General features: G+C 34.8%; 1 pseudogene; it reads right to left on the bottom strand.

The window, feature by feature from the left end:
• Positions 1-31955: 31955 nt before the first annotated feature.
• On the bottom strand, positions 31956-63977 carry LOC131930782 (prefoldin subunit 4-like; annotated as a pseudogene).
• Positions 63978-72089: the final 8112 nt, after the last annotated feature.

Below are 72089 nucleotides of genomic sequence, written 5' to 3'. Positions count from 1 at the left end.
AAACTGCAACAATATTGTAAAAATTCTCTCTTTTATTTTTATTTTTTTAAAGTAGCTTTCTTAGCTACAATGTGTATAACCCTATAATGAAATGTTACATTAACCAAAATATAGTATTTTCTTTTAAGTTATGTTATTCTTGAACTATGAGCGGGTTATGCATTAGCTTAATATAAAATTTGTTCTAGTTAAAGAGGTAAAATGTGAAAAAGTAGTCAAGATTTTTTATGCTTTTGTCAAACATCAAAGTGTGGTATTGTTGTGTGGCTTCTGTTTACACTATACCCAAGCATCCTACCCGCCATCCGACAGATTATTTTCACAACGTTTTTACAAAAAAAACAAACAAAAAAAAACCTATAAACATTCTAGTTATAATTGTTGCAATTCCATGGTGAAAACAAATATATCAGAACTGCACGACCACAGACCACTGGTCAAACCAATGCAACCAACGACACATAAACACACCTCAACAGACAACCTGAGACTCAGTCCGATCAGAACGATTAAACATGTAAATATTTTTTATCGATCGTTTAAAAATGTGTGTAATACTTACATGCAATTGTAGTTATTTTCTTATTAGTTTCTAGTATATTCGAAGTATAGATAAAGTCTTGTAATCGTGCAAACATTTTTTTAAAAAATCGAGATTTTTGCAAAACTTAACGTTTTCAGCTTCCTGAGTCGGAAAAAAACATAGTTTTGCAATTTTGTCCGTATGTCTGTGTATGTGTGTGTATGCTTGTTTTTCTCAGTGTGTGTCTGTGTGTCTATAAACAAGATAACTTGGGTACCGCTCCAGCAAGGTTAATGAAATTCTATATATAAGTATTATAAATCAAAGTCGTAGATACGTATCAACTTCTAAGCGATTTCCGATAACCGGAAGTGGGACTTTTTCTACTTTGATTTTTTTTTAAACATATAACTCGATTACTGTTTCAGATAGATACATGAAATTTCAAATGTAAGTTCTGATTTTCCAACTTCTGTCAAATTTTGAATAATTTCCGTTTATCGGAAGTAGTAATTTTTCTATTTCCGATTTTTCAAAACACGCATGTGAATGTATAAAGTACTAATACTATTCCGCACTATTATGCACATTTTATTTGGGGTTCACTTGGTGTACGCTATTTTTTTCTACGAGATTTTATTTAATGTTTTAAAAAGTTTAAGTATTTAAAATGGATAAGAAAAAACATGTCTATATCCCGAGTTGCCAGCCACTGTTGTTTCATATAAGAATATTCGAGAAAGTTGAGGGGAGATCACTCCAGGTTTATTTTTTGTTTGTTGTTTTATTGCCTTAGTTTATTCTTAGACATTGTAACACTCTGTTGTTATTGCGACAACTAGATGCTATTGTGAGTTTCTTCTTTCTTCGAAGTTGAACTGCTTCTTCATTTTACTAAATTTACAATATTTAAGTCCATAAAAAAATACAGTTCGTTCATGTAAGAAACATCCACCGTTCAATATAACACGTATACATGAAGTGCGTGACTACAAAAGATAAAAATCATAGGAATAAACCTGGATACATGCACGTTCTAACAGTCAACGCACATAGCTTCCCCTTGCATTCATCTAGGCTACCTTTCGAACATCTCATTTACCCCGATTATATAGCCGAACATTCACTCCCTTCAGTCAGGGAGCGACCCTCAAAAAGCTTACAAAATACAGTTATGATCGCTCATGCATTCACTTCTGATTGTCAGATATACAGTTATTACAAACGTTTTACTCCAGATACAATTCACCAAATACAGTAGGCCCCTATGTTACAAAAACCATTTCATTTAGACTTCATGTCATGTGTCTTTGCGTCTTTAGACCTATATCATTGTATAAACTTACAGCATATCCGTGAGATAATACTTAACCCGTTTGCTGCTATTGGTTGCATGCCAAAATACATCGAAAATAAATCTTCCCGGTTTAAATTACTGAATCCCTTATAATCCCTTCCAGCTTCCACAATGCTTCTCCTTGTTTATGTTATATGTTTTATATGTTTTCTAAGCTTTAAACTAATAATGTTTTAGCGATCACTTAGATTCACTTATTCGATACGCTCTTAATACCAAACGATATATTCCGTTGATTTATTTTGGTTAATTTGTCGAAAGCCATATCGCTAACGTTATAATAATTGTATCTAGTCTGGTGTTTCTGACGTCAAAACAAACCCAGTTTTTACAAATATATAGAACATTACTTGAAGCTTAGTTGATTAGGATAGTCGGGAGAGTGTGAGGGTGGGGGTAAATGGAGGTCCACTGCCAGTAGTGAGGGTGGGGAAAAGCAGTACCACCAATTGTGAGAGTGGGGAAAAGCAGTACCACCAATTGTGATGGTGGGGGTAAATGGGATCTACAGCCAGTAGTGAGGGTGGGGAAAAGCCGTACCACCAATTGTGAGGGTGGGGGTAAATGGAGATTTACTGGCAGTAGTGAGGGTGGGGAAAAGCAGTACCACCAATTGTGAGGGTGGGGAAAAGCAGTACCACCAATTGTGAGGGTGGGGAAAAGCAGTACCACCAATTGTGAGGGTGGGGAAAAGCAGTACCACCAATTGTGAGGGTGGGGGAAAGCAGTACCACCAATTGTGAGGGTGGGGAAAAGCAGTACCACCAATTGTGAGAGTGGGGAAAAGCAGTACCACCAATTGTGAGGGTGGGGGTGATGAAGATGATGAGAAGATCCAACACATAGTCCAAGTCAAAATAGAATGTTCGTTATTAAAATGTACACATTTAACTTCCTACCTATCCAACTAACCTATAGTATACACCATCTACTTACACTAGCTAACTACAACTCCTATCTAACAGCACACTCTATCTAACTGTACCCTCCCATAACCATCCTAACACTATCTACATCTAACTCTCTACCTAACTCTACATTTCTATGACTGTTCTCCTACCCTACATATCTATAACTATCTATGTCTGCCGCTGATCTAACCGCTGACCCACGCTTCAGTGGTCAACTGACCGTCCCACGTGACAGGTCAGCTCCTGTATTTCCATTGGTCTCTCTAACCAACTAGCTATAGTCTGTTTCAACCATTTACCCTGAACGCGTCATCACATAGTGTTTTTTGCTGTTTCCAAGTGTTTTGGTTACGATATTTAAAGTAACAAACACATATAGACACACAAACCCAGACAAATCAATGTAATATACCAGTGAAATCATGTTTACATGACGTTTGAATTAGATGTAGATCAGATGTACCCCCATATATCGACACACCTCTTTCTATGCTGCTATGAAGTGTTCAGCAACACCATGATTTTAACGTAGCATCAACATCAAACTTGTTAAATTGCTTTATGTTTTCCTAAACTTTGACAAGTCAGCAACAGGTTATTTCAGTTTATTTAGTGTAATGAATCTAAATTAAATAATCATATATGATCGAACGCTAAGAGATCGTAACTAATTACGTATATAACAACTTGTTATACAATATAACAACAATTAATAACACATTGCTATCAATCCTCTCACAACAATCAAACTTAAATTAAACGATACTCTGTACATGTGTTGTTGTTTTTTTTAAAGTTTAAACTATGTATAATTATCGTGATATTACTGATTAGGTAATTGTTTATCTTCTTCTCTGTGATATTACATATTTTGGCAATCTAGGATTTTGATATAATTGTATAGTCGGTGTTTAAACGATAAGTATGCCCTTAAATGTGGGTTAAATTAAGGTTAGTCTGGGATTTCTGAAGAAATGTTATAAAAGATGTGTTAAAGTTTTAATGACACCGTTTAAACAGGAAATTAGTTTGATGTTTCTACACGGTTCTATCGGTTGTGAAGTTTTTATATAATTCATAAAATCAGGAAATTCATACAATCACCCTTACAGCAAAACTAGTAATACAGCAATTAGAATGTATCAGATGTCTTCTGAATGTGTAACACATATCCTCACTGTATTTAAATTTTAAAGGCATAGCCATTTTAAATAGAAAGCAAAGACACATATTCAGTTTAAAATTTAAAAAGAAAACTATGTTAAAGTTTGTACGATTTTGGAAACAAAAAGTTATGTCTCTTTTATTTAAATTATTTCCAATGCATTTAATGTACTTGATTTGTCAAATAAACACCAAATTATTTCCCTTGCAAACTTTAAAAATATGAATTACAATTATTGGTAAATACTTATTTGCATTTGTGAACAAAAATAACATGTACACTGCAGTAAGCCTAATCTATTATACACATTTAAAATGAACTAAAATAGAAAATATCTAACCATGTAAAATATGCACCTGCTACTTTGGGAGCTGGTCGAATGTAGCTAAATATAAAGTTGTGTGTGAGTTCAATATGGAAGACCATATGTCGATACAATCCTCAATCAAGGTATAGAAAATGCCATTTGAAGCATTCATCATATCGGTCTGTGTAGTCGAGTGATTAATTGACCCATTTAAATTTTCGGCGTTTTGGCTAAGATCAAAGTGCACACAGGTTCTGTACATATGTCTTATATAATATAATATGTTATTCTATCGCATGTCCCTATCATGTCAAATTCTTTTTACACAGATTTCAAGTATGCATCTACGATGTATGGCTATTTCGTATACATTTTGTACTACTACTTTGATATTTACTTGTGTTATAATATACTTATTTTTATGTGTACAAAGTATAATATGTAACTAGTTAAAACCATTCATTTATTACATTTATGATTCGATTTTCTTATCGAGTTTAAACCATAATGGGAGAAATGTAATGTAATCCCATATATTTTTTGTTTAAAGTAGGGGAAGTATATGCGCTTTTGTTTATCTTTGGAAATAGATGACTGTTCAATAAGGTCATATTAGAAAGGCGTCAAGCCTGGAAAAAAAAATGTTCTTTTTTGGCAAAATGCTTATTGGGATAGTTATTGAATTATGTTTAGATAAAATAGTTTTTTTTTCAACCCTCCCCCCATTGAATATCTGAACATAATTTTGTAGACGGAGTGCGATAACAATAACATGAACAGTGACACAATTTTGGACTCGTCAAGGACAAATATGTTCGTCTAGCAGGGGTCTCCAAACTTTTTAGCCCGAGGGCGGCATTAACTATCACATTTCAGTTCGGGGGGCCAATTTGTTTCTAAGCATGTCGTGACTTTTTTCTGAGCAAAGTTCCATAGCTATCACCAACACACGTTTTTTTCCGTGGACAAAAAGATCTCAGCGGGCTGGATGAGAGGACATCGTGGGCCACATCCGGCCCGCGGGCAGCAGCTTGGCGAGCCCTGGTCTAGAGGACGAGATATCCAAATATACGGCCGTGTGCTAGATATTTGGACCACGCACTGGTGTAGGTGTTTGGGGGATGGTGTGTGTGTGTGTGTTGTGGGGGGGGGGGCATGGTATTTGATACATATAACTTACAGGTAATATGTTCATATAAACCATCGGTCGCTCGAGTTCCTAAGCGTAGTCTAAGTCAACTTATACAATAAGATGTGTGTAGCGTGAAACGTGTAACTTTATACATTCGGCAATGTACACTACAAACACACAGACAATGTACACTGAAGAAGTGCTAAATAATAAAGGAAAACGTTTATAACATATATTAAACTTTAAGGACTTGATGAAAACTTTACAAAATATGATATTTAAATTAATGTTTTTTGCGAGTAGGATGTATATTGTTAGGAGATTATCGAAGCGTTTAGGGATCAATCGCGGATAAGCGAGTAGTAGAGGAGCTTGATATTTGTGTGAAGAAGCATTTGGAATCAGACCGAATATTATTGGGAGTTGTGTATAGTAGAGTAAGAGAGAATAGAAGATTTATTTTGTGCAAATAAAGCAACATTATAACATGTTTTGAAATGGACTTGTGTTTGATCTTACACACTGTGCCAGGCTATACACAAATAAAACAAATATGTGTGTGTATCACTTTACACATACCATTCCGTATGTATTACTTATATGTGTATCGCATGTAAAATTTAATAACTTGGTCATTACAATGCATGCCAGGAACCCATCTATTTCTGAACTAAACACAATCCGCACATCATAGAAAACGTCCAACTACTTTCATTTACTCATCTTCAGGTAATAATATATCCAAATATATGCCCTACAAAAGTTCATATGTGTTAGTTGCTAATGATTGTCATAATGATTTGTCTAAGAAGATTTGGATGACGTCTTGTATTTGTTGGTTGCTGATGATTTTCCTAATGGCGTGTTCTAGAAGAATTGCGTGACCTCTTGTCTTGATGTCTTTTGTTTAACCCACGTCAAGTCAATGAAATGAATGATTACAGAAGGAGATTACATGTTTATTGCGATCATTCTATTAGAGCGTTGAATAGAGCGAGGAGTGTGCACGTGAGTGAGTGATAGTTGTCCTTCGTTACAAGAGCAATATTAACATATTTTAGAAACAACAATACATGTATTTAGATGTTTGTTATTGAAAACAAAATGTTTACATCCTTACCCATAACAACCGTCTACGGACAATTGATAGTCAGGATGTAGTTGGTAACGGCTAAAACTCAGTTTCTAATTGTTACTGTATGAACCGTCCTTACATATTATTTATGAACCTGTTTACTGTTTATTTATTTCAAATTGTTTACATGACTAGTTTATGAAGTGTATGATTAATGGTGTCACCCCCCTAAGTAATGTGATCATCTGAAACAGGTTTGAATGGTGAAGTTAGAAGAGCATGCTGAAGCTCTTATGGTATTAGTTTTGCTTATACTCTAATCCCATGTTATTAATGGGTGTTAAGCCCATACAAGCACGGAAAATATTGTCGATACAAGTCCTTTGTTTAAAAAATGCATTTACAACAAGGGTACCTCTTGGAGCAAGGGCAGCTTAACATAGTATACTGAATATGGACAATGCAGCATTAAATTTAAGGAATTCAGTTTCATTTCAATAAATATATGGAATTGAGTTTGAATTGAATAATGAAAATAGTACAAAACTGTGAGGACGATAAGGTAGCGTTGGTTACACGATATCTTCGCTTGTCTTTCAAATGAGTAAAAAACAATGCTGTTGCGTTTATGTTTGCAATAACAGTAATATTTCAAACATAGAACTAAAGCATATCTACGACTTTTACATCGTATTTGACACACTTTAGTTATGTTTTTCTGTCTAATTTCACAAATAGGTTTGATTTATTGTTCTTTTGTTTAAAATTGATTTATCAAAAAGGTTTATTCAATAGGTTATTACTTCCCTTATATAATAACCAAATAGGAAAAACAAATATTGATTAATACTTTTCAGCATCGGACAAATAAAAAACATTTTTTTTTAATTGTGCGACATTGTATCGAATCATATGGATACATTTAACATTAACTACTATAGAAATTATGTAACCATGTATGATACGTAGGCATCACTCAAAGAGATGGTCAAATGTAGTTCAATTTAAAGTTGTGCGTGTGTTCAATATACATGCATTATGTTGATACAATCATTAATCAAGTTATTGAATATATATATATATATATATATATATATATATATATATATATATATATATATATATATATATATATATATATATATATATATATATATGGGGATAGTGGTCAGCCTTGTCTAACTGACTTTTTTATTTGTATAGCTTTAGTGACTGCATTGTTGATCAAAAGGTGGCTTTGAGCTTCTGTGTAAATGACGTTGTTTCATGTTTTAAAATAGCGTCCTAGATTTATGCACCTATTGTTTTCATTAACTATGTGTGATTAAAGCCTTTTTGTTGGTCTATGCTAAGGATTGCCAGTTGCGTGTTCTTCTGTGTAGCGTAAAATACTATGTCTCTTATAAGATATGTGGGATTTTGTGTAAGTTCCTGCCTGGTATACTGTATTGTTAGCCTCTGTGAATTATCCTGTCTATGAAAGGTTCTATTTTCCTTACTAGTGCTTTGGTCATGATTTTGTAGTCACTGTTCAGTAGGGATATGGGCCTATAGTTCTGGACTTTTGTTCTGTCTGTGTCAGGTTTGGGGATTAGAGTGATGTACGCTCTGTTAAAATCTGTTGTGCTGAAGCCTCTGTCTTTTAGGGCCGCGTGTAATATCGGGGTAATATAGTTTTTAAAAGTTTGATAGAATTCATTAGTAAGCCCATCCGGTCCTTGTGCTTTGTTTGGCTTTAGCTTGTCTATCGTTTTCCTGAGATCGTCCTCCTATAATGGGTTAGATAGTTTCTCTCTGTCTTCGTCTTTAAATTTCGTTGCGTATGTTAGATAGTTGTTTTGGGTGTCATTATCGACGTCTTCTTTGTCGAAAAGTTGTTGATAGTAGTCAGTGTAACATGCCTGTATTTCGTCTGTGTCAGTCGTTTCATTTCCCTCCTCCTTCTTTAGTATCTTTATTTGTTAGTTGTGGACGTGTATGTGTTCTAGTGTGCAGTTGTTGTGAGAGGGGTCTTCGCTTCATAGTATGTCTATTCTGCTCCTAATGCCTGCGCCCTTATATTTTTCTGTTTGCTTAGCTTCCAATTGTCCAAGAAGAAAAAAAAATGATTGAAATGTACAGAGTGCTTGGTAATTGGAATGAAATTATGAGTGGCCAATGACATCTTTCTCTAAAATCTAATGTAAAATGTGTATGTGTTTGTTTTATAATGTAAATGGAAATACACAAACCGGTTCACTAAATGTCGAAATAATTGATTCAACGATATCTTCGATTGTCTTTCAAATGAGTAAAACATAATGATAATGTATTCATGTTTGCAATTACATAGACTTTTTTAAACATTAGAAAAACGCACATCTGTGTATGTTATTATTATTGAATAACTTGTATTACGTTTATTGGTATGTTTATACACATTAAACGGTATGCTATTTTTATTTGATTTTGGGGTAGGCGTGGTCGAGTCGGTAAAGCTCATGGTTGCTAAACCGAAAAGTGTCGAGTTCGAACCCTCGGGCAGATGAGGCTCGTTAGCTGGGGACAGCCACTCTTCTAGGAGAGACAACTCCAAAATTAAACAACTGCTGCCTCGTAGTTCGTTCTTGGTTGGACAAAGGCTATGGAAGCAAATCCAAAAAGAAAAGCAGGCTGAAATCAGAGTCAATGGCCTCAATGGCGCATAACCAGTTGACACGTGCCGCTTAATTGTGTTGGAGGCGTGGTCGAGTCGGCAAAAAAAAAGCTCACTAATAATTAAGAACGAAGAAGAAGAAGAAGATTTGATTTTGTTTTTCCAAACTTATTGTGTCTCTTAAATAGGTTATTATTTCCCTTGCTAAATTTCTAAGCAAGAAAAAAGTTATTTGCAATACTAAAATAAAATAAAAAATATAGGCGATGTTGTATTTAAGCATATGAACTTGATATGGACTTTTGTTGAAAATAATATGTTAGATGTTTTAAATGTATAAACACAATTGTATTTGAAGAAGAAACATTTTAAAAAATAAAGGCGTATTCGAATGTAGAAAAACAATGTGCTGCGTATATATGTTTACAAATGTCCATATGTGTTAAGGTGTCATAATATGTATACATAAATGTTCGGCTATGCTAGGTTGACATATGTATATATGTGTACGGCCAGCAAAGAAAACAAAGAATAAACATAGTTCAAGCGATATCTTCGCCTGTCTTTCAAAATAGTTTTAAACATAGCTTCTGTGTTCATTTTTGCAAATACAGTAATAATTCAACATAAAATAATGAAGCATCTATAGTTTAAGAAATTTTTAAAATTACTTAAATATTGTTGATATGTAATATTTCAAACATGTATTAATTTGACTGAATTTTAAAAAATATTTTATTTCTTTAATACAATGGTATATTAAATAGGTAATTAATTCCCTTGCACAATATCCAAAGAAGAAAAGAAAATATTGGTAAATAATTTTCTGCTCCGAAAAAAAAACATTTAAAAAAATATGGGAAACATTGTAACGAATCTAATGGATACATTTAAAATTAACTAAAATAGAAAATGTGTAACCATATAAGATACGTAGGCGTCACTTTTGTAGCTGGTCAAATGTAGCTCAATTTAAAGTTGTGTGTGTGTGTGTGTGTGTTCAATATGGCAGGCATTATGTTGATACAATCATTACTTAAGTTATTGAAACTGTCATTTAAAGTAGTGGTCGGAGTAGTCGAGTGACTGATTGCACCAAATCTCTTCTCTGTATTTTGAATAAGATCAAAGTGTTCTATCTGTTATGGATTATGTACAGAGGTCTTACCTTTAGCTTCAGATTTTTCCTAATGTTAATCAGGTTCCCATCTGAGCTGGTTGGAAATAAGGACGTACTACAGACTCGAATCGGGGATCCGAACAATGGCTAGATATAAAGGTCTAAATATGTCTACATTCTTTGTTGTGTTATGTTATTACTAACTACAATGGTAGGTGTATCGAAAGCAGCAAATCGTTCTATTCTCACTTTTAGTCCAATCATTTCCAATTCTTCGTACACATTTTTCAAGTCTTCAGCCAAGATGAATGGCTAGTTTGTATCGTATATTTTATTAACATTATATTAATTATAATACTATTAAAGCTACATATGTTAAACGAAATTCGGTGTATAAGCAGTCATTTGAAAATAGTTATACTGTGTTCAGTAAGTAGGGGAGGATAATAATACTTTTTTGATTTTCGTGGTGTTTCCAGATTAATTTCCCATTGACTAAAGATGGTAGTTTATGGCGAAATCACATTATTTTGGTTGACATCAACAAGGGGTTAGGCTTGAAAAAAAAAAAAAAAGGTTGCTGTCTGTTCTAAAAGTAAGTTTCAATGATAATAAATGAATACTGTTTTGATATTAATAGGCCTACACATTGATTGTAAAAGTAATTGTACCCAATCTTTTTTTTTTTTTGAATGTATGTTTTGAAGAACTATAAATATTAACATTTTAAAAAACCAAAACTGGCTTTTGTAAAAATGTTATTAATATTATCAATTCGACATAACAATTTATCAACCGGTTATTTCCCTTAACATCATTAATGAAAAGGGATAAAAAGCAAACTTTAAATACTAATTGTGAATATTTAAGTACTATTATTTCGTTCATAGTGCGTATATAATGTTACCGTTACGTAAAAAGTTACATTAATCTAAATAGACCATTGTGTTCATGCAAGAATTGAATACACGCATATTTCACGTTATATATCAGTGTGGATAATAGGACTAATATAAAACAGATACACTTAAATGTTAAATGTTTATTGCAAAAATGTTGACATAGGAGAACGTTGTTCGGATTTGTCGAGCAATATTTCTTAGACGAACAATATGTATGTGAAACACATTTTTTTTTAAAAAGCAATAGCCCTTAGCCATAGTGCTGACCTAACCTAGTTGAGTAGCTAGGGGAGGGCAGGTTGGGCGATGTCTTCGGGCGCCGACCCATGTGGGTGCACCAACTAGAGTTGATATGACATACAGTCAAAATTAAGAAAATAGACAGCCAGTTGGCTATTCGGAAATATTGAATTGTTTTCCACATTAATTGTGTAACACCAAATTAAAATTGACGAATGTTGATAACGATATTTACATCTTACGTGAAGGGGTGGGGGAGTCAAGAAATTGGAAGGTCGCCCCGTGCGACGGAAGGGTCGTTACGTCACTGACCAGACCACACAATTCATTAACGAATCGATTTCACAGATGTGAAAAATATATGGTATAATATATTTTTTTTATAATATTGCCCTGTTCTGCTTTTAAAATTACCATACATTCAAAATATGACAGTTTGACTACACAAGAAGAAAACACAACCAAAACTGCCAAAAGCACAGAACATTTTTTTAAAAAATACCAACAACTCATCCAAATATACTGAAATGAATCAAACCTACAGCACTCAACCAACCAAAGATTAGTTTTACATTTCTACTCACATACTATAAATTATGTAAGCACTATTACGATCAGTCAATTCATAGCTTGTAAACTTTCCCTATTACAATATATCTATATCAAATAAGTAGCCAATAATGCACAACGACACCATTTATTTTTTTAACATAAAAAAAAACGTGTTCCTTGAAAAGCAGACCTATAATGTGTCTGAACATTTTGTGTAGAAAGAAACAAAAACATGGGAAACAGCACAATACATGTAAACATTAGCCGTTTAATTTTTGGAAAGGTAACATTTACTCGATGAATAATCTGCATCAATATAAACACTTTTTTTTAAACAGTCCCCCTAAAATATTATGTCACTGTCACATCTGTTGTCGTTATAGACCATACACATGTTTAAAGTTAAATAAAATATGGCTAACAATTAAGCTAGTATAACTGTTACGACTTTTATTATTGGTCGAATTGTATGTATTCAATATTGATCAATATGTATTCAATACGGACTGGTTAATTGAACGTTTTAATCACAACTTAAAACTACGTCTACTGAGTTCTGTGTCGCTACCTATGAAACAACTGCAGTGACCTAACCTAGTGTAAAGCGTATATATTTTAGTTATTGTCTCCCTTAGACCAGTCTTTAAAGTTTAAACTGTCGCTACATGGTTCCTAAGATCGTGTCCGTTTTAAGCCTGTAGTGTAGGTCTGTCACAGTCACCCATCGTCTCACGAGTTCGGCCTATCTGGTGATGTGAGTTGTCACGTCCGACTGACGTTGACTTTTATTTATCCTTCACCACAGCGTTTCTTTCAAAGCTACACGAAAAGAAAATTGACTTTGTTGATTCTAGAGTAAATAAATATAATGCCACGAAAATAATGCCGTTATCGATACTCAATAATAAAGACACCTACATTAATACCTAATGTATTTATTTAATCTCAAAAGTGGTCTGTATGTAGAGTGTTTCTTTTAGACTTGTTTAAGGGATGTGCGGTAGACGTTCTTAAGCGGCTTCGAAGTCAACAATTATTTTTTTTAATATAATGAAAACATGTATATGACAATGTATTGTCTTTTTAATGAAAAGAGACATTTTTTTTGTTTAATAGTGTTTCTCTTTGCTGCTTTCCCAATCGAGCAAGGGTAGGCCGCAAGGGCAGGTTTACATGAAATTGTATACATTTGCATTTTATACATGTTTATACCAATTACACTGTGCTTGTTATATCTATTTTTCCCTATTATGGATCTTATACAAAACGTTTAAAATAATAAAATATGTTGAGTGGAAGTCGATTAAGTGTTCCTTTTCATTACTCATCGCCATGGGTATGGGTTTCGGGTGGTAATTCGCTGCGTGCCCCTTAATGCCGTCTTTTGGAAGGGACACGTCACAACGGCTGCATTGGAAAAATAGTTTCATCGTTATGAACTTTGTAGTATTGCCAACATATGTCAGTATGCATTTTTTTTTATCTTTGCAGATGGTGCATTGTTTGAATTGTGTGTGTACTGTGTCCTCATAATTTCCCGCGTCTTTTCCCTAGGTGATCTGAATCGAAGGGTTGCAGAAATTACATGGCGTGTGGTCGTATTCTGCATCTGCGCGTTTTTGTTCTTTCGTTATTTGTCCTTGTTACGTGGGGCTGAGCTCATTTTTTCTATTTGATGATGAGGTGGTGTCTATATCTGTGTTTGAGCTTCTGGTTGCAGTGTTTTGATGTGTTGTTGCTTCCTTAGTTGGTGGCTTCACTGCTGTCGTACTTGGAGTTGATAGTTGGTTCGTCAAATGTGTGGATACCATTGGTTGCTGCGGTGTGGGTGATGCGCCTGGTGGCTCTGTTATAATCGTCAGTGAACTTGGTTGTTGGTCCCTCGGTTAATGCGGTGTGGTGGCTCTGTTATGATCGTCAGTGGACTTGGTTGTTCGTTTCTTGGTTAATGCGGTGCGGTGGCTCTGTTATAATCGTCAGTGAACTTTGTTGTTGGTCTCTCGGTTAATGTGGTGCTGGTAGTCCTGTATCCTGTGTGGTTAAGAGGTTTGCTTCTTGGCAGTGATTCGTCCAGTGAAGGATAGAGGAACAGAATTGACACGCTTGTCTTCTCCCGGTGATAGCGACTAGGATAGTGAGTGATTTGTTTTTGTAGTTTGTTTTGATGTAGTGTGGGATAGTTGTTGGATTATCGGTGTAGATAGAAAAGCTGCGATTATTAGTGTGTGGGATTGTGTTTATGGATGACTCTTTGTTGCTATATGGGCGTAGTGCTTGTATGAGTGTAGCATTGTTAAGTGTAGGGGGTACCCATCTACGGGTCCCGTTGATTTTGTCGTTTTCATGAAGTGAGAACTGCAATGTATATGGACCGTGTGTTCTGCATGTGTTGTGCATTGTGATGACGTCGAAAGCCTATGAGGAGAAGTACCAGGTGTCCGCTCTGCCTTAATTGAGTAGAAGAATTTGATGATTGCTGATAAGCTGTCTTATTATATGCCCTAGCAGGTTTGGTTGACCTCTTGAAGTGATGAGTACTTACATAGTAGGTGTTTCAGCTGGATAAAGGTCTGGATATTCTTCATATGGTTGATCAAAGGTTGTTGTTGACCTGGCTGCACAGGATAGGGCCCAAGATTTCATAAAGCCACCCGAACCGTAGTCCGGGTGGCTACACTCCGGGTCTCTCAGCTTGGAGGGAATAGGAATGGGCGCAACCCCGTTGTTGGTTTTGGTGATAGCTGCATAGTCCATAGTGATAAGGACTCAAGTAATGTCCACTTATGTATGTTTGTTTGTAAAATGTTTGTCGTGTAATTTTTTTATTGTCATACAAAATAAATGTGGGTGGTGATCAGGGTATAGGAGGGTGTTGGTATATAATTACATGGTTGTAAATGGATGACCCGAACTCTACATTTTTTTTTAATGTAGCAAAACTGTTTAATAAATTAAATAATACATTTCCAAAACGAAAGTTTAACATCTTGTACATGCAGATCTAGGTGATGATTAGTGAAGAGAAAATGTGGTACAAAAAACATATCATGACTTAATTTGCTGTTTCTTTTTAATGCCCGCAGGAAAATATCAAAGAATGCAAGCTTCTTGTCAACATTATTATCAGCTTCATTCTTAACATCTGAATACAGATTTTATAGATAAATTAAACACTAATTATAAATGAAAATGTTATTAAGTTTCAAACAGAATGTTGAGTAAAAGTTTTAACCTAATAATAGGAACAATCTTTGAAAAATGTCCTCCAAGTCTATAGTTTAAATAAAGCTGGACATTCATTTCACACAAAAAAACAGCTTCAATAACATGTCTGTATAACTGAATCTATTAATAGATATACAATATCCCATTTAAATGTCTGGAAATCTTATTGGAGCAACTACCTGTACTCAGCAACAACTAATGCAGTTATGGCATTTATTAGCTTTGTAAATTATTTAAGATTTCTTTGTTTTATCATTCAAAAGTACAATTATCTCTTTAAAAAAAAGTGTGAGGTAACAATTGAAAATTCAGATCTTATATAAGTATGCATTACTTGTGAGCTATTGCTGCTAAACTCAAATTAGTACAAATAAAATGTAAATCATTAATTAAACACTTGAATTGCTGCAGTAAAATGATAATATTTACTGGTCGTCAAAACATACTGACCAAAATGCAAAACATTTTTCTATTAATTAAGCATATTAACTTAGGCAAATTAAACAAATAGCAACAATACACAACATAATTGACAGTAACAGCTTATAAATCTGAGTGTGAAATATCTGTGTTACTATAAATATTTTAAACAAAGTGGGTTTCTAAGCGCCACTAAAACTCTTTAAATTTAAATGTTGCAGTTGGGAATACACTCCAATAAAAACAATGTATTGTGTCTATGAACATTATATGCTTTTCATATAGTTCTTCTATAATATTTAAGTGGCATTATCCAATATATATATATATATATAATATGACTAAATGTAGCTGCTGTCATACAAGTTTGGCCAATTCCATCTGATTCTGTATTTGTTTCATTGTACTCAATAATTCCTTGAATTTTGTTAAGGTCATTTCCACTGGTCTGTTGACTGTGTTTCCACTCTCTTCAGTGGTGACCAACATCATTGTTACCATTGGTTCATTTAAGCTTCTGACATCATTACTGCTAACTGCCATACTGACTTTCCACTTGATATCAACATCTATGACCTGAGCAACATATTCCGTTCCTGGCATAGTGTGGAATTTTATTTTTTAAATAGTTACGCTGTTCTGTTGGATAGATAGGGCAATAACAAGACAATAAATGTGCCAGCAGGGAAGATCTTAGAATTTTTTTAGATCTATTCTCATCACTATTCTGAATTCTGAAACTCAACTCAACATCAACCAGTTATCTAGCGGCATTTTAGCCTGAACCTGGCCAGTACCAGAAAATCTAGTCTGCTAAACTGCTGGTACTGGTCTTGCTGGAGTCCAGATCTAGATTCTAGTAATAGTTGAATATATATATATATATATATATATATATATATATTTACATAGGCCTATATATATAAGTACGAATTAAAAAGAGCTAAGATTAAAAATCTAATTTTTAATTTTAGGTGGTTTTTTTTTTTTCTAAAAGATGCAGTATTTACATGAATGGCATAAAAATGATGAGCGAATATTGTTAAAACCGACTTCTTCGCTTGTATTTTAAATGTATAAAACAGAAAGCGAATGTGTCAATGCAATGACATATATATACTTTTAAATAACGCAAAGACACGTATACAAAGGTTATCATATTTGATGTAAGAAAAAATATTATTATAGCGTGTATTTGACTTATAAAACAGATTGTTTCATTTCTAGTGTCCCCATTGCATTAAATAAACCTGTATGAACTATGTCGGTCATTACTTCCCTTGCAAACTTTCGGAATTAGAATTAAAGTTATAGTTAAATATTTAAATATGTTTGTGTATTGGACCCAGTATTTGTAAATCAAAATAGCATGTATTTTGTAATACGGTGTATTTAGACGCATTTACAATGAACTAAAACAGAAAATATGTAACTATGTAAGATATGTAACAGCTTTGTTGGGAGCGGGTCAGAGGTGGCTCAATATAAAGTTTTGTGATAGTGCAATATGGCAGAGATTATGTTAATACAATCCTTAATTAAGTTATTGAAACTGTCATTTAAAGCAGACACAACAATGGTCGCAGAAGTCGAATATTTCATTACACCATTTCACTTCTCGGCATTATGGCAAAGATTAAAGTGTACTATTTGTTACGGGTTTACATGACGATTGAATTAGAGGTACATCAGATTTACCCCCATATATTGACATACCTCATTCTATGCTGCTATGACGTGATCAGCAACAACACGATCTTAACGTAGTATCAACAGCAAACTTGTTAAATCGCTTTTTGTTTTCCTAAACTTAGACAAGTCAGCCTATTGGTTATTTCAGTCATTTAGAACAATGTATCTACATTAAATTTTCAGATATTTTGAACGCGAAAAAAATTGCAGTAAAAGAGATCGTAACTAATTACGTATATAACAACTTATTATAAAAAACAATAAATAACACATTGCAACCAATGCAACGACAACATCAAACATAAATTAAACGATACTTTTTACACGTGTTTTTTATTTAGTTTAACACAGTGGCGTAGCGAGGTCGGGTGTCACCCGGTGCGGCACTTAATGGTGTCACCCCCCCCCAGAGGCGTTGCGACCCTTCCCGGGGACAAACTTTCAAGTTTTCGATTTGCACCCCTCCCCCCTCAAACTTTCGATTTGCACCCCCCCCCCCCCTCAAACTTTCGATTTGCACCCCCCCCCCCCTCATGTTTTTCTCTATATATTTTGCTATTTTTTGCCTTGGTGTCACCCCCCTAAATGGTGTCACCCGGTGCGGTCCGCACCCCCCGCCCCCCCCCTCGCTACGCCCCTGGTTTAACATAATATGTATAATATTTTCTTAAAAAATAAATAGTGTTATATTTTATGAAAAAAAAATTAGTTCGCAATTAAACAATTAATTATGTAGGCTATATACCATAAGTTGTTTATAGATGTAGATAATCTTATTATAGTCGCTTTGAACAGGGTGGTTTTGGCTACAAGTGGTTTCCAGGTAGCGATGCTTTTAAGTTTTTTTTTTAACCACATGTGCTTTTCTAAGATGTGGTTTGACTACACATGTGTTGTATACTCAGAGGATATTTGAATACTGGTGTGTTACTCGTATGCATGTATTCAACATACAATTTAATAATTTAAATATACATATTCATATATGTATATATATATATATATATATATATATATATATATATATATATATATATATATATATATATATATATATATATATACGTTTCCCCGAAAGACACCTGCCCGAATGCCGTTTGCCCGAATGCGACAACTACCCGAATGCGACAAATGCCCGTATGGACACTTGCCCGAATGCAACAAATGCACCGATTCTCTTCTCAACATTTGGACTAAGATCAAAGTGTTTTATCTGTTATGGGTTATGTACGCAGTCAGGTAACCCATCTGAGGCGGGTTGACTTAAGGACATCCTACACTCTCTATTCCGGGACCCGAAATTAAGACATTCAGATAACCAATCGTGAGATATAAAGGTCTAAAATAGCTGTTGTATGTAAAAATGTTGTATTACTGACTGGATACTAGACCTGACTTTAGCGTCACGCATACACACAATTTTAGAGTAAATGTATATACTCCCTGGATCATTGTCACGTAGTTACTTACATTGTTACTGCTTTGAGACACCAACGGCAAGAATTGTTGAACCAGATCTTTAGTGTTGTTGAGTTCGTCATCACGTGGTCATGTCGTAGTCATTAGGCTACGTAACCAATTATTACCACTTTAATTACAATTCATTAAGTGGGACCTAGTGACAAATAGACGCCATGTTGTTTTGTTGTTGTTTTTTGTTTGTTATCAATGGGAATCCCGTTAAAAACACTTGATTTCGTTCTAAAACTGTTATGTCTCCCTTTCTAAGAGACTTGAATTTTGTTTAAGTGAGATAAAACGAGAACGAACATGTCCTATGGTGTGTATTTTCAGGATTAGTCTGGGATTTCCAAATACATGTTGTATACGCAGTGGCGTAGCGAGGTCGGGTGTCACCCGGTGCGGCACTCAATGGTGTCACCCCCCCAGAGGCGTTGCGACCCTTACCGGGGACAAACTTTCAAGTTTTCGATTTGCACCCCCCCCCTTCAAACTTTCGATTTGCACCCCCCTTCAAGTTTTCGATTTGCACCCCCCCCCCTTAAACTTTCGATTTGCACCCCCCCCTCAAGTTTTTCTCTATTTATTTTGCCATTTTTTGCCTTGGTGTCACCCCCCTAAATGGTGTCACCCGGTGCGGTCCGCACCCCCGCCCCCCCCCCCCTCGCTACGCCCCTGTGTATACGTTATGTTGAGGTTTTCATGAAACCGATCAAACCGGAACAATAATTCGAAGGTGCCAAAATGGAACCGCCGAGCCGGGGTGGGTGGGGGGGGGGGTAGTGTGTATGTCGAGAGTAAGTTTTAAATAATTCCAAAAATGCAGGAAATATTCCTTATCTTGAATGGGTAACCAATCTTGCTTAAAGCGACTCCATCTCATGTCTTTAAAATATCTAACATACCTCGTGAAGGTGTCTATATTTCACTGACATAGATTATTGAAATATAAAACAAAGGCACTCAATAATCATTTTCAATTACCTTTTTTATGTTATAAATTGTTTATTATTATACATCTAATAGCATATGTGTGTATTATATGTTTTTCCTATTCATTTTATGTACTTGCTTTGTTAATTAAATGCGTATTTACTTCCCCTGCTAAAACAATATTGGAAAAAGAAAGCAAAAAAATAAATAAATAAATAAATAAAAAAAAACAAAAAATAAAATACAATATAACACTTACATTGCTCAACAAGACTAACAATAAAACTTTCAGAACAAGATTGCAAAACAAAAAAAAAATACAATATAACACATGGCTCATTAAGGCTAACAGTAAAGTAGACTTACCTTACTATAATCACTATTTTGTTTTGTAATTCGATGCTGGAAATGTTACTAACATTTAGACACATTAAAAAAAAAAATAAATAAAAAAAAACATAAACTAAATAGAAAATATGTATGTAAGATATATAATGGCTATATAGGGAGCGGGTCAGATGTGGCTCAATCTAAAGTTGTGTGTGACTTCAATAAGGCAGAGATTATGTTAATACAATCCTTAATCAGTTACTGAAACTGTCATTTAAAGCAGACACCATAATGGTCGGAGTAGTCGAGTGATTAAATGCAGCATTTCACTTCTCGGCCTTTTAACTAAGATCAAAGTGTAGTATTTGTTATGTGTTTTGTAAGGGGTTTCTACGCCATTTTTCCTACCTTAGTCTCCTGGATCCTAACGCAATTGTAATATATAACGTTCTAAATGAATATATCTTTATGTTTCGTTAGGTGTATCAAAATCAATCTTGATATTCTATCTCTTGTGAGGTGTATTGTACAATTAGGGAAAGTAAATAATGCCTTCATAAGTTAAGCTCTATTTCCGCTGTTGTTTCCCTTTGATTGTTTGTCCTAAGATGAAAAATTAATATGGAAATACATAATACACGACTGGTAAATTATAATGTCACATAAAAAAGGCGTCAAGCCTGGAATGAAATTGTTCTTATTTTCCAAAATGCATACATAGTTGAATTGTTCTTAGAGCTAAAATAATTTAAAAAAAAAAAAAAACTCTGGACTTTTTTATTTTTGTTTAAGTCTGAGTGCGGTAACAACAAGATTAACAGTGACCCCATTGTGGACTCTGTTCGTCAGTGACAAATGGGTTCGTCTAAAGGCCGCGATATCCAAATATACAGTCGTTCGTTAGAGAATAATAGGACCACGAACTGGGGTAGGTGTTTTGGGGAATGTGTGTGTGTGTGTGGGGGGGGGGACCTGGTATTCGATACATATTAGTTACAAGAAGTGTGCTCATTTAAATCATCGGTCGCCGAATATACTGTACTATGTTTGTATAGGGTTAAACGCGTAACATTATACAGTCAGTAAAACACGTCTTTTATTTATGTATTTATTTATTTTATTTTAGATATTGTATTCATAAACGTCAGTTTTATGAAACTCAAAAATATGTTTTCATAAATGATCAACTCACAACAGGACATAATGTAGCAATATGAAATAGATGTAAAGATTGACCCCTTCCCCACCACCCATGGGTTGAAACGTGCAAACAGAATTTCAATGACATCTAGCAGATAATTTTTTTTTTCGAAACTTGGTGTGTTGGTCAACATACAATGGCAATGCAAAGTGACATTACTTTTAACTTGATTGTAGGCTTAAAATAATGTTTTTAAGATGTATTATGTTCCCATAAAATGTACTATTTTCCGAATTGTTATACTCACATGTGTGTGTTCATTTCGAGTGAAATTATTTTCACACAAAATTCGGCTGAATTGAAATGTTTAAAGATTTAAAAAAAATTAATTTAAATATGTAATAGCAAGCGTTTAGACAATTATGTCAAATCACACCTACAAACAAACAGACAGTGTACACTAAACACATGCTAAATAATAAAGTAAAAAGTTTATAACATATATTAAGCTCTTTATGACGTGATACAAACTTTACAAAATGTGATATTTATATTAATGTATATATATGTAAAAAATTCGTTAATGAAGGCTTCTTAAGAATAACTACAATGTTTTTATCCAATGTTTACATATTAGTAATTATCAGTGTGTTTAACCACCTTATTAATCACATTACGAGTTAATCGACGCACTTCACAATAGTTAATCCAATTTGAGATCTCGAAAACATGTTTTTCTGATTTCATATATGTCTTAAACAAGTTGACCTATTATATAGTGCCAATCTAGCAGGGCAAACATCAAGGCCACTAAAAATTGTGGCACACGTATGTGTGTGTCATCTAAAATTTATTTGAATTATTGATCAAAAGAGAACATTAATTCTTTACAGCCGTTTATGTTGGTGATGTAAAGCGGTTTTCTTAAGCAGATAGTTTTATCACCATATAAAATGTTGCATTTTGGATACTGACCGTAAATAATATTTAGTGTAAATACATTTTTGGCTCATGTTTCCTAATCTTTCTTTTTTAGTTACCAAATTAAAATTGACATTTATTTTGTTTTAAATATAAGAAGGGAGACAATAAAACATTGCACTTCAAATTTAGCGAAATAAAGAATTTGAAACAAGTTATGGAGAAAAAAAATATACCTGAGTTTACCACATACATTTTAACAATTTTAAAGTTATATTTAAATAAAATGAAGTTGTTAGTTTTATTTCACACCCAAAATAATATCACACTTCATTTTACCTCCCCCCCCCCCCCACAAAATTACATCAAACATTGAATAGCAGTATTTATGTTCTTGTTTTTTTCTAATTGAAATCTTAACTAAGCTTAACTTTCTCAACAAAGCGAAATTATGGTTACCACTATTTGTAAATAAATACATGATTTTAGTTAGTATGGTACATTTATTAACCTACATTATGCGCAAAACCCCTCTGAGTTTGAACATGTATATGTATCTATTTTAACACATTAACGGTCTATATTTAATATTGTAGCCTAATATTACACTTTACCAAAATAAAAATGTATTTTAAAGTAGAGAGCGGATGGTAATGGGAATGACGTAGCTTGAGACCAACGACGTTTTTATCATAAAATATATTTTTGTTTTAGAAAATATACTAAACAGGTAAAGTGGAAAATGTACCATTTATGATTCGATGTCTTCGGTTGTTTTTTAAATCAGTAAAACATAACGCTACTGTGTGTACGTTTGCAATTACATAAATGTTTCAAACATTTAACAAACGCACATCTACATATTTGTATCACAAGTGATACACATTAATTACAAGTATGGGTGACTTTTGATGCAGAAAAGTATATGCCTGTGTTGTTTGTGTTATTTTCCAATTCATTCGCCAATTATATTATGGTTATTAAATCGGTAACTATTTTCCTTTCAAGAAAGAAAAAAAAAATATGAACACATTAAAAATTAGCTGCAATAAAATGTGTCACATCTAGCTTAATATAAAGCTTCGTGTGAGTTTAATATGGCAGACATTATGTTGATACAATCATTTATTCAGTTATTGAAACTGCCATTTAAAGCACTACATTGGCCCGAGTAGTCAAACGATTGATTGCACCATTTGACTTCTCGGCATTTTGACTAAGATCTAAGTGTTTTCTCCGTTAGGGGTTATGTACGGAGGTCTTAGCTGTGGCCGCAGTTTTTCCTAACGTTAGTCAGGTAACCATCTGAGCTGGGTGTACAAGCACGTCTTACAGAATTGACTCCAGGGATCCGAACTTAAGTCTCTCTGATGGGGAATCGTGAGATACAAAGGTTCAAATATATCTAATATACATGACATGGTTTTACTGACTGAAGTGTTAGATGTATCGAAAGCAATCCTTAATTCTCTCTTGTCTACCTTTGATTTCTAATTGTTCGTACACATTTCAAGATTCCAACCAAGACGTATGATACTTTCTGTATACTTTTTGTACTTCTATAAGTGTTACTATGTACTAATAATCTGTATTAAGTATTAACGTTATATTCTAAATGCTCAGGGGTAGTGTTCAGATGTAGTGAAATGCCTCGTTTTCAACAGTAGGGGATGCGATAAACACTTTACTGAAATACGTGGTAGTTTTGTTGTTGTTTCCCTACAACTCATTTTCAGTTTTTAGTGGAAAAACATGTCTTTACTTTTTTCTCTATCGTCACCAAACCCATCCCCTCCTTTCACCCCTTCCTCTATCCAGATATGTCGTCATTTATAGACCATCCCTTATATATCTGGTACCCTGTTGTAAGCGAGAGATAAAGATAAATAGAGTTCGTACACACGTGTAGGCTTAACGACTGATACAGCTCAGGATTACTAATGAATTAGTGCATCAGACACGTACATGAAATAATATATTTAATACATGTCTTTCAAACAACCAATAAACCGATTTATGTTAGTATGGGGCATTCATAAAAATATAGTAAGCGCAAAACAAGTCTGTTTTTTTTGAAAAAAAAATAAAATGTATTTATTTTATAGGTTCTACGATTAACATAGAAGCCTAACAATACACATGTCCAAGAAAAAATAAATAATTGCCATGTACAGACTGCTTGGTAATAGAAATAAAATTATGATAGACCAATGACATTTGTATAAATTCATTATAAAAATGTAATGTAAAATTAATTGGTATTTTTTTTTATATTATATAGGAGATCTATACGGAAAATTCACCTAAAGAGTCGGGCAAAGAACCAAACATTTATTCAACGAAATCTTCGGTTGTCTTGCAAAAGTGTAAAATATAATAATAATGTATGAGGTTTTGTAATTACATTAATTTTTTTAAACATTAGACTAAAAGACATCTAAATATTTATCATTATTGAAAATATTATATTAAGTTTATTGGTATGTTTTGTCACATAAAACGGTATGTCATGTTGATGTTTGATTTTGCTTTATCAAACTAATTGTGTATATTAATAAGCAAATTATTTCCCTTGCAAAATTTCTAAGCTAGAAAAATATTATCTGCAATATTCGCACAAAATAAAAATACAAGCGACATTGTATTTAATCATATGAACACACTAAAATTAGTTAATAAGAAAATGTGTCACAAGTAGGTCAATATAAAGCTTCGTGTGATTTGAATATGACAGGTATTATGTTGACACAATCATTAATCAAGTTATTACAACTGTCATTTAAAGCAGACACTTCAATGATCGGAGTAGTCGAGTGACTGAATGCACCGATTCTCTTCCCGCCATTTTGACTACAATTAAAGCGTACTGTATGCTATGGGTTCTGTACGGAGGTCTTAGCTATGGGATCCGAACTCATGACTTTCGAGTGAGCAATTGTGGGATATAAAGGTCTAAATATATCTACACCATGTTTAAAAGTAGTTACTGATTGTAATGTAATGTGTTTTGGAAGTAATCTGTTATTTTATCTTTTATTTTCATCTTATCCCGCCAAATCATTCGTACATATATTTTAAATCTCCAGGCTATTTTGTATTCGTTTTTGAACTACTAATTTAATATTAACCTAAGTTACTTGCTAAGCAAAATTCAAAATAATGTGTACAGGCAAATTATCAAATGCATACATTAAAAAAAAATACATGTGGGATTAGATATTGTGATCGAGTAATATCCAAGCGTGGTGATATATAATGTTTTATATTATAACTGGGGATGCAAATATAACTTTATTGATCTACGCGGTATTTCCGCTGGTGTATCCCTTTACCTGATAATCTAAAGAAGGATAATTAAGAAAACTTGTTAACAAAAAGGTTTCAAGACTGGACACGAAATTGTCGTTCTTTGGCAATATGCGAGTTGAGAGGATAAATGAATAATGTTTTGATCTAAAACAGCTTTAAAAGAAATACAAATCAACTGTATAAAACTGGCAAAAGTCTATCGCTCTTTAATATGGTGTGTTGCTTATTTGCTTTTATATCGTGTTAATTATGTGTCGTGTGTAGTATTGTGCTAATGGGTGAAAGTGTGGCTCTTGTCTAATTATACCAATGTGTACATGTCTGAAAGTTTTAATGCGTGTTCTAATGACATGTAGACCTAGACCTTTAATTTTGTTTTATTTTTATTAGGGTTTGGTTGTTGATGTTGCTAATAGTGTTTTTAAAAATGAAATATCCCATGGGTTTATTTGCATGTTTTATAAAGTGGGTTGCTATTGTGCTCACTGTTACTGTAAAGATATGTTTTGGTAATAGTTATCTGTTAATTAGCGCTGCCCTAATTGTTCTAATGCAATATGTATACGTGTCCAGCTTCTGTGTAATTGTGTCCGTTAGTCTCGTCCATGTGAAGCCGTACAGTTTGAGTTTGTCTGTCACTATAATTTGGGTGTCGTGCTTTATCGTTTGTCTCCGTTTCACATACTTTTGAATTTCCTGCATTTATTTAGCCTCCGCTGCCTATCCCGTATCATGTAAATGACTCTATTTTTGTCTTCATTTATGTATCTCTTCGTAGTTACACATTGGTGTCGTCAAGGTATGCTATAATTTTCTTGGCTGACTGTTTGGTATTGGCAATCCTTTAAAGCGGTTGTCATGCCTAACACGTTCTAACATGGGTTCTATGCTAAGAATGTGGGGTAGTGAGGGTGGTGGGATTGACAAGGTGAAGCTGTTGAGTAGTTACGAGACGTCTTTCATTTAGAATAAACTTGTGAGTGAGCATTTGTGGGGATATCAAGGTCTAAATATATCTTCACCATTTTCAAAAGTAGTTAATGATTGTGATGCGTTTTGGAAGCCATCTGCCATGCTATTTTTTTTTTGTTTGCTTTTCGTCATATCATGCCAAAATCTCTCGGCGATATGTATGGCTATTTTGTATTGATTTGTGTACTACTACTTTTATATTTACATAAAGCTACTTGCTAATAAAAATACATTGTTTCTAGACCCCTGAGAAAACTTACGATCATTACAATTGGTATATGTTGTTGATACATGAACACCAGCTGTAGAAGTCAAGTTTGAAGCGGGTCACATATGTGATATCTATAGGTCTATAACTGAGATATGGTAACAATAAATGATTTGTTGTTCATGCTATGTAAAGCTGAGAGAAGCAAGACGGAGTTGTCAAACATTGTCTACAAATAATGTTTATAATGTACAATATTTATAATATACTATGTTTAACGTATACATGTATTCTAGACCATAAGCGCCGTGCATAAAATTGTCAAATAGTCGTCAGATCTCATTATGACGTGTGTTCATTACAGTTGCTGCTACCTGCTATGGAAGTTTTAATGATACTTTATTCGGTAAAATTATCGTTTCTACCACTGACAGGCGCAAGGCTTTTGTTTTAGTAAATTGGTATTTAACAGCTACCTCCTTTTAAAATGATATATGTTGAAAGTGGACGTGTGGACGTTGGGTGGTGGATACTAAAAATCCCAAAAAATGTGTACGTCATAAATGGATAAACCCTAATTTAGTAACCACAAGTTTGCATACACTGTAATTGATACATATTTGTTTTTATATACTTAAAATAACCTTTTAACAATTTAGTCACTTTCATTTTTTGTCATTCCAAGGTAGAATAGACTTGCACGTCATAACATGATCTGACATGATCTATGTAATATATTAGAAAATCTACCATCTAAGCATAATATGCGTATATAGAGTTAGCTGCCATCTACGCTTACTTATTTTAATTCCCATTCCCATTAGGCGCTATGCAATGACCAGTTTCACATAGAAACAAAACAAAAGTACCCTAGACATTTGCAGCTTTTCTACTATAGTATGTATGAGTCATTTTGTATGCCTACGTATATAATTTGAGATATATTTAAATTTAGGTAAAAAATAACGCCTTGCTTTCCCTCCCCACCCCACCTTTTTGTTGCAATTATTTGACCCTGCTTGCGCCTCATTAACAGTCTGTTATAAGCTAATGGTCAATATTGCTACGCAGAGTGGCCACCCCTGTCGCTAGGTGGCGAAACGAACTTTTAGGTTAACATCAAAGCACAACAAACCTTTAAGAACGAAGAAGAAGAAGAAGAAGAACAAAAAGAAGAAGAAGAAGAAACATTTCTTGGCCTGACTATTTACTATTTAATTATATATACTGGATAGCTTTTCCAGATATTGTAAATTCCTTAAGAGCAACAGCTTAATATTTTCGACCACAACTTGAAACAGGCGAACTATTATCCCGTTTATCCTTTAAAACTTTAGCTAAGTTATTTAAATTTCTTTTTCTGTTGCCTTACATATGCGTCCTAAGTTAGAAGACTGAATCCTCTTTAGTCTCTCATCAACCCACAATTTTTTGGCGCTTTGCCCCCTTGTTTTCTTTTCTAAAAGATGTATAGATGTATCTGCCATCTATTTTAGGCCAATGCTCTGCAAAAAGTTTTCCTCCATTTGTAGACAACAGTAGTTATGGTCTTTTACAAGAGCCAACATATTGGCTGGCTCAAACAGCTGAAAGACTGGTCTTTGTGCTGCATCTTTAGCAGCCATCCACACATTCCTAAAATGAGCCTCATATGGCTCTTTAGGCTGTATATACTGCCTGGGGTGATAAACAATTTTTTTTATTAATTGGCAGACTTAAAGATTGGGATTTTATGGGTGACCCTGTGTGCTTTCTGAGAAATATGGCCCATTTGAAGAAAGTTTTCTATTCTGAATATGTATTTTGTTTTAAACGAATAGGGATATTACACCAAACAACGAATGGTTGCATGTACACATAGATTAATCGATATCTTCGCTTGTCTTTCAAATGAGTAAAATTAATGCTGTTGTGTTTATGTTTGCAATTACAATACAATTTTAAACAATAGACAAACGCGCATCTACTATTTTTTGTATATTATTGGAACCATTTTATTGTAAAAATAAACGTCTAATTTTAAGAAAAATTAATAATCGTCTTTGATTTATTTTTTTTTTCTTTAGAATTCGTTTACCGAATGGTCTATTTAATAGGTAATTACTTCCCTTGCACAATAACCAAACAAGGAAAAAATACTGGTAAATATCAGCATCGGAAAAATGAAACAAAAAACAAATATGGGCGACATTGTATCGAATCATATGGATACATTTAACATAAACTAATATATAAACTATGAAACAATGTAAGATACGTATGCGTTACTAATGTAGCACAATTTAAAGTTGTGCATGTGTTAAATATGGCAGGTATTATGTTGATACACTCATGAATCAAGATATTGAAACTGTCATTTAAATTAGTGGTCGGAGTAGTCGAGTTACTTATTGCACCGATTCTCTTCTCGACATGTTGACTAAGATCAAAGTGTACTATCCACTACGAGCCGACCCGCGGCATACCATACGCCGCTATTTAGTTGTTGTTTTTTCTACTTTTCAGTTATTCATAACTTGTGAATTCGACACTGCCAACGCTGCCACTGAAAATATTTCTTTAAAACACTATAAGTAACTCGTTACGGACAATAACCCCCCCCCCCCCTCCTTCCTCCCCTACGTTAAAGTTAACTCCACTTAGTTCCCCCCCCCCCCCCCCCCACCCCTAGGTTTAAAATCGTTTCAAACTAAATTATCTGCCCCTAATAGTCGTCACTAAACCCGGATCTGTTTGTAAGCATTTAGAGTGAACCACAGCTCACCAGACCATGTAGGGTTGGGGGTGGTAGGGAGCGCGTTTACAGCTTGTTTTCTAGCGTCTCTCAGAAGAGAATTAGATATATATAGATGGGTTATGTACGGAGTCAGGTAACCCATCTGACCTCAGTGGACTAATTGCCCCGTTCATTTTTTGGAAAAAAAAAGTGTATCATTATTAAATCATCAGTTATGTTGAACGCCGAATAATATTAGTAAAATAGATCATAACGCATTACGTATATAATAAATTATTATCAATTATATCTAATTAACAATACATTGCTACCAATGTAACGACACCAAACACAAATTAGACGATACTATATACACGTGTTTTTATTTAGTTTAAAATATGAGTTAAATAATCTTGTTTTTTTAAATAAGTACTGATATATTTTAAGAAAACAAAATGTAGTTTGCAATTAAAAAATGTAATGTGTATATACGTATATATTAATTATACTCCCCCTTGATCATTGTGGAATATGGGAAATTTACACAAACTGTGCCAAAAGGACGAGGGAAATTTTGTTTCCGACTTTAGCAGAGCTCTTCTAAACGTGTAACACACTTCATGAATGTTTTTATTTCAGTTATATATAAATTTTAAATTAAAAAAAAACAAAAAAAAAAAAAAAACAACATATCTTCAGTTTTTAATACTTTTGAGTTACAACATATTTTAGTAACGTGAATATATATATATATATATATATATATATATATATATATATATATATATATATATATATATATATATATATATATATATATATTCAAAAAGCTTATGTCATTTTTGTTTTAATAATTTCGAATGTTTGCCAATTGAAAATATATTTATATTGCTTCCTTTGCAAACTTTCTGAACAAGATTGAAGGCTATTAATATTAATGCATAGGGCTTGCTTGTCTGCCTTGGTAAACTAAAAAAAAACAATATGCACACTACAATGCAACTACTCGATAGACACATCTACAATAAACTAAAATAGAACATATGTAATCATGGAACATACTTCTTCTTCTTCTTCTTCTTCGTTCTTAATTATTAGTGTTGAAGGGGATCGAGATTTATCTGCCAGTAGGTTTGAACTCGAGACTTTTTTTTCGAATTTATCAACCATGAGCTTTTTGCCGACTCGACCATGCCTCCAACACAATTAAGCGTTACGTGTCAACTGGTTATGCGCCATTGAGGCCATTGACTCCGATTTCAGCCTGCTTTTCTTTTTGGATTTGCTTCCATAGCCTTTGTCCAACCAAGAACAAGCTACAAGGCAGCAGTTGTTTGATTTTGGAGTTGTCTCTCCTAGAAGAGTGGCTGTCCCCAGCTAACGAGCCTCATCTGCCCGAGGGTTCGAAATCGAGACTTTTCGGTTTAGCAACCATGAGCTTTACCGACTCGACCACGCCGACCCTACGATACGTAGGCGTTGCGTTAGAAGCGGGTCAGATGTAGCTAAATATAAAGGTGTGTGTGAGTTCAATATGGCAGACATTACGTTGATGCAATCCTTCATCAATGTATTGAAACTAATTTAAAGCAGATAAAACAATGGTCGGAGTAGTCGAGTGACTGAATGCACCATTTTACTTCTCGGCCTATGACTGAGATCAACATGTAGTGTTTGTTATTGGTTCTGTACGGAGGTCTTTAGAATGTCCTACAGATTTGACTTCGGGATCCGAATTTTGATTCAGCGATTGTGGGATATAAAGGTCTGAATACATCTACTGTATATAACATTTGTAACGGAAATGTTATGTGTATGGAAAGTAATATTTGGTTTATTCTATTTTTTTCTGGCCCGGCATAACATGATCAGACATGATTTATGTATTACATTGGAAAATCTACCGTTTAGGCATACTATGAGTATGTACAGTTAGCTGCCATCTGCACTCACTTATCGGAACTCCCGATTCGATTTCCATTAGGCGCTATGCAATGACCAGTTTCACATAGAAACAAAACGAAAGTACCGTAGACTTTTCTAGTATAATAAGTATTAGTCATTGTGTATACCTACACATAGGCCTACAATTTGATGTGTTCAAATTTAGGTAAGAATCATCCATGCGCCATTTTTTTTTTCCTTTTTTTTTCAATCAGCAGGAATCTTGTTTTATTGATCAAAAGTAACTAAAAATAATTTTTTTAGCAAATATTAACTTAAATTTAAATTAGAATGAGGATTTTAAAAATAATTTGTAGATAGCATTTTACTCAAAAGCAACATTCCTTCTCAAGAGCTGAAGTGAGTGTGTCGAAACTGCCATAATAAAAGAATTGGCAGACATAAATATTTATATTGGCTAACAGAAAATTGAACTTTGGAGGTTCATACAACAAAAACTAAACCTACATGCTTTTGTTGTGCCCTGTTGGCATACTTTAACAAGTCAAGTAAATAAAATTTCAAATCCTGAATAAATTCACTATTTTATAACTAAATATTAAACATGAAAGCGGCATTATTTATCGTAGGTACCAAACTATTTAAGAGATAAGTAGCCTATGGCATTTTATTAGTAAAATCAATTACTTAATCTAGCACATGACTATGATGCTTTTTTGTAATAATAATTACAATTTAAATCGGTAATGATAAAATATGTAAGCTTAAACACTATTTTTAAAAACGTCCACATAACACAACTGTGCACACATTCAGTTTTAATGATAATTTTATAAAAGTTTGTTTACAAAATGATGATAACATTATAATAAATTAAATATTTTTAATACTAATTTAACTCTCATCATCTAGGTCTAGGTTGATGTTTGTGCCAAATTTAGCATAAAGTGCTGTCTTTAGGTCATTCAGTGTTTCCTTTTGGTTTTCAGCCTTCTGTTTCAGAGCCGCGATCTCTACTAAGCACAGTTCCTTGGCTTTTTCTAGGGCAGACTGAGCATCTTCAACATTCATTTCTACCAAAACTTCCCCAATCTGATATGGAATAACCTCAGCATCCCCCTCAGCCAGCATGAACTCTTCCTCATCATCTTTTAAATTATCTAGCTCGTTCTCTTTGGCTGCTAACTCTTCTTTAAAATCCATAAGACGTGCATTGGTTCGTGCAAACCTGTTGATCTTTTGCTGGTCATCATAATGATGTAACCTGAGCACCACTGTCTTTCATGGTGGCTGAAATCTTGCAAAAAAAAATAAAAAGAATTGAAGTGAATAATGATAATAGTACAAAACTTCGCGCAGGGTAAGGAACGTTGATTGAACGATATATTCGCTTGTCTTTCAAATGAGTAAAATACAATGCTGTTACATTTATGTTTGCAATAACAGTAATATTTCAAACATAGAACAAACGCACATCTATGATTTTTTACATCATATTTGAGACACTTTAGTTATGTTTTTCTGTCCAATTTCACAAATAGTTTTGATTTATTGTTCTTTTGTTTAAAATTGATTCATCAAAAAGGTTTATTCAATAGGTAATTACTTCCCTTATATAATAACCAAATAGAAAAAAAAATATTGATTAATACTTTTCAGCCTTGGAAAATAAATAAACCGGGAGTGATCCCCCCTAAACTTTCTCGAATATTCTAATATAACACTACAGGGGATGGCAACTCGGGATATAGACTTCTAGACATGATTTTTAATCCATTTTAAATACTCACATTTCTTAAAATAGAATATAATCTCGTAGAAAAAAGAAATGCACACCAAGTGAACGCTAAATAAAAAAGCGCATAAAAGTGCGCAATATTAATAGTACTTTATAAATTTACATGCGTTTTTTGAGAAATCGGAAATAGCGTAAGTAAGTACTTCCGGTCAACGGAAATTACTCAAAATTTGAGAGAAGGTAGAGAATTAGCTCTTTTACTTACATATCAAATTTCATTTATCTATCTGAAATAGTACTCAAGTTATAGGCTTTTGAAAAATTCAAAGTAGAAAAAGTACCACTTTCGGTTATCGGAATTCGATCAAAAGTTGATACGGATCTACGATTTTGATAAAATACTTATATATGAAATTTCACTAGCCTAGCTGTAACGGTACTCAAGTTATCGTGTTTACACACGGACACACAGACACACAGACACACATACACACAGACACACAGACACACACACACACAGACATACGGACAAGATTGCAAAATTATGTTTTTCCGTATCAGTGAGGTGTAAAACGTCGAGATTTGTAAAAATCTCGATTTTTTTTTGCACGATTACAATACTTTCTCTATACTACGTATATACGAGAAAGTAAAAAACATGTTTTTTTAAAAATATGCGACATTGTATCGAATCATATGGGTACATTTAACATTAACTAATGAAGAAATTATATTACCATGTGTGATACAAAAGAGATGGCCAAATGTAGCTCAATTTAAAGTTGTGCGTGTGTTCAATATACAGTCATTATGTTGATACAAACATTGATCAAGTTATTGAATATATATATATATATATATATATATATATATATATATATATATATATATATATATATATATATATATATATATATATATATATATATATATATATGGGGATAGCGGACAGCCTTGTCTAACTGACTTTTTTATTTGTATAGCTTTGGTGACTGCATTGTTGATCAAAAGGTGGCTTTGAGCTTCTGTGTAAATGATGTTGTTCAATGATTTAAAATAGGGTCCTAGATTGTATGAATCTATTGTTTTCATTAACCATGTGTGATCTACTCTATCAAAGGCTTTTTGTTGGTCTATGCTAAGGATTGCCAGTTGAGTGTTCTTTTGTGTAGCGTAACATACTATGTCTCTTATAAGATGTTTGTGATTTTGTATGTTCCTGCCTGGTATACTGTATTGTTGGTCTCTGTGAATTATCCTGTCTATGAAAGGTTCTATTTTCCTTACTAGTGCTTTGGTCAAGATTTTGTAGTCACTGTTCAGTAGGGATATGTGCCTATTGTTCTGGACTTTTGTTCTGTCTGTGTCAGGTTTGGGGATTAGAGTGATGTACGCTTTGTTAAAATCTGATGCGCTGAAACCTCTGTCTTCTAGGGTCGCGCGTATTATCGGGGTAATATCGTTTTTAAAAGCTTGATTTAAAAAAAAAATCATTTAGCGATTGTAAAGCATATGGAACAATTAATAATTTAACTTCATTGTAATTGTTCTATGTGTGTAATGCACAACGCTACAGGGTGTCGTTTTTTAAATACATATATTATTCAAACCAAATTTAAAGATATATTGATATTAATGTTACTAGTTTTTTGAAAATAAAATATCTACGTATAATTTTTTTCAGTTTTATCTATGATATTTGAATTGTTTCCGTTTCATTGAATGTACTTAGTTTTTTAAATAAATAGAGAGTTATTTCCCTTGGAAACTGACTAAATAATATTGAAAATTATTGTTACATACTTATCTGCCTTGGTAAACTAAATAAATAAATAAAACAATAAACCATATACCAATAAATATGTACAATACAGTGCGAATAATCGTATACACACATTTAAAATTAATTAAAATAGAAAATATGTAATCGTGTAAGATACGTATGTGTTACGCTAGAAGCGGGTCAGATGTAGCTAAATATAAAAATGTTTGTGAGTTCAATATGGCGGACATTATGTTGATTTAATCATTCATCAAGTTATTGAAGGTGTAATTTATATTAGATACCACAATGGTCGGAGTAGTCGAGTGACTGTATGCACCATTTCACTTCTCGGCCTTTTGACTAAAATCAAAATGAAATGTTTGTTATTGGTTCTTTACGGAGGTCTTACCTATGGCCCAAGTTTTTTCTAACCTTAGGCAGGTACCCGTCTGAGATGGGTGGACTAATGGACGTTTTACAGATTCGACTCAGGGACCTGAACTTTAAGATGAGAGAGTGGGATATAAAAGTCTAAATGCATTTACTATACATATATATATGTATATGTAACGAGACTATTTGCCTGTAGTGCCAAATGTTAACGAGTCTAATTGAATCTTCTGCTCGACAACGCCAAATGTTACGGAGTCTAACCACTCATTCTACACAACATCGACCACAGTATAGATACTCGAAGATGCAGGTTCGCTATTGATCCTTTTATTACATGAATCAAAGAAATGCTTCACAATAATATAATGAATCAAAAGGAATGCTTCACAATAATAGTCTGAATCAACTGACCCCCAACAGTCCTCACTAGTCTTCACATAACTGAATGCACATGTCTATCGTCCTTATTAACACAATACGGCTAACCCGTTCAATAACCAACTTGATACTGCCTCACTGACTGACTGATCGAGAGAGAGAGAGCGATCTCAGCCGTCGCCTTCCTATATATCCCCTTCGTATTCGTAATCGTATTCGGTTCTATCATAGTTATGTTCAATCCGAATATCTCGCCTTCCGATTACTACGCAGTTGTCTCATCAGTCCGATTAATATAACATCTGCACTGTTACGTCAGCCAAGTCGTGTCAAAGTTGACAGCGCTTGTCGTATCCTTCCAAACTACGCCGTGGCTTTATGATCGTTATCAGTTGGCTTATCAGTCCAACACCTGCACTATTGCGTTCTTAACAATAGTGACTAGTAACTAGGCCCACCCTAGTTACATCCACCGCCGCCTTTTTTTGTGTGTTTTCAACCACAAACAACGCTTGGTAGGTGCACTTCTTAAATGTCAATCGCACCATCGTAAAAAAAATTTACTGTTCCATTCACTGTCAATGTCGTCACATACGTAAAAGATTGACAGTTATCCCCATTTCACATATCAAATGTGTCTACATCATATTCCTCAGACACAAGGCAGTTCTAGAATTCACATCCACCTTTTTCGTTTGGTGCCTTCACCAGTTCACTTTTATGACTTTTTGAACAGTCTGTTCTCATACCAGCGCGACCATGAAAGAATTGATGGTTGCTGACGAAAAATTTCGTATTCTTTCTGTTTCTCACACTTCTCCGCGGACCACTTATCTGATGGTCTACTGTCTCTCTGCTTCTGGGAGGAACGGGATCCTCTTTGTTGCCGTTATCCTCCACTTGTGTATCGCTGTTGTTCTGTTGATGGTGACATGGTTCCGGGATGGGTATGTGAATTTCCGTTATAGTTTCCGGTTCCCTAATTGTCTTGGGTTTCCTTGTGTGTAACTGCTCTTCTTGACTATGACAATATTTCTTTAATTGAGCAATATTCGCCCACCGATCCGGTTTGGTGTGATCGATGGGTCTTATCTTAAAGGGGCCACCTGCTACTTTAGGCATCTCCACGACTTGCCATATCTCCTGTCCCCAGAGGTCGTGGATTTTGTTTCTGCCTAATGGGTGGCTACGCAGTAATACCCTGTCGTTCAGTTTGAGTGGCGGGTCCTTTGTCTGTACCGGCGGTTCCCTTCGCCGTGCTTAATGTTCTAGTCTTTCCTGTACTACCCTGTACATTTCTCTAATTCGTCTCATATGTTCATTCACATATTCCAGTGCGGTGTATGAGCCAGTCATACTCTCCTTTTTTCCTAGGAACAAGTCAAGAGGGAGTCGAGCCTCCCGTCCGAACAGTAACATGTGTGGCGAAAAGCCGGTTGTGGCATGGGGGGTGCAGTTGTATAGATATACCAACTCTGGGAGAAAATCAGGCCAACGTTTTTTCTGTTCAGGTTCTAGAGTACGCAGCAAATCATGCATGCTGCGGTTGAACCGCTCGCACTGTCCGTTTCCTTTCGGATTAAATGTGGTTGTTCTTGATTTGTTGATCCCGTAGTGGCTGCACAGTTGGTTAATTACTTCTGACTCGAAGGCCCTTCCTTGGTCAGAGTGTAATTGTCTTGGTATGCCATATTTGATGAACCAATGTTCTATTAAGACCTTTGCCACTGTTTTGGCAGTCTGATCTCGTGTGGGCACCGCCACAGTCCATTTGGTGAATACATCAGTCATTACCAACACATGTTCCGTCCCATCCGATGATTGCTCCAACGACGTAAAGTCCATAGCCACAATCTCTAGTGGTTTTGTCGCTAGTAGGTGTCCTGATGGCTGTCTCATTTTGACAACTGGCATTTTCGCATGCTGACACCTCACACAAGCCTCACAATGGCGTTTGACCTCCATTTCCATATTGGGCCAGTAACACCTCCGTCGTAATATTTTGTGCGTCCTGTCCTGACCCTGGTGTCCTGCCCTGTCATGTGCCAACCTTAGCACTTCTTCTCGTAATTGTCCGGGCACCACCACCTGGTGTATTGTTCCATCAATTTGGTCATGAATTCTCCGCATGAGAACACCATCCTTTATACTGAGACGGTCCCACTGACTCAGTATTTTCTTTGTTTCTCGACCAAATTGTTCTCTTTCCCTTCTTCCTGGACGTGTTTCAACAGCGGCTGTAAGCCACTATCCGTTCTCTGGGCATCTCTTATCTCTTTGTGATTAAGTCAATTAAAATCACTAATGTCCATATGTCCGGGCTCTGTGGATATGTGCTCCACCCCGGTCTGTCCGTTCTGCATCACTTGCACCCCGTGAGGGATATCTGTTGACGCTCTGACCTCACATATTCCTGTCAGCGTTTCTTCCTCCTCACCCGGTCTCTCGTAAGGATTCCTTGATAAGGCGTCCGCATTGCCATTGGACCGCGCCGGGCTATATTTTATCTCTAGGTCAAAGAGTGCCAATTCTGCTGCCCATCGCTGTTCGATGGATCCCAACTTTGCTGTCTTTAGGTGACTCAAGGGGTTATTGTCAGTGTATACCACACATTTAGCACCTAATAGATAGTCCCTGAATTTTTCAGTCACAGCCCATTTTAATGTCAAAAGTTCTAGTTTCATGGCGCTGTAATTTGTCATGTTCTTCTCTGATTCCTTCAGAGCTCGACTGGCATACGCAATAACCCTGAAACCTTGCTTTTGTTGTTGTGATAGCACAGCTCCCAGACCTTTAGAGCTGGCGTCAATTTCTAGCCGAAATGGTTTGTCAAAGTCCGCGTATCCTAATATCGGCGTCTCTGTCAAAGCCTTTTTCAAGAGCTTAAACGAGTTCAGGCATTCATCAGTCCATAATTCACCTATCAGTTGTGTTTTACCTTTCTTTTTCTCCTTACTGTGTTTCTTTGTCATTTTGTTTACCAAGTCATGCAATGGTGCGGCAATTTTTGCAAAACCAAGCACACATTTTCTATAATATGAAGCAAAGCCCAAGAATGATCTGACCTCTACCGTAGTTGTTGGCTGTTTCCATTCTTTAACAGCTGCAATTTTATCTGGGTCAGTGGCGATGCCATCCGACGAAATCACATAACCCAAAAAATGTACCGATTTCAGACCGAAGCAGCATTTGTCTGGGTTCAGCTTTACTCCTATCTCCCTAAGACGGAGAAACACTTGTTCTAATCTTTTTAGATGGTCCTCCCAAGTTTTTGAGTAAACTAGTATATCATCCAAGTACACCAACATTATTTGAAATAGAAAGTCACTCATAGCACTCTGCATTACTCGCTGGAATGTAGCAGGCGCATTAGTTAGACCAAACGGCATACGGGTCCACTCGTACAGTCCCAGTGGAGAAATAAATGCAGTCTTATGTTGATCGTTGGGGTGCATGGCCACTTGGTGGTAGCCGCTAGCCAAATCCAAGGTAGAAAGAAATCTTGCTCCCCCCAACGCATCAAGACATTCATCAATACGAGGCAAGGGGAATGCATCCCTTCTTGTGATATTGTTCAATTTCCGGTAATCACAACACAGTCTTATCTCCCCCGACTTCTTTTTTACCACTACTATCGGTGCCGCATACGGGCTAGTGCTGGTTGTAATAATTCCCTTTTTTAGTAGATCGTTCTGGTGTGCTTTCACCGCCGAGTAGTGACTTGGTGGTAATCTTCGATAAGGTTGCGCCACCGGCTTGTCTTGTAGTAAGGGTATCTGGTGTTTTATTACTTCCGTGTAACCCAAATCACCCTCGTACGAGGCAAATATATCCCTGTACTTATTAAGCAATTCCTTTAGTTGGTGGCCGGAAAGAACCGCAACGGAAAAAAGCGCAACGGAAAAAAGCGCAAAACAAAAAGCGCAACGGAAATAAGCGCACACGGAAAGAAACTCAAAGAGAAAAAAGCGCACACGGAAAAAAGCGCAAAGAGAAAAAAGCGCAAAAAGAAAAAAGCGCACACAGAAAAAAGCGCAAACAGAAAAAAGCGCAAACGGAAAAAAACGCAAACAGAAAAAAGCGCAAACGGAAAAAAGCGCAAACAGAAAAAAGCGCACACAGAAAAAAGCGCAAACGGAAAAAAGCGCAAACGGAAAAAAGCGCAAACAGAAAAAAGCGCAAACGGAAAAAAGCGCAAACAGAAAAAAGCGCACACAGAAAAAAGCGCAAACAGAAAAAAGCGCACACGGAAAAAAGCGCAAAGAGAAAAAAGCGCACACGGAAAAAAGCGCAAACGGAAAAAAGCGCAAACAGAAAAAACAACGAAAAATGTGCAAAAGAGAAATTTAGCACAAATACCTATATCGACTAGATGACACATTTATACATGACTGTTAGGGCTGCTGTAAGAGTGTCGTGTTTGATCACGTGATCTACTACCATTTAAAGCGTACCACTACCATGTGCATTCCCCTCACCACGATACAGGCGATAATCGCTTTACACAATGCCTATTATTTTCTTGGTCAATAATTATTCAACTACTATTCTCGTATAAATAAACATAAAACTATCCTTGATATCGACATTACACGAAGTATCTCACACATTCTCCCTAGTCCGAATTACCTAGCTTGCATACCATAACTACCCGCTCCTATGGCAAAACTTCACTCTCTTTCATCCGCGTCATCTAACATGCATCTACCCACATACCCACCTAACAACCTACCTACCCACCCACTTACCCACCTACCCATATATATATATATATATATATATATATATATATATATATATATATATATATATATATATATATATATATATATATATATATATATATATATATATATATATATAGGTAGGTTGGTAGGTAGGTGCGTCATAATGAAATAATGGTAAATAAATCGTTGTTATGATGTGTGTTTTGGTGCGAATGAATGTTGTTGCGAGAAATATGACGAATGCATGTTAGATGACGCGGATGAAAGAAAGTGAAGTTTTGCCATAGGAACTGGTAGTTATGGTATGCAAGCTAGGTAGTTCGGACTAGGGAGAATGTGTGAGATACTTCGTGTAATGTCGATATCAAGGATAGTTTTATGTTTATTTATACGAGAATAGTAGTTGAATAATTATTGACCAAGAAAATAATAGGCATTGTGTAAAGCAATTATCGCCTGTATCGTGGTGAGGGGAATGCACATGGTAGTGGTACGCTTTAAATGGTAGTAGATCACGTGATCAAACACGACACTCTTACAGCAGCCCTAACAGTCATGTATAAATGTGTCATCTAGTCGATATAGGTATTTGTGCTAAATTTCTCTTTTGCACATTTTTCGTTGTTTTTTCTGTTTGCGCTTTTTTCCGTTTGCGCTTTTTTCCGTGTGCGCTTTTTTCTCTTTGCGCTTTTTTCCGTGTGCGCTTTTTTCTGTTTGCGCTTTTTTCTGTGTGCGCTTTTTTCTGTTTGCGCTTTTTTCCGTTTGCGCTTTTTTCTGTTTGCGCTTTTTTCCGTTTGCGCTTTTTTCCGTTTGCGCTTTTTTCTGTTTGCGCTTTTTTCTGTGTGCGCTTTTTTCTTTTTGCGCTTTTTTCTCGTTGCGCTTTTTTCTCTTTGCGCTTTTTTCCGTGTGTGCTTTTTTCTCTTTGCGCTTTTTTCCGTGTGCGCTTTTTTTCTGTTTGCGCTTTTTTCTGTGTGCGCTTTTTTCTTTTTGCGCTTTTTTCTCTTTGCGCTTTTTTCTCTTTGCGCTTTTTTCCGTGTGCGCTTTTTTCTCTTTGCGCTTCTTTCCGTGTGCGCTTAATTCCGTTGCGCTTTTTGTTTTGCGCTTTTTTCCGTTGCGCTTTTTTCCGTTGCGCTTCTTTCTGGGAACCCTTTAGTTTTGGGTCCTCAGTTTCCGGGAATGTATATGATCGGCCATCCTCTTTCTTCACCTCGGCCGTCACATTGACCGACCTAATTGTTACTTCATTACTGCTGGTATTGCTCAGTTCGATGCACTGTGCCGACCTTTGTACCTCGACGTTCTGTGGTACTCCTACCAGAGTGTTAGGCGGTATAAAAATTTCCTCATCCAAAACATTTGCCACTAATCCTTGAACTAGTCCCTTCTCCGCTGATGTGTATGTCCGCAGTAACACGACGCCTGCCCTCAGTGCGGCGCCACATGGTTCTATCATCACATCACCATTCACGCTTCTGTCACCAATTTGTAATGTGATTGCCTTGACCGTGTTTGCCGGGACTGATATCCTTCCTCTGGACTTGGCAAACCTGGCCAACTTGGATCCCCGACCTGGTGTGGTCGATCCGACAATATTTGTAAGAAATTCTGGCAACTGGCCAAGAATATTCATGCCCAACAGGCAAGGTATATTTGACACATTTGTCTCTAGGTTGTGTTTCGTAACGAACACCCCAACCTGCTTCAACCTATGTCCTGCCACCACGACATCCGCCAGAAAATAACCACAGTATGGAATGGTTAGTCCATTAGCTGCCGTTAGGCGCATGCATGTGTCAGACCTCAACCTATGGTCTTTTCCTTTCATCCATTTGGTGTAAACATTTTCCGTAATTGTCGTCACCTGGGAGCCTGTATCCACAATTGCCTTCACCGCGATGTCCCCGATCGTAATCATCATTTCGGGACAGACTCCCATCATTTTGTTTCTCGGGCCATAACCTCGCCCCTCTGTAGCCTGACCCTGCCTTACAGAGGACGACCGTTTCCCTGACAGTACCGTGCCATATGTCCGGGTTGTGAACAGGACAAGCAAATTGGTCGACCGTCAGCCGTCCACCGGAGCGATGGACCGGCGGGTCGCGGCTGTCCAACCCGTCCCTGTTTTGTCCCGTTTTTGCCCTGACTCTCAGCTGTTGACCTGCTTTCTAACCTCTCCAATCGTTAGTCAACCTTATCCAGGTGGGCCAACAGTTGAGCCATCATGGTTTCCATCGTGCCGGTCCCTGTGGGTGGGGATTGTTTCTGTTCCGGCACAGAGACTTTGTCTACCGAACAGTTCGATTGGTCCTCATCCTCGGACCTGCGGATCGCTGAGTTCCTGACCTGAAGGAAGGTCAACTGCGGGTCTTTGTGGACCTCCTCTTTCAACTCTCTCCTTAAGATCGGGGTTGCTAGCCCCTCGATGAAATGGTCCCTCAGTAGGCGTACATCAATGTCAGGTGTTCTGCCCTTTACCGAATCAAAGGCCCTGTTCATTCGGTGTGAATACTCCATCACACTCTCCGCCATTCTCTGCTTCAAGCCTACGAACCCCGATAGCAGTTGCGATCCCGACCGTCTCTCCCCAAAGGTCTCCATAATTAGATCCAGCACCTTATCTGGATCTGCTTGGATGGTTTTATCGTGGCATTTGACCTCTGCCCTAACCGTCTCTCCTATACTGCCCATCAGCAGTCTTAATCTTTCCTCTGGTGACATGTATCTCGAGGCCCAGGCCGCTTTGACCTCTTCACTGAACCTGTTGGTTAAAGTTGGATCACCGTCCCCGTAAAATTTGTTGATGTGGGACTCACTGGGCAGGACCACAATATGGGTCTGCTTCTCGTCCAGTGTAGACATGATAATATTTATTCCTTGAGTAAAAAAAGAAAATACCTTTCTTACCGTGTGTGTATGAAAAATTTTCCTCGTTCCTCAATTTTCACTGTTCCTGAATGTCCGAATTCACACACACACGAGACACAGTTATGAACTAGGTTGACTATGGGTGCCTAAAGCGGCAAGTCTCGTTGAATTCATCCTGTCCGCAGCGCCAAATGTAACGAGACTATTTGCCTGTAGTGCCAAATGTTAACGAGTCTAATTGAATCTTCTGCTCGACAACGCCAAATGTTACGGAGTCTAACCACTCATTCTACACAACATCGACCACAGTATAGATACTCGAAGATGCAGGTTCGCTATTGATCCTTTTATTACATGAATCAAAGAAATGCTTCACAATAATATAATGAATCAAAAGGAATGCTTCACAATAATAGTCTGAATCAACTGACCCCCAACAGTCATCACTAGTCTTCACATAACTGAATGCACATGTCTATCGTCCTTATTAACACAATACGGCTAACCCGTTCAATAACCAACTTGATACTGCCTCACTGACTGACTGATCGAGAGAGAGAGCGATCTCAGCCGTCGCCTTCCTATATATCCCCTTCGTATTCGTAATCGTATTCGGTTCTATCATAGTTATGTTCAATCCGAATATCTCGCCTTCCGATTACTACGCAGTTGTCTCATCAGTCCGATTAATATAACATCTGCACTGTTACGTCAGCCAAGTCGTGTCAAAGTTGACAGCGCTTGTCGTATCCTTCCAAACTACGCCGTGGCTTTATGATCGTTATCAGTTGGCTTATCAGTCCAACACCTGCACTATTGCGTTCTTAACAATAGTGACTAGTAACTAGGCCCACCCTAGTTACATATATATATATATATATATATATATATATATATATATATATATATATATATATATATATATATATATATAGCATGTGTTACTTACGGACATGTTAGGTGTATGGAAAGCAATCATTTTGGTTTATTCTATCTTTTCTTCCTATGATTTACAAGTCTTCGTAAACATATTTCAAAGCTTCAGCTAAGATTTATTTCTCTCTCTGTACTACTAATATTTAATTATGTTACTTTTTAAGCCATATAATTTAGTCATACGTAGTGTACAGGTGCATTATCATGTGAAAATAGTTGTAACAGTAATTTTAGATGAACTATTGTGATTTATATTTTGAATTTATCTTAGTTTTAATATTTAATATAATGCCTATTTTGTAATTAGTAGGGGAAAAAAACAATCCTTTCTCGAATTACGCGGTATTTCTATTGTTGCATCCCTTTAACCGTTTATTTAAAAATGAAAGTGAAATTGTTTTAGCATACATGTGTGTTTATTTCACTGAATCTTTCAAACGTATATTTGAAGAAAGAAAACTGTAAACTTTAGGCCTAGTGTGGGGATGTAATGTGTATGAAAGGTGAATACGTGCAACGGATCACTGCGTGTGTGTATGTATCATGTAGTGAGACGCGAGGCCGGGTGTGTTGACGTGTATGTTGTTGTACGGAGTGAACGAGGGTACAAGGGAAGCGACTGGTAGGGTGACAGTGGCTGTGTTGTAAGCTAGAGAAAGGGGTTGTGTAGGAATGAATGCGGAGGACAATTGAAAGTTGGAGTGAAAGCAAACAGGTTGATGTGGGACTAGGTGGCGCGTTTGAAGATAAATAAAGGATACTGTGATACCTAGCCTCAATCGTGTTGGTTGTACATTCTTTGAGATTCTGATACCCTCACACCTAGTCTAGTGATTTGAAAATAACATAAAAAATAAAATAGAAAAACACACAAGACATAGAAAGCCAGAAGTAAACACATTACTGTAGACCAGGGGCGTAGCGAGGGGGGGCGGGGGGTGCGGACCGCACCGGGTGACAAACATTTAGGGGGGTGACACCAAGGCAAAAAATAGCAAAATATATAGAGAAAAACTCGAGGGGGGGGGAGCAAATCGAAAGTTTGAGGGGGGGGGGTGCAAATCAAAAACTCGAGGGGGGGGTGCAAATCGAAAGTTTGAGGGGGGGTGCAAATCGAAAATTTGAAAGTTTGTCCCTGGGAAGGGTCTCTATGCCTCTGGGAGGGGTGACACCATTAAGTGCCGCACCGGGTGACACCCGACCTCGCTACGCCACTGCTGTAGACTTGTATAAAGCGAACAACAGACACACAATACATAGTCAGTCAATAGTAAAGTTTATTTAGACATCTATACATAGAACACTGTACACGGCTAACCAAAAAACACATGTTTAAACTATTGTATGTTATATCCATTAAGCTAGTCATAAACACATTAAGGCTACATTTCTTTTTATTTACGCAAAGTTATAACCCTATGTTTCATTTTCGTAAGGCAAACGTTGATTGGCTGTACAGAAACACAGTGAGCGATATTTATTTGTTTGCGGATAAAGTTTTTAAATATACATGTGATGTTAAACCTCATGCACTATTTCTGCCATTTTTTTGGCATTTTGTTTTATAGCATGTATGCTAGCCTATCGAATAAAGAGTGTTTATGACGCCAACTCAACGTGCAAAACAAATTGCGTTAATTTTTTTAAAATTGTGTTTAATTACCAAAAACACTAATGCGTTAAATACATCCACACTTTTAAAACTCCATGAACAATGCGTAATCTTGTGTATTGTACTCCGTAATAAATTAATCCATTACCCTAAGGCCCTAACCAAATGAACATATAATTGTGAGACTGTGAGATAAAATGATGTTTTCTCCATCTTAGCTAAAACATATACAGAAAAATGCAGGTTTTTGTTCTTCAACAACGTTCCCAAATTTATAGCGAATTTACTCTAAAGCTCAGAATGCTACCTGTGTTGGCTTTTGTGGCCATGAACACATTAGTTCTGCCTTTAATATATTTTCGAAAATGTTCCCCTAGAAGCAATGTAGATTGCAGACTGTTTCGAGGACTACTATGTTGGCAAACCACAACGTCGAGGTCGGAGACAACCAATGTTTCCACTTGAAATGTACAACATGCACACACGTGCAGAAGACCATATGCCAAAATCAAACAACTCATTTGAAGCTTGGCCACTACAGAGTATGTTTTAAGTAATAATAAAACACTGGTTTTTCTAATATTTGTTTTGTTTTTAATTATTAATTTTTGTTCTCGTCATCTATGGTTTTTGGTTATATAAACCTCAATAGGGGGGGGGGGGGTTTGTCCAGGAGGTTTATATCGCGGAGGGGGGGGGGGGGGGTTGTAGTATTCATTTTTTCTACTGTTGAGTATCGTCATTATTTCGTATGGATCTATGTAAATAAAGATTAAGGTGAAAAGGCACTGTTCATTGTGTTCCTGAATGAAATAATCCACTACGACGACCTTATTTTCATATCAACAAAAATGCGATGTTGTTACAGTGATATTGGCACAACACACCTCATCGAGACATTATAGTGTAGTTAATTAACGACAAACACTCACACGCTGCTAGTAATTTTAGTATATAATTGTTGACTGTATGACATCAGGAAAATTTGATTTCGATCATATGAAAAAATTGACTATACATTACACGAAAATCAAATGTCTTAAAACAAGATAACAAACTTTTACTGCTTCTATTTTTTGTAATTATATTATTTTAGTAATAACAAAAATACAGCCACACTTTTCATTAATTGTTTTAAAAATAACTAAAATGTTTTAGGAATAGATTAAAACAACATATTTATATCACTAAATTATAGTTGTAAATGGTTTGTTTTGCTTTTCATTAGAATAAGATGTAAGTTGTCTGTCCTATTGAAAGTGATAATATAAAGGGTAATAATTGTTAAACACTATTTACAATAAATCGATATTCTTCAAACACGGTCTCTAAAGTTTAAATACAATTTAAGTTTTACAAAAATATAACAATTTTGTTCTGGCTTAAATTGCAAGTGTGTATGTCGTGTTGGGGTGGGGGAGGTGGGGTCTGATTTGTGCAAATTCACTACTATATATAAGGTCGATATAGGTAACAGAAAAACAAACAATATATCACACTATATGGTTGTTGTGCTATTGTTATACACATTTAAAGCAGAATAAATCGGACTGAGTTAACATGTTTAGGACATGTAACCTTTAAAATCTGAATGTGAAATTAAACTCGTTATAAAAGTTACTGGCGACTTACATTATTTACACAATAGATGCAAATGTGGAGTTCGCATCTAAAGCATGAGTGGTTGACATAATTAATTACAAATTAATTAAGTAATAGTGTGAAACATTGAAATGTGAAGTCGTGTATGGAGATTATCTGACACAACTAGTAAGATAAACAGAAACACGTATCAGGAACACGAAAAAGCCTTACGACTATATACCAGTATTATTATTATTATAATACATTAATGCACCGTTAATGTACCGGACACGAGTATTCTTTTAATAGAAAAAAAATAAAATAATATATCCCTCTATACATGTGATTGTAGTGTACACAGTACATTTTAAGTAGATGAAAGTGTTTGATAGTTTTATACAAGTCTTAGATGTGTGGGGATTGGCTATAATTGGTGAGTTTATGGGTGGGGATGAGGGTAAGGGAGTGTGTTGGTATAGAATTACATGGTCCTTGTTGAAGTTGTAAATGGATGACCAGAACTTTATTGTTTAAAAAAAAAAGAGAGAGAGATTAGGTACAGTAAAAGATGTAAAAACAACATGCGGATGCTTATTACCTGGTGACCATTGACTAAGCTGACTTCATCGCTTGTCTTTTAAATGTATAAAACAGAAAGCGAATGTAACACTGCAATGGTAAATATATTTTAATATAATGCAAAGACACAAACACAATAGTTATAGTATTTATTATAAGGAACAAAGTTGTTATAGCATGTATTTAGGCCTATAAAACAGATTGTTTCCTTTCATTCGTCTCCAATGCATTAAATGAACCTGTATCAACTATGTAGGTAATTACTTCCCTTGCAAACTTTCGGACTTTAAATTACAGTTATTGTTAAATATTTAAATATGTATGTGTATTGGTAAACCAAAATAACAATTTTGTTTGTTTGTAATACAGTGTACCTAATCATTTAGACGCATTTTAAATGAGCTAAAAAAGAAAATATTTAACTATGTAAGATATGTAACAACTTTGTTGGGAGCGGGTCAGAAGTGGCTCAATATAAAGTTTTGTGATAGTTCAATATGGCAGACATTATGTTAATACAATCCTTAATTAAGTTATTGAAACTTTCATTTAAAGCAAACACTACACTGGTCGCAGAAGTCGAGTGATTCATTGCACCATTTCACTTCTCAGCATTTTGACTAAGATCAGTGTACATTTTGTTACGGGTTCTGTACGGAGGTTTTATATGAGGCCGCAGTTTGTCCTAACGTTTTTTTTTTTTAAATATTACCCTGTTTTGCCTTTGTTGCCGTCATGGTTGATACATATCACATCTCATTTTACCAAAACCCTCCCTCAAAATTACATTAAACAGCCGTTTATTTTATGTTGTTTTTTTTTAATGTTTTTCTTCGTAAATCATAATTAAAGCTCATTTTTTTTTTTTGACAATGCAAAATAAAAGTTAAAACTCATTTTCTAGTTTCTAGTGGAAAAACGTGTGTTTGTTTTTTTAAAGAAATTTAAATATTAACTTTTTAAAAAACTAAAACTGGCTTTTGTAAAAAAAAATGTTCTTAATAGTATCAATTCGGTATAGCAATTTAGCTACCTGTTATTTCCCTTAACATCATTAATAAAACGGGATGAAAGCAAATTTTAAATACTGATTGGCAATTTTTTAGTACTGTAATTTCGTTTATACTTTGTATATATCATTACCGTTACGTTGAATGTAACATTAACGTAAATAGACCATTGTGTTCATGCAGAATTTGGATATACGCATGTCTTGTTTAGAGCGAGTCGTATTTCACTCAATTTGTCAGTGTGAATTATAGGACTAACATAAATAAGACACACTTACATGTTTATTTCTAATTTTAAGTGTCGTTTGGTGGTTGTTTTTAAATCTAAACGATCTAATATGATTTTTTTTTGTTTGTTTGATGTAAAAAGTAAAAGTAAAGTTTCCCTTTCAAACCTTACGGTCTATGGGGCAAGTGAAGTAGAGTTTACTTGTTTGATGTAGTTGGTGGAAATTGTTCTGTTGTTGATATAAATATAATTTAGGGTATAATGGGTCTATTTCATTGTGCTATCCTGGCAGGTTTTTCTAGTTTTGTTTACTTTTTTCCCCTTTAGTTTTGTACATTTGTCTTTGTTGTTTTTTTGTCGGACTCTCTGTATATGTTATACCACATAGGTACAATATGTCTAATATTGGGATTGTTACTTTTTTATATTTAAATCACCCGTAACAGCCACAGTTTGTGAACATTTTCTGAAGGAAACAGTAGACTGTGAGAAAAAAAATGATGAAACAGATCCTACAGTTCTAACCCCACGACTGTCGCATGTTCTTTTCTCAATGTCTGACAGCCATTTACTTTTCTTATGTAAGCACTCGCTTTTCTCAAAATTTTAGTTGATCTTACATTTTATTATGGTTTTGATTTTACCAAGAGTAATTACCTCCCTCTATTAAATGCAAAATTTTATGTTTTCAAGGGAGACAATGCAAATATGCCACAAATAGCAAGCCGAGTAAATTATATACCTAATTGTGTAATTAAGCACCTTTAATTTAAAAACAGAATATAACATTTCATAGAATATAATAATTGTATACACAAACCTTCAAATTGTTTAGTTTTACTTCGACTGATTATTAAAACTTTATTTTAATTTCAAGAATTGAAAGCCTTATATTTGTATTTAACATTTTCAAAGAGATGCAATAAAATCTAATTAATGATCATTCCACCGCATGTACAGTTTAGAGTTAGAATTTTTTTCTAATGCTTTTAAGCAACATTTGACTTGTTCTCCTGCTCGACTTTTAACGTCGGAAATGTATGTAACAAGTACTGTTATACAATAACTTTTATCCCTAGACGTAAAACACGGAACATACGTTTTAAAATATGATGTATGAAATGATTAAATAAAAACGCCTCTAGGTACGTAAATCTCGTTAGAGGTCATCCATATATGACGTCCAAACATTTTTAAAAATTATTTTGGACAACCTACCCACAAAAGTCCACTTAATTCGCAAAAGTCTATTTTTTCAGACCCCCCCCCCCTCACCCATGTGGACGTCATATATGGATGACCCCTTATATTCCCATTTGTATAACATTTTCTAACTAATTTCAAAGTGCACATATTAAAGTCCTGTTTCATTAACAACATCCTCTCGGTCAACTCGCTTTCATGATTTTATAAAATAAAAGTTTAAAAATACCTGGAAACCCAGCCTTTTTGTTTGCATCAAAAACTACGAGATTAGCACGTGAAAGGTGGGGGTCGTAAAATACTTTGTTGATCACTTCCCCCATCTGTTGGCTCTGATCTGTATATGATGTAGGAAGGTGAAGATGAACATGATACATTTTAGAGAGCATCAACTGCAACGTTCTCCTAGCTGTTTAAAAACTCTAAGTATTGTGTTTGTGGCCATGTTTTTATCTAACTTTCTTTGGACAAATGATAATGTATAACTGTACTTGTTACACAGATAACCGAAATATAATCTCGTATCAAAACATGTTATGTTTTTTCATTATCATCAATAGAACTAGACTTGCCCAAAACATGAGCAACAAAACGTCCTTGAGATAATTAAAAAAAAAAAACAGACTGGATCAAGATATTATTTTCAACTATTGGCTTCTGAAAACACAGTTTCAAATAAAAGTTATTGACTGTGGTTATGGAAAATGGACAATAGATCTTGATAGAAATGAAGATCACAATATTTTCCGGCAGTTAAATAATTTTTATTTTGAGCGCTTGGTAACTCTAATTATCGATCATAGAAACTGTACATGCCACAGCAGGGATTCTTTTTTAAACTCACAGATACCATGTACTTCTAATCTGTGAACACTACATGGTCCACTGAACCTGATCCCCATGTTTCATACATTGATAATGTGATGACAAGATAAAGATTTGAAGTCAAAAGGCCATTTATATATACATGTGACAAGAATTCAATACTGGCTACAATGCAAAACCAAACTTGAATATAGGCAAATGGTAGCGAGAGCTCACATTTAGGGATTACATCAAACAAATATCACCTCAAGACCTGGTCGTAGAGGCAAGAATTTCACTTCAACCCCACCAGAAGTTGATAAATCAAAGGAAGAAAAACGCCATTTACTGTTCTTATGTAAGCACTTGCTTTTCTCATAATTTTGGTTGATCTTACATTTTATTATAGTTTTGATTTTGCCAATGAACATGTTTATTTATTAAGAGTAATTACCTCCCCTTGTTAAATGCAATATTTAATGTTTTCAAGGGAAACAATGCAAATCTGCCACAAATAGCAAGCCGAGTAAAATATACGAAATTGTGTAATTAAACACCTATTAATTTAAAATACAGGTGCAACATTTTATAGAATATAACAATAGTATACATAAAACATAGTATTTAATGATTAAATTAATAAAGCCTTCAGGTACGTAAATCTCTTAAAGGTCATCCATATATGACGTCCAAACATTTTTTTAAAATTATTTTGGACACCCCCCCCCACATTCCCATTTGTATTACATGTTCTAACTAATTTCAAAGTGCACATATTAAAGTCCTGGTACATTGACAACATCCTCTCGGTCAACTCGCTTTCATGATTTTATAAAATAGAAGTTTAAAAATACTTGAAATCCCAGCCATGTTGCTTGCATCAAAAACTACGAGACTAGCACGTGAAAGGTGGGGGTCGTAAAATACTTTGTTGATCACTTCCCCCATCTGTTGGCTCTGATCTGTATATGATGTAGGAAGGTGAAGATGAACATGATACATTTTAGAGAGCATCAACTGCAACGTTCTCCTAGCTGTTTAAAAACTCTAAGTATTGTGTTTGTGGCTGTGTTTTTATCTAACTTTCTTTGGACAAATGATAATGTATAACTGTACTTGTTACATAGATAACCACAATATAATCTCGTATCAAATATGTTATGTTTTTTTCATTATCATTAATATAACTAAACTTGCCCAAAACATGAACAACCAAACGTCCTTGAGATATTAAAAAAAAAAAACAGACTGAATCAAGGTATTATGTTCAACTAGTGGCTTCTGAAAGTAAGGTTTCAAATAAAAGTCATTGACTGTGTTTATGAAAAATGGACAATAGATGTTGATTGAAAGGAAGATCACAATATTTTAGGCAATTAAATCTTTTTTTTGAGTGCTTGGTAACTCTAATTATCGATCATAGTAAACTGTACATGCCACAGTGGGGATTTTTTTTTTAAACTCACAGATACCATGTAGTTCTAAACTGTGAAGACTACATGGTCCACTGAACCTGATCTCCATGTTTCATACATTGATAATGTGATGCCAAGATAAAGATTTGAAGTCAAAAGGCCATTTATATATACATGTGACAAGAATTCAATACTGGCTACAATGCAAAACTTAACTTGAATATAGGCAAATGGTAGCGAGAGCTCACATTTAGGGATTATATCAAAGAAATCACCTCAAGACCTGGTCGTAGAGGCAAGAATTTCACTTGAACCCCATCAGAAGTTGATAAATCAAAGGAAGAAAAACGCAGGAGATATGCACAATGGACAATAGAAAAAAAATTTAAGCTGAGAACCCCAAAATATGGAAGATAATTGTGAATGCATTACTTTTTGGGCTTAAAATATAATATTTGATGAATGGTGGAAAGCCTACGAAGGGGTTAATTTTTCAAGATGACCGCCGTTGTCATAGTTACCAGGATTTTTTCACCACCTTTTTATAGTGAAAATGCATATGCAGATGTAGGCCTATCTTTAAAAAGCTGTAAAGAAATAATTGTTTTATAACGAGTATATTTTTTTTACCGGCGCCTACCCACAATGATTAAAATATTTAAAAAAAATGATAACATTAATTGGTGTTTAGAGACGCTAAAACCAAATGTACATAATCTAACTAGATCAACAAGACACAGACACAACGTGTGAAGCCACTGACATTGTAATGACAGGAGAATATTAAGGATATGGATTGTTTTTGTTTGGAGAGTAAAAGCTGTATCTTCTGCGTAGACTAAAATTGTTGTGTTCGATAAGTTTGGTATGTCTATTGCTCTGATGAATGTATTGTACCTAATGCTTTATAAGATGAGTTATAATGCGACTGCAAGTATGTAAAAGGATGTGAGGTGGTGGGGGGGCATTGTCTAATTAATTTTAGGATCTATCAGTAGGTGGGTGTGTAGTTTGTAAAATATAATCTTTATCCAGATTGTTTTCTTTGAGAATTGTGTAAAGATATGTGTGCGCTACTCGGCGGAAATTTTTCTCCTGCTCTAAGATGAGTATGCATGCTGGGGTGTTATTATCATGTGTACACTAAATAATATCTCTGATTAGGTGATAGTGAATGTATATTTTCCTCCCTGTGATATTGTATTGTTGGTCAACATGAATTAACTTGTGTGTGAATGGTTCTAATTTGGCAATCTAGGATTTTGGTAAAATTGTATAGTAGGATGTTAAAAATATAAGTAGGTCTATAAATGTGGGTTAAATTAGGGTCAGTCTGGGATTTCCGGAGAAATGTTATAACAGATGTGTTAAAAGTTTTATTGCACCGTTCACAGGAAAAAAATGTCAATGATGGCTACACGAATAGGGATTCTATCAGTTGTGAAGTTTTTAAAATAATTCTACATCAACAATAGGGAATGGCCTTATCGATCAATCAGACTTCATCAAATCTCTTCTAAATGTGTAACACATATCGCAACTGTGTTTAAACAATAATGGAATAGCCATTTTATATAGAAAGCAAGGACACATATTAAAGTTTTTATCATTTTTCAATTAATAATAGAATATGTTAAAGATTGTATGTTTTTAGAAACAAAACATTGCGTCCCTTTTATTTGAATTATTCCCAACGAGCCGACCCGCGGTGTATCATACGCCGCTATTTAGTTGTTTTTTCTACTTTTCAGTAATTCATAATTTGTGAATTCGACAGTACCAATGCTGTCACTGAAAATATTTGCTTTAAAACACTAAACCCCCATCCCCCCCCCCCCCCCCCCGTGAAAGCAGCCTCCTCTTAGTTACCTCCACTAAGTTTCAAATAGTTACAAACTGAATTATTTGCCCCTAATAGCCGTCACCAAACTGAACATTTAGCGTGAACTACAACTCACCTGACCATGTGAGGGGGGGGGGGGGGATGGTAGCGATAGAGAGAAAAAGAGGGGACTGCAAGGCGCGCGCTTGCAGCTTGTTTTCTAACGGCTCCCAGAAGAGAATTATATATATAGATGCATTAAATGTACTTAATTTGTCAATTAAACACCAAATTATTTCCCTTGCATACTTTCAAAATGGGAATTAATTTTTTTGTGAACTAAAATAACAACATGTACACTGCAGTGAGCCTAATCTAGTATACACATTTAAAATGAACTAAAATAGAAAATATCTAACCATGTAAAATATGCATCTGCTACTTTGGGAGCGGGTCGGGTGTAGCTCAATATAAAGTTGGATGCGATTCAATATGGAAGACCATATGTTGTTACAATCCTAAATGAAGCATTCACCACATTGGTCTAAGTAGTCGAATGATTGATTGCACCACTTAAATTATCGGCCATTTGGCTAAGATCAACGTGTTCTATATGTCACGGGTTCTGTACGGAGGTCTTAGCTGTGGCCGCAGTTTTCCAAACGTTAGTCAGGTACCCATCTGAGCTGGGTGTAATACAGATTTAACTTCCGGATCCGAACTTTCGGATCAGGGATTTTGGAATATAAAGGTCTAAATTCATCTACTATATATAACATGTGTTTCTGACGGAAATGTTAAGTGTATGGATAGCAATCATTTGGTTTATTCTATATTTTCTTCCTATGATTTACAATTCATCGTAAACATATTCAAAAGCTGCAGCTAAGATCTATGTATTTTATGTACGACCAATATTTAATTACGTTACTTTTAAAACATACCATTTAGTCATACGTATGTGTACATGCGCATTATCATGTGCAAATAGTTAAAACAACGATGTAAGATTAGGTATCGTGATAAATTGTTAGTATATTATCTTAATTAAAATATTTAATCTAATGCCTTTTTTTATATGTAGGGGAAGGAAATATACATTTCTTTAGTTACGCGGTATTTCTGCTATTGCGTCCCTTTGACAGTTTATTTAAAAAATGATAGTTGCATTGTTTCTGCATACATTAGTAAATTTTTTTTTTGCACTGATTCTTTCAAACTTTTTTTGTTTTAAAAGCAAAAAAAATTCGAAATAAACATGCTAGATACTAAAGGTACTGCACTGTAAACGCCAGGCATAGGTTTGAGATTTTAAAATTAAATAAAATAATAAAGAACAACACGCAAGACATAGGCAGGACAGAAGTAAACACATCTATAAATAGAACAACCCACGCATGACAAAGGAGTTAAATTAATGCTAAAAATTGATGCATTTAAAAAACAAACAATGTTTGCTTATTTTATGTTAGTTTCCAAGACTTGCAAATCATTTAGTTTAAACAATCGCTAATGCTTCTTTTGAATTGGCTAAATTATATATTTTTTTTAAAATTTTAAGTATTGTTCTATTACAACCAAAAATGCATGTAAAGTATTTATCCCCTTGTGCGTGTGAGGGGGGGGGGGGGGAGGAAGCGGGGGGTTCTAAAACAATATAATTATGTGTACTCGTTACACAATATTATTTTCTGCACACGTTGCATGTATTTTAATAATTAATATTAACATTTATGACATTAATAAGTCTCAATGCCTCTTCTATCGCTGTCCAGATATATGGTGAAATATATGTTTTGACGTGTTTTTTTGCTATTGATTAACTTGATAAATCCCCTATTGTCATATATTATGTATTCAAAGCACCTGAAACTTATAAAACTACAAATCAGTATGTATTGGTTATTTTATTGGTAAGGTTCGGCAGCACCAACTTAGTCGATAAATAGAAACTTTTTTTTTTGACAACAGGTGCACACAATCAATAAACATTATTTTACATTGTAGAACGTGATGTAGTCAGTCAACAACCGAAAACATTTTTAAATATCCCTGCATACACACAGTTGTATATCAAATGTGAACTTATTGAGGGTCAGATGTTGTCAAACAGATAATGTCAATACAGATAGATAAGACAAACAGTAAGACCGACATATAGGCCTACATTTTAATAGCATCTTACACATCCGCCTACATTTCAGTAACATCCGACACATTGGTCTTCAATTATTTATCATGTCGCAAATTGATCTACACTATGTATATCATGTCGCTCAAACCATGCCATATAGGCCCTACATTAATTATATCACACAAGCAATATGAAGTGGAATCTGTTAGCGTCCTTAAAAAGGTGATTTGTTTTCACAATAGAAAGGAAAAGTCGATGTAATCATACTAAATTTTTAAAAAATTATTTTTAAAAATATAGAAAGCGATAAAATTATAGCTACATTTTCAAAAATTAAGTCCGTTTGGGAACCATCGATTACACTCATTTTCATATTTTTGTGTTGAACATAAGCCGTTGAAAATGATTTTGAATTATTGTATAAATTAAAATATTTTATAAAACCGCCCTCGACCCCACCTGGAACTGAACTGAAGTGGCCAGGGAGAGTAAAACGATGAAAGTCATAACATTTATTGTCCATCATAAATATGGACAAGGTGATCCAAGAAAACAAAATGGCGAACAAGGAAATTTTCTCAGTTCGATTCAGGCTTTCAAATTCGTTTGTATCCCTTTTCATTATAATTGGCTTATTTTTTTATGACTGTTATGCCCAGATTACTAATATCTAACATTATTCTTATTAATTGTTATCAATGGTTTTGTAGAATGTTTTTAACGCACGTTTCATTATTTTTGTTAGGCCTGTGAATGTGACACACTCAGTGACTACTCACTGTGACTGTGAGTTCTGTAAGTGTCCTAAGCTAGAGATCTAGCTATAAGTTTCTAGATCTAGACTAGATCTAATCTAGATCCACATTATCTAGACTAGATAGATTTATATCGAGAATCTAGTACTAGATTCTAGAAGGAGTACTCTAGAGATCTAGATTGTAGATCTAGAATCTAGATCTAGTCTAGAATTTAGATCTAGATCTAGATCTAGATTCAAAGATTCTAGAATCTAGACGTCTAGGTCTAGATCTAGTATAGATCTATAGATCGATAGACGCGCAATGGTCTTTAGTCATGTAACACTATTGTAAATAAAACATGTAAAGTACTGAAAAAAAATTCATAGAAAAAAACGTTTTAATAACAAGCTTTTATGTACTAATGCACTAAAAAGTAGAAAATAAATTATACACTACAATTTAAATTACTATAAAGAAAAGCGTGGGTGTCTTCCTAAACATTAGTAAATATATCCAGTAGATTCCTAAGTGACCCACGCTTTTCTTTATACTTATTTAAATAGTAGTGTATAATTTATTTTCTACTTTTTAGTGCATTAGTACATAAAAGCTTGTTATTAAAACGTTTTTTTATGAATTTTTTTATCAATGTCGATTATTTAACGAGTAAATATTACAGTTGCAAAAATTAATCTTTCAATGTTTACTTATATATTGTCGTTGCCCGTTGTGACTTGTGTTCTGTTATCATAAGGTAGCAGGTAGACAATATAATTTTGTTCTTTCTCTCAACACAAAAAGTTCAGACAGATAATAAAGCTGCAGTACAAGGAAATTTTTCACGTGGCGTATTATAATATTTGATAGTCCTTTCGATTAACTCTAAGAGACTATTCTTGCTTGAGTCCATTGAACCCGATGCATAATAGAATAAGTTCCATACAACATTTAATTTTAATGAAAAAATCATTATTAATTGGAACTACAAATACATCCCAGGACAGTGTTACAATTGACTGAATCTTTTGTCTTTGAAAAGAGTAAGCAAACTCGATAAAGTTTTCGTTAATAGGCAAATACAAAAATACTCAAAAACAAAGCGCGCATTCACCTAAACATGATATAATTTTTCTACAATTTACTTTTTTGTAAATACGCACTTACTATACATGATCAACTTTATAGCTTGTTTAATGTTTTATTATTTTAAGTCATTTACATAGCTAAGGATATAAACTTAATGAGAATCGTTTCCCTTATAATAATAGGATGTGAAAATGGGAAGTAATTCACTAACTGTATAAATATTGTAAAAATACTCAATTAAAAAAAAAATTAAATTTCCTTCCTTGGCTACAATGTGTATTACCCTATATTGAAATGTAACATTAACCAAAATATAATATTTTCTTTCAAGTTATGTTAACCTTGAACTATGAACCCCATCGTCAAGGACCCAGCTCGACCGTTTGAAGCAATAACTAAAAAAAAAACTACGTCACTCAGGTCGAAATAATGATTACTGACGGATAGGGAAATGCATTCTGGAAGAAATAATATTCCCCATTCAAAGATTTCGAAAAAGTCGGCACTTGACAGTGGCAAGTATGGAATTGTTGCCACGGGGCTGTCAATAGCACGGCTGTAAGGGCTGGGCCTGGTGCCCAAACGGCTGTCCGTATACTTTCTACTGCACATATTCTCACTGTTCTCTGATGAGTGTGTTTATTCTGTTTTAAGTTATGTTTCTTTACAGTGTAATATTTATTTTAAATTATTAAAATAAAATATTATAACAATTAATATTTGTGGAAGGAGCTGGAGAGCCGCATTTTGACATCAAAATAGCGGCATGCAGCTCGCGAGCCGCAAGATGCCGATCCCTGGAATAAGGTTCACATGGTTGTGAAGTTTTTATATAATTCGCTAAATCAGGAAATTCACATAAGAAGTTTAAAATTGTGAAATAACATCGATCAGTCACATGTCTTCTAAATGTGGTACAAATATCGCGACTGTGTTTTTATTTTTTCAATGGCATAGTCCAGGGGTCGGCAACCTGCGGCTCGCGAGCCGTATGTGGCTCTTTTGATGTCAAGTTGCGGCTCTCGAGTTCATGCACAAAGATTAATAATGGTATTATTTCATTCACTAAACTCATAAAAATATTATACTGTAAACAAAAACAACTTTAAATAGGATTAAAAAAACTCATTAGAGAACAGTGAAAATAGGTGAGGTAGAAAGTAAATGGACAGCTGACAGCCGCTTTGGCACCAGGCCCAACCCCACAGCCGTGCTGTAGCCAGCCCCACGTCGACCATTCCACTCTTGCCACTGCTGAAGTGCCGACTTTTTCGAATATAGTTAAATGGGGAAGGTTATTTTATTCAGAATGCATCCCTCTACCGAAGTATTTTAGTTATTAGTATTCTACGGTGGAGCCAGGTACTGGACTGTGGGGAACAAGTAGGGTGGAAGATGAGCACTGTGAGAACCGAAGGACAGAAGCGACCGATTCAGTTATCAAACCTATATCTAAGCCAGTTAGTCAGGGCTAACTGGCTAGACTAAAAAGAAAAAACAAAGTTATTGGCTTCTTAAGTGGATTGGGATCGTCCTTAATCATAGCAGAGCTAGCTAAAACTCTTTTTGTGTGCGAAACAAGTTTTTCTATGAATCAATATTAGTTCATATTTAACGGTATTTATTTCAAATAAACAATTACATGTATTTATTTAATTATAATCAAATACCAGAATATTGGAAAAATAATGTTAGTGGCTCTTTAAAAACTGGGAAATTGTGTAAATTGTAACTTTTGGCTCTTTCGTCTCAAAAGGTTGCCGACCCCTGGTTTATTAAAGTTTAATTAAAATAAAATTCATTAAGCGATGACATTTTCTGATAATATAGCAGTGATCAATTAAGCTTCATTGAAATTGTTCTATATGTGTAATACACATCGCTACAATGTGTAGTTTTTAAATACATAGATTATTTAAATACAATTCAAAGATTTATTGATATTATTTTTAGTATTTTTTTTAAATATAAAATATCTACATTTAATTTGATTTTATCCATGATATTTGAATTGTTTCCGTTTCATTGAATGTAATTAGATTTTCAAATAAATAGCTAGTTATTTCCCTTGGAAACTGTCTAAATAATATTGAAAATTATTGTTACATACTTTTCTGCCTTGGTAAACTAAAAAATAAAAAGATAAAACAATAAACCATATACGAATAAATATGTACATTAGAGTGCGACTAATCGTATACACACATTTAAAATTAATTGAAATAGAAAATATGTAATAGTGTAAGATACTTATGTGCTTCGCTAGAAACGGGTCAGATGTAGCTAAATATAAAGTTGTGTGTGAGTTCAATACGGCAGACATGTTGATTTAATCATTCATCAAGCTATTAAAGCTGTAATTTATAGTAGATACCACAATGGTCGGAGTAGTTGAGTGACTGTATGCACCATTTCACCTCTCGGCCTTTTGACTAAAATCAAAATGAAATGTGTGTTATTGATTTTGTACGGAGGCCTAACATATGGTCCCAGTTTTTCTAACCTTAGGCAGGTACCCGTCTAAGCTGGGTGGACTAATGAAAGTCTTACAGATTCGACTCCGGGACCTGAACTTTAAGATAAGATTGTGGGTCTAAATACATTTACTATATATAACAAGGTTTAATGACAAACATATTAGGTGTATGGAAAGAAATCATTTGGTTTATTCTATCTTTTCTTCCTATGTTTTACAAGTCTTCGTAAACATATTTCAAAGCTTCAGCTAATATTTATGTCTATATTTTGAGTATATTTTAGTGTTAATATTCATGTAATGCCTTTTTGTAATTAGTAGGGGAAGGCAATACTGCTTTCTCGAATTACGCGGTATTTCTATTGTTGCATCCCTTTAACCGTTTATTTAAAAATGATAGTGGAATTGTTTTAGCATACATGTGTCTTTATTTCACTGAATCTTTCAAACGTATATTTGAAGAAAAAAAACATGATTAATAGTAAAGCTACTGCACTGTAAACGTTAGGCCTAGACTAGTGATTTGAAAATAACATAAAATAAAATAGAACAACACACAAGCCATAGGAAAGCCAGAAGTAAACACACTACTGTAGACATGTATAAAGCGAACAACAGATCCACAATACATAGTCAGCCAATAGTAACCTCGTTTCCTTATACATCTATAAATAGAACAATGTACGCATGACATAGGCGGCTAACCAAAAAAAAAAAAACAAATGTTTAAACTGTGTTATGTTCTATCCATTAAGCTAGTCACAAACACATTAACATGTTTTAGTAAAAAAACAATTGTGATTGGTAACATTTAAATACTATTTATGTGCTGTGATTTCATTGCATAGAGTTTGTCGGAGGTCGATGTTAGGATAATACTTTATGAAACAATATGTTACTAATGACTAACACTGGGTCGGCGTGGTCGAGTCGATAAAGCTCATTGATGCTTAACCGAAAAGTCTCAGTTCGAACCCTCGGGCAGATGAGGTTCGTTAGCTCGGGACAGCCACTCTTCTAGGAGAGACAACTATGCTGCTGCCTTGCGGTTTGTTCTTGGACAAAGGCTATGTAAGCAAATCCAAAAAGAAAAGCAGGCTGAAATCGGAGTCAATGGCCTCAATGGCGCATAACCAGTTGACACGTAATCCTTAATTGTGATGGAGGCGTGGTCGAGTCGGCAATAGCGCATGGTTGATAAATTCGAAAAAGTCTCGAGTTCAAACCCTCTGGCAGATGAGGCTCGATCCCTTCCCACACTAAAAATTAAGAACGAAGAAGAAGAAGAAGAACAAGAAGAAGTAGACTAAAACTGGATTAACTTTGAACATGTTTTTTTTTTTTTTAGTTTTAAGGCTACATTTATTTTTATTTACACGAAGATATAACCGTATGTTTCACTTTCGTAAGGCAAACATTGATTGGCTGTACAGAAACACAGTGATCGATGTTTATTTGTCAACAAAGTTTTGCAGATAACGCTTTTAAATATAAATGTGATTTTTAAACCTCATGCCCTATTTCTGCCATTTTGTTTTTGCATTTTGTTTTATAAAATGTATGCTAGCCTTTCGAATAAAGAGTGCTTATGACGCCAATTCAACGTGCAAGACAAATTGTGTTTAGCTTTTTTTTTTTTTTAATTGTGTTTAATTACCAAAAACACTAATACGTCAAATACATCCACACTTTTAAAACTCCATGAATAAATTAATCCATTACCCTTACCAAACGAACATATCAGTGTGTACAGCTTGTTTGATGCAGATAGTTGCAAGTTTGAAATGTTGTGTTGGCTGTGTTTATATCGTCTCCTGTAATGTAAAGTTGTAGTTAAATACATAGCTAAACATTACAATACAAATGGACAATTGCGTCCAATATGACACAAAGTATGTGTAGATCAGAACACTGACACGGGTATACGGAATAAATCATCAGTTACTGCAGGTGTTTAACGATGTTTGATTTGGTTACATAGGGTTATGTTTTATTATAAAATACTAGATTGTACATTACAATTATGCAGTGAATGTAATGTGTACAGTTAAAGCCTTCACAACAAACAAAAAAACACACACAAACACTTTCACACGAACTTGCCCAGGTACTTTCCCACACAGATATAAAGTAATTACTACATGGAAATTTGAAATGTATGTATATAAGTGAGCTATCATGAGTGTTTTGTGTGTGTGTATGTTACTATGTTTACATGTGTACCTGACATGGATTTTAAAAGACAAAATAAAAAATGAAACTCGTGCACACACAATCCTTGCACTATAATCAGATGCGTAGCGAGTGCTGGGCGGGGGTGCGGACCGTACCGGGTGACACCGGTTTGGGGGGGGGGGGGGGGTGACACCAAGCCAAAATTTGCAAAATGAACAGAAGAAAACCGTTTTTTTTTTTTTGTTAGATCCAACAATAATTAATTTAAGTTAAATAGTCTTTTAAGTGCAAATCGACAATTATTTCAAGAAGGTGGGGGGGGGGGGGTTGTGGCATTATGACGTAAACGTGATAACTATAAAGACTGTATTATTAACAGACTATAGATAAACATCCTTACTACTAAGTCTGCAGTGATTAAAGCTTATACACATACATGTACCCGTATGTGGCATATATTTAAATTATATGTTTATGTAGGCCGAAACACACACACACACACACACACACATATATATATACATATATATATATATATATATATATATATATATATATATATATATATATATATATATATATATATATATATATATATATATATATATACACTTTGTTTTCTTGGGGGGGGGGGAAGACACTACGATGTATTGCACAAGGTGACACCCAACTTAGCTTACCACTGTCTATAATTAGATCCGGCCGTCTTATTTAGGGTTTAAAGTCCGTTTTTATTCACGTTTTCAAATCGCAATCATTGTTTTCTTAAATGTTTAAGTTGCTTGATTTTTGTATAGAACTGCATTTCTTCTTTGTTTTAAATTGTATTTGATAGATATAGAGTGTACTGTTTTTTTAGATCGCTTCTCGCACTTTTGACTTTGATTGAAGTGACCTGTCCCGATAAATATATAAATTTAACTACGATAACACCATTCGAATCGCAGAAGACTAGTTTTTGACATTTAGCCAACACAATAATGTTGTATGCAAGTATAATCAACAACAAGACCAATGGAAGAGGAGCCTCTATGATTACAATCCACGCTGCTTAATGAATTCATGTGCGCACACTTTTCAGATACAGCCAAGTCACCAACAATCTCAAATGAAATATCAGATGAAGATGGACCATTATCAAGACCAATGGCCATCACATTATTTATGGCCACACAACCCACAGTCTAATCAGCCCGCACCAGATCCTGCGACCCACACCTTCATTGTAGCAGATCTAAACAACACTAAAACACAACATGGACCCAACACACTTGAGCTATCCATGTACAAGAAAGATACTGTATGTGGCACTGCGATGACGAAATAGTGTAATGTTGGTCATAGATAAGCGATAGGTAGCGTAGGTCAACTAGACATTGGTCAAGCAGAACCAATATAATGCAGTGACGAACTGACCATTTACGTAAGGTGATCAGCTGACCACTGAAGCGACAGTTGCGAGTTGGATGTAAATATCGTTAGGAAATGATTATAGGAGCGTTCAGGGGAAAATCGTGGATTAGTGAGCAGTAGCGGAGTTCGATATTTGTGTGAAGAAAGCATTTGCAATCAGACTAGAGACCGAATATTACTGGGAGTTGTGTATAGTAGAGTAAGAGAGAATTGAAGATTTATTTTGTGCAAATAAAGCAATATTATAACATGTTTTGAAATGGACTTGTTTTTTATCTTACACACTGTGGCATGCTATACACAATTAAAAACAAATAGGTCTACAGTGTGTGTACCATTCTGTATGTATTAATTATATGTTTACCGTAATTAACAAGTGATAACTTGGTCATTACAATGCATGCCAAGAGCCCATCGATTTTAGAAGAACTAAACAACAATCCACACATCATAGAAAACGTCCAACTATCTTTATTAACTTATCTTCAGGCAATAATGGTATATATATTATTTTAATATTGGGTGCTCTAAAATAAATATATATTATTTTGATTGGGTATTTTAAACGGGCATTTAAAAATTACTTCCCATATTTATTTTTCCTAACAAGGGACGGGAGACAACTCAAAGACACAAAATCCGACTAAAAGATACATATATCAATTTAAATAAAAAATAATACATTCATTCGATGTATGATCCATTGACATTAATTAGTGTATTATATTGTGCCTAAACTTACTGTGTTGACATTGAACGGTGGATAAATTATTTTGATACATTTAAAAAACTAACATTTTGTACTTATTTCATGTAGATTTCAAAGAAATGTAAATTAAACAGATGAAACCACATTTTATTGCAGGTTTTAAGTGTTGGCTAAATAATTGTTTTTAACCAGCTGCTCTGTATCTGATGTGCATAAATTTACTTAAAAATATTATGAGCGAAAAGATTAATCTAAGGCTGTTAAATTCTGACATAAGTGAATGAGAAATAAAATGTCTTCTAACTCAGTTGAAAAGAACACAGTTTACTTAAGCTGATAGCAACCAAAAGATCGTTTATTTTTACAAAAGTCAAGCTTAGGGGGGGGGGGGGAGGGGTCATTATCTATGGTCATCGGGTGACTGCCTGTTATGTGATGCAAATATTGACACGTGATTAAACACGACAATACGATTAAAAAGACTCAGCTGTTCACTTGACTTCACAATGTATCTATATCATGTCATATCGAATCATCAAATAAAAATTGCATGATATTCACATTTCAAGATATATGAAATATAAATCACATCCAGCACACGACATACCCAACCCACGACCTGTCCAAATCCGAATATACCAAACTTACATTATATAAAAACTCACGATTTAACAAACTCGGAATATTCCCAAATCATGATATACTTACTAAAGTATACCCAATTAACGATATAAGCTCGGGCAGATGAGGCTCGTTAGCTGGGGACAGCCACTCTTCTAGGAGAGACAACTCCAAAATTAAACAACTGCTGCCTTGTAGTTTGTTCTTGGTTGGACAAAGGCTATGGAAGCAAATCCAAAAAGAAAAGCAGGCTGAAATCGGAGTCAATGGCCTCAATGGCGCAAAACCAGTTGACACGTAACGCTTAATTGTGTTGGAGGCGTGTTCGAGTCGGCAAAAAGCTCATGGTTGATACATTCGAACAGTCTCGAGTTCAAACCCACTGGCAGATAAATCTCGATCCCCTTCAGCACTAATAATTAAGAACGAAGAAGAAGAAGAACGATATAAGCAACACACGATATACGGTGTTTTAAAAATATATTGTAAAGTTAACATACACAATCGAAATTAAGACTAGAATATTTCATTCGTTAAAGTTGTGCTATTTTATTTTACATTTGAATCTATAATCTACGATCATAAAGATGATATTAGCCCACATGTCACCAATTGCAGTTCACAGGCCACCAATTGCAGTTCACATGTCACCAATTGTATTCAACTTGTCACCAATTGTAGTCCAAAGGTCACCAATTGTATCCAACATGCCACCATCATTAGCCCTCATGTCTCCAATAGTTGGATATGTGTAAAACTCAACACATTGCACTATCGTCACCACAAAAAAAAAAAAAAATAAAAAAAAAATAAAAAAAAAATTAAAAAACAATCTGATTCCCTCTCTACCCGTACCCAACTCCTGCATGTGAGATGAATAGTTAAAATAGAAGTAAGACATGTGTGTGTTGTGTTTTCTTTTATATTTGTGTTTGCGTTTGCGTTTAGTTTTGTTCTGTTCGCTGGGAACACAGTAACAGTCAATATCAATAGTGGTGATGTTCTATCGGCTCACGTTTGAATCAAATAGCCAAATATTACATAAACAATGTAAACTATTATAAGTTTATATCAAACACATTTATGCTATACCCAGTCGAGCATGAATCTACCCAGGGACTAAATACCACAATCTAACACCTCCAACCTTTACATAGACACACTACCCCAGACAACGCAGTTTAATATATCATTGACATCTTGTTTAAATGACGGTTGAATTAGAGGTACACCAGATTTACCCCCATATATTGACACGCCTCATTCTATGCTGCTATGAAGTGATCAGCAACAACACGATTTTAACGTAGTATCCACAGCAAACTTGTTAAATCGCTTTATGTTTTCCTAAACTTAGACAAGTCAGCCTATTGTTTTTTTCAGTCATTTAGAACAATTTATCTACATTAAATTTTCAGATATTTTGAACTCGAAAAACCTTGTAGTAAAAGAGATCATAACTAATTACGTATATAACAACTTATTATAAAAAACAATTAATTACACATTGCAACCAATGCAACGACAGCATCAAACATAACAAAAAATTGTTCGCAATTAAACAATTAATTATGTTGTTAAATAAGTTGTTTATATATATAAATAGTCTTATTATAGGCGCTTTGAACAGGGCGGTTTTGGCTACAAGTGGTTTCCAGGTAGCGATGCTTTTAAGTTGTTTTTTTTTACCACATGTGCTTTGCTCAGGTGTGGTTTGACTACACAGGTAGGGGTCGGGGTGGTCGAGTCGGTAAAAGCTCATGGTTGCTATACCGAAAACCCTCGGGCAGATGAGGCTCGTTAGCTGGGGACAGCCACTCTTCTAGGAGAGACAACTCCAAAATCAAGCAACCGCTGCCTTGTAGTTTGTTCTTTGTAGGACAAAGGCTATGGAAGCAAATCCAAAAAGAAAAGCAGCCTCGATGGCGCATAACCAGTTGACACGTAATCCTTAATTGTGATGGAAGCATGGTCAAGTCGGCAAAGCTCATGGTTGATAATTCGAAAAAAAAGTCTCGAGTTCAAACCCTCTGGTATATAAAACACTAAAAATTAAGAACGAAGAAGAAGAGGAAGTAGTAGACTACACAGGTGTTGTATATATATATATATATATATATATATATATATATATATACGTTTTCCCGAAAGACACCTGCCCGATTGCCGTTTGCCCGAAGGTCGATATCCCGAATGCGACAAATACCCGAATGGACACTTGCCCGATGCGTCAGATGCACCGATTCTCTTCTCAACCGTTGGACTAAGATCAAATTGTTCTATCTGTTATGGGTTATGTACGCAGTCAGGTAACCCATCTGAGCTGGGTGGACTTAAGGGCGTTCTAAAAACTTGACTACGGGACCCGAACTTAAGACATTCAGATGACCAATCGTTAGATATAAAGGTCTAAAATAGTTGTTGTATGTAAAATGTTGTGTTACTGACTGGATACTAGACTTTAGCGTTATGTATACTTACAATTTTAGAGTAAATGTATATACTCCCTGGATCATTGTCACGTAGTTGCATTGTTACTGCTTAGAGACACCAACGGCAAGAATTGTTGAACCAGATCTTTAGTGTTGTTGAGTTCGTCATCACGTGGTCATGTCGTAGTCATTAGGCTACGTAACCAATTATTACCACTTTAATTACAATTCAGTAGGACCTAGTGACAAATAGACGCCATGTTGTTTTGTTGTTGTTTTTTGTTTGTTATCAATGGGAATCCCGTTAAAACACTTGATTTCGTTCTAAAACTGTTATGTCTCCCTTTCTAAGAGACTTGAATTATGTTTAAGTGAGATAAAACGAGAACGTACAAGTCCTTTTGTGTGTATTTTCAGGATTAGTCTGGGATTTCCGAATAAATGTTGTATAAGTAATGATGAAGTATTCATGAAACAAATCTAAAAGGAACATTGATTCGGAGGTGCCAAAGGGAACTGACGAGGCGGGGTGGGTGGGGGGGGGGGGTAGTGTTTATGTCGATAGTAAAAGTTTTATACAATTAACAAAAAAAAAAAAGGAAATAGGCTGTAATGCGTGGCAAAAAAAACTATTGTTATTCAGACTTCATCTCATGTCTTTAAAATAGGTTACACACATCGTCAAGGTGTTTATATTTCACTGACATAAATAATTTAAATATAAAACAAAGGCAGTCAATAATCAATTTTAATTACCTTTTTTATATTATAAATTGTTAATTATAATACATGTAAGAGCATATGCGAGTATTATTTGTTTTTCCTATTCATTTTATAAGCTTGATTTGTTAATTAAATGCGTATTTACTTCCCCTGCTAAAAATTTCAGAACAATATTGGAAAAAAAAAAAAAAAAAAAAAAAAAAAAAAAAATATAACACTTACTTTGCTCAACGTGACTAATAGTAAAACTTTCAGAACGAGATTGAAAAAAAAATACAATATAACTTACCTTACTATACTCATTATTTTGTTTTGTAATTCGATGCTAGAAATGTTACTAACATTTAGACACATAAAAAAAAACTAAATTAAAAAAAAACCAAATAGAAAATATGTATGTATGATATATAGTGGCTATGTAGAGAGCTGGTCAGATGTGGCTCAATCTAAAGTTGTGTGTGACTTCAATAAGGCAGAGATTATGTTAATACAATCATTAATCAGTTATTGAAACTGTCATTTAAAGCAGACAACACAATGGTCGGAGTAGTCGAGTGATTGAATGCAGCATTTCACTTCTCGGCCTTTTAACTAAAATTAAACAATAAAATGTGTCACATTTAGCTTAATATAAAGCTTCGTGTGAGTTCAATATGGCAGACAATATCTTGATACAATCCTTAATTCAGTTATTAGAACGGCCATTTAAAGCAGATACTACAATCGTCGAAGTAGTCCGACTCCAATGATCCGAACTTAAGTCTCTCTGATTGGGAATCGTGAGATATAAAGGTTCAAATATACATAATATACATGACATGGTTTTACTGACTGAAATGTTATATGTATCGAAAGCAATCATTTGGTTTCTTCTATATTTTCATCCTATAATATCCAATTCTTCGTACACACATTTCAAGACTATAACCAAGACTTATCATACTGTCTGTATACTTTTTGTACTTCTACAAATGTTACTATGTACTACTAATGTGTATTAAGTATTAACGTTACATTTTTAATGTTCAGATGTAATGGAATGCATCGTTTTCAACAGTAAGGGAGGCGATTAACACTTTACTGAAATACTTGGTATTTTTGTTGTTGTTTCCCTACAACTCATTTTCAATTTTTATTGGAATAGCGTGTCTTTACTTTTTCCTCTATCGTCACCACCCCCCCCCCTCCATCCATCCCTTCCCCTGTCCAAGGGATCGGCAACCTTTTGATACGCAAGAACCGAAAGTTACAATTTACAAACTTTCCTAGTTTTTAAAGAGCCTCAACATTTTTATTTCAATATTTGGTATTTGATTAGGGTTAGGTAAATAAAGTTGATTTGTTATTTAAAATAAATAGCTTTAAATGTGAAATAATACTTATGCATATAAAAACATAGACATGTTTCAAAGAATAGTAAAATTAGTAATCAAATAATATTATTCTAGGACTATCTCAATTTACTTTAGAAGCTGTTAATTTTTATTTTATGTTATCTTTACGGATAGCACCGGCTCAGGAGGTGTATTCCATTATCCAGTCAGGCCTCAACACGGCAAACGCCTTTTGTACCCCATCGTCTAGTTAAAATGAAATTATATATCTATTAATGTTTGCGCAAGGAGCTGGACAGCCGCATCTGGACGTCGAAAAGAGCCGCATGCGGCTCGCGAGCCGCAGGTCGCCGACCCCTGCCTTATCCAGATATGTCGTCATTCATGGACCATCCCTTATATATCTGGTACCATGTTGTAAGCGAGAGATAAAGATAAATAGAATAGAAGCCCAACTATACACATGTCCAAGAAAATAATTATTGCAACGTACTGAGTGCTTGGTAATGAAAATAAAAGTATGATAGAACAAATACATTTTTATAATTTCATTTAAAAAATGTAATGTAAAATTAATTGGTATTTTTTATATAATGTATATTAATTTTATTATATAATACTCATATATAATGTATATTGTAAATTCACTCCAGGAGAGATAAAAGCTACAAGTAATGATTAAATGATATCTTTGGTTGTCTTGCAAAAGTGTAAAACATAATAGTAATGTGTGTAGATTTGTAATTATATTGAATTCTTAAACATTAAACTTAAACACATCTATGTTTTTATCATTATTAAAAAAATGTTATTAAGTTTATTAGTATATATTGTCACATAAAACGGTATTTAATTTTGTTATTTGATTTTGCTTTATCAAACGAATTTGGTATATTAATAATGAAAATTATTTCCCTTGCAAAATTTCTAAGCTAGAAAAAGATTATCTGCAATAGTCAAACAAAATAAAAATACAGGCGACATTGTATTTAATCATATGAACACACTAAAATTAGTTAAAAAGAAAATGTGTCACATGTAGGTCAATATAAAGCTTCGTGTGAGTTCAATATGGGCTCCCGGTCAAAAACCCCCTGGACATAAACCCCCTGGACATAAACCCCCCGACATAAACCCCCTGGACAAAAACCCCCTGCGACATAAACCCCCTGGACAAAAACCCCCCGCGATATAAACCCCCTGGACAAAAACCCCCCGCGATATAAACCCCCTGGACAAAAACCCCCCAATTGAGGTTTATATAAGGAAAAACCAAAGATGACGAGAAACAAAATTAATATAAAAATACAAAACAAACATTAGGAAAAATTTTTTTATTTTTATTATAACTTTAAAAAGACAGATTGTGAGCGATGCCTCGCAAATACTCAATAATGGTGGACTCATTAAAATTTTTAACAACAGTTAAAATTCGAGAGCTGCTATCAATATATTTTTTTTTCTGTTTTGGTAAACAGTGACCTGAATTAATCTGTGTACAATAAACCTCTTGGAGAGATTGTTCCTTTTTAATAAAGTCAATAAATTTCCAAATATTTGGGTGGCAACATCCCATATGCGACTGAAAACTTCTGTGCCAGCCTTCAACTGAGTTGTTTGTTTTTGGCATATGGTCTTCTGCACGTGTGTGCATGTTCCAAATGTCAAGTGGAAACATAGGTTGTCTTCGACCTCGACGTTGTGGTCTGCCAATATAGTAGTCCTCAAAGTAGTCTGCAATCGGCATTGCTTCTTGGGGGAACAGTGCGTCCATTGACCAATGCATGGACTGTGTACAGTTGTGAAAACAATGCAGGAGCTGTTTTGAATGTACCATCCATAAACCAGTGCTGATTAACCTCCAATAACCTAAGGTTGTCCTTGGTTCCAAACAAAAACATCCTACCTTTTGATTTGGCACCGGAATCGAACAGAAGAAATTGTTGTCCATCTTGTGTCATTGTATATTGTTCAGGAATGATTATATCATCAACATTCCTTGGATCAGACAGTGGGTGTTTTAGCGTTTGACGT

This window comes from Physella acuta, unplaced genomic scaffold (genome assembly GCF_028476545.2).
Source record: "Physella acuta isolate Inbredline_101_S28 unplaced genomic scaffold, ASM2847654v3 ptg001845l, whole genome shotgun sequence".
In the NCBI taxonomy this organism is placed as follows: Eukaryota; Metazoa; Mollusca; class Gastropoda; family Physidae; genus Physella; species Physella acuta.
This window is presented reverse-complemented; position numbering and strand designations above follow the sequence as displayed.